At 35.4% G+C, this 66,705-nt stretch overlaps 5 protein-coding genes and 2 non-coding genes across 8 annotated transcripts; 5 read left to right on the top strand and 2 right to left on the bottom strand.

Moving 5' to 3' along the window:
- The first annotated feature begins 1,400 nt into the window (after nt 1–1,400).
- Nucleotides 1,401–1,519, top strand: LOC124637238. The gene has a single exon (XR_006985202.1). It is a non-coding gene; the product is annotated as a 5S ribosomal RNA (ribosomal RNA).
- A 304-nt stretch (nt 1,520–1,823) lies between these two features.
- Nucleotides 1,824–1,942, top strand: LOC124637234. Its single transcript, XR_006985199.1, has one exon. It is a non-coding gene; the product is annotated as a 5S ribosomal RNA (ribosomal RNA).
- A 28,835-nt stretch (nt 1,943–30,777) lies between these two features.
- On the top strand, nt 30,778–31,937 carry LOC124637057. The gene is made up of 2 exons (XM_047173375.1): nt 30,778–31,008; nt 31,792–31,937. The coding sequence occupies exons 1-2, from the start codon at nt 30,799–30,801 to the stop codon at nt 31,930–31,932; spliced, it is 351 nt and encodes a 116-aa protein (XP_047029331.1). The 5' UTR covers nt 30,778–30,798; the 3' UTR covers nt 31,933–31,937.
- Nucleotides 31,938–33,337: 1,400 nt separating this feature from the next.
- On the top strand, nt 33,338–36,324 carry LOC124637148. The gene is made up of 2 exons (XM_047173497.1): nt 33,338–33,609; nt 36,138–36,324. Exons 1-2 carry the CDS (start codon nt 33,406–33,408, stop codon nt 36,276–36,278), a joined length of 345 nt encoding a protein of 114 aa, XP_047029453.1. The 5' UTR covers nt 33,338–33,405; the 3' UTR covers nt 36,279–36,324.
- A 5,461-nt stretch (nt 36,325–41,785) lies between these two features.
- On the bottom strand, nt 41,786–42,542 carry LOC124636757. The gene is made up of 3 exons (XM_047172888.1): nt 42,436–42,542; nt 42,033–42,247; nt 41,786–41,926 (listed from the first exon to the last, which is right to left on the bottom strand). Exons 1-3 carry the CDS (start codon nt 42,540–42,542, stop codon nt 41,841–41,843), a joined length of 408 nt encoding a protein of 135 aa, XP_047028844.1. The 3' UTR covers nt 41,786–41,840.
- A 414-nt stretch (nt 42,543–42,956) lies between these two features.
- On the bottom strand, nt 42,957–47,537 carry LOC124636980 (acyl-coenzyme A thioesterase 13-like). Its single transcript, XM_047173279.1, has 3 exons — nt 47,411–47,537; nt 43,959–44,143; nt 42,957–43,728 (listed from the first exon to the last, which is right to left on the bottom strand). Exons 1-3 carry the CDS (start codon nt 47,501–47,503, stop codon nt 43,524–43,526), a joined length of 483 nt encoding a protein of 160 aa, XP_047029235.1. The 5' UTR covers nt 47,504–47,537; the 3' UTR covers nt 42,957–43,523.
- Nucleotides 47,538–47,810: 273 nt separating this feature from the next.
- LOC124636931 lies at nt 47,811–62,374 on the top strand. 2 transcript variants are annotated; one of them, XM_047173216.1, is made up of 11 exons: nt 47,811–48,111; nt 49,852–49,976; nt 50,234–50,285; nt 50,364–52,491; nt 52,720–52,873; nt 53,247–53,346; nt 54,673–54,834; nt 55,321–55,520; nt 57,202–57,365; nt 57,886–58,105; nt 58,598–62,374. In XM_047173216.1, the coding sequence occupies exons 1-11, from the start codon at nt 48,057–48,059 to the stop codon at nt 58,928–58,930; spliced, it is 3,693 nt and encodes a 1,230-aa protein (XP_047029172.1). In that variant the 5' UTR covers nt 47,811–48,056; the 3' UTR covers nt 58,931–62,374. The 2 variants fall into 2 exon arrangements, with proteins under 2 accessions (XP_047029172.1, XP_047029171.1); XM_047173215.1 differs by having other exon boundaries at nt 47,811–48,117.
- The last annotated feature ends 4,331 nt before the right edge of the window (nt 62,375–66,705 follow it).

The following is a 66,705-nucleotide window of genomic DNA, read 5'->3' as shown; positions in this document are numbered from 1 at the left end:
CAGAGCTATCAATAAAGCATTTATGCAAATACGAACCTTATCCCAAAGGCATAAAGTACTGATTATCCGTCACCCCCACACTTCAGCCTCATCTCAGTTTATCACACCATGAATTCGTATTGAAGATATTAATGTTTGAATTTATGTCTAGGGATATTGAAAAGCAATTTTTTATTGTATTACGTATTATGTGGTACTTTTCTATGAGTAGATATTAAGTAGGCTTTAGTTAAGCTTTTGTTAAAAGTAAAGAACTCATAATACTTAATTCAATGATCCAGTTTAGGCAGATAGGTACCTATAGGAAAAGTGAACTATGTAGGCATTATGTTGATGTCGGTGGGTGTCAAAAAAAACAATTTATACAATGAAAACAATTCAGCACTTTTAACGAAACGAGTAAATTGATTTTCCGTACTGATTTTTACCAATCACAGCTTATAATCATTTTTAGGTATCAACTGTAAAAAAGTAAGGAATAGTAGTAATTTCAGACGCATAATGCTACACATAAACACACAGTGCAAACATCTTTATAGTACCCTTATATTTAATTGACACTGAATACAGTCAAAGATTATTATTACAGAGGGTAGATATTATCGAGTCATCAAATTAGCGTTAACTATTTGATTTTAATCTTAGTTTAATAGTCTGGAATCGACCCTCTTGGCTATTACGCAGCTGTAACTACTATTAGCACAATTATGATGATTTCTATGGCTTTGTTCCTTATTTGATTTCTTTAGGAATCTCTTTATGTTGATGAGGTTCCAAATAATTTGATAGCGGGAAAATTATATTTAAAAACATTGAAAAAGTGAGGTGGTCTTTTCATGAAGGTATAGGTGAAGATGGCAGCCTACTAACAGACATGCTTGTCATGTCACAAACGGTGTTGGTACAAAAAAATCTTACTAAATGCATGGGACTTTTATTTTCCTGCAAAATGTAGCGTTTATTACATCCTCATGTCAAAATCAAGATTTACACGCTGTGAGTATACTTTGTATTTGTTAATAACTATTTTTTTTTTATTTACTTAAGTATTCTTGTTACATTCCTTAAAATACCCACTAAACTTGATCTTTTCATGCTTGAAAAATAACTTACCCCCTTACTTATAAAAATCTCTAATCACCTTCTAAGCAACATTTTACTAATCACTACTTAAAGCTTTAAGTACTCATTAAATGTTAGTTAAGACATGCTTAAGCAACGTTTATAAGTAAGAATTTTCTTAAACAGCCCTTAAGTATTACTTATTATTTAATTCACGTATATAAGTAAGGCTGTTAATTTTTATCTGTTTAGGTTACTATATTAGTTCATTGTTTTATCTTATCTCTTAGCATAAAGGTACAGAGTTGATAGCGCACGTAAAATTTGGTACGATATATACCAACATCCATACCACGTTGAATACACCGGTTCTCGTCCGATCACCGAAGTTAAGCTACATCGGGCGCGGTCAGTACTTGGATGGGTGACCGCCTGGGAACACCGCGTGACGTTGGCTTTTTGCTTTTGTTATTTTTAATTTAAACTTCATTTTCATAGTTCTTATTTGAAACATTAATTTGACGGCGACGCTTAAATGATTTACTTTTATGATATAAAATATTCGAAGGGTAAAGGGCGAAAAAACAATATGATGGTTATTGATAATAAGAATTAAACTTTATTACAAGGCATAGTGTGAAGTGGCTTGCTCTGAAGTTACGTATGTCTGTCAACAACGCATAGCATCACAAAGTAGGGGAATGGATCTATTGAATGACGTCATAAAAGTGTCAGAGAACTAGTGTTCCGGTCCAGCGTATGCCAACGTCCATACCACGTTGAATACACCGGTTCTCGTCCGATCACCGAAGTTAAGCAACATCGGGCGCGGTCAGTACTTGGATGGGTGACCGCCTGGGAACACCGCGTGACGTTGGCTTTTTGCTTTTTGTTACAAAAGCCAGATAGTTGCGGTGAAGCCGGTGTCCCACTGTGTTGACACGTTGCAGAAATCTTTGCCTCGGTTGAAATCTTCCAAAACCAAAATCCTCCAAAAGAATTGGGAAATCACTCATTTACTTTACTAACTACTGTATCCTACTTAAGAGCTTAACTAACTTTTTTTAATGATTATAATATGATAAACTAGTAGGCCTACCTGAGACAATCTGCAATTATGACCTCTAAAATCAAAATCCTCTCATTCATCAGCTAGTTAAAACAATTAATTAATCCTTATTCCCATTAATAACTGTCGCATACAACTCAAAAGTTTACCATTCACGTAGGTAAAATGAAATTAACTTGAACTTAAACCACACACGTTAAACCTTAGCCACAATTAACAAAATAACCTCGTTAACGTGCTCGTATTTAAACTTGTAATTACAAAAATAACCGCTTCAGTATGGGTTCATCAAAATTCCTCGTTCGTTAACTTTTGCCGCGAAACAATTCAACTCCGATGCGAGTCTGCTTAAAAGTTTGATTTAAGGTGCTGTCTTTGTATTTGATACTCTTAATCCTTGCAGATAAAAAATCATGTGTTGCTGCTAGTAAGTCTGACAACCAGTCTTATCTAGGGACATTGGGTTGCCTGGGAAGAGGTTAGGCAGTCGCTCCTTGTAAAACGCTGTTACTCAGCTGCTGGAAGTCGACCCCATCATAGTTGGGAAAAGGCTAGGCAGATGAAGTTTTGCAAATAAAATATTAGAACACTAGCTAACCCACGTCCTGGGAAAACAAAGTAGTTTCCCATTGATAATAAAGAGCTTCTATTTTAGCATTCAGTAATTTCAGTGTAAAAGATGCTTCTTTCGAACACTGGTAGTACTGATATACTTAAATTCAAACAGATTCGGATGGATAGAGTGATATTCGGACTTTATTTAATTAAGAATTGAAATAAGTCCCAGGATAACCAAAGTACAAAATCACAATGTACCCATCAAACATCAGTATAAACACACTAGCTTTATACCTCAAAGTTTCAAATAAACTAGTGTCTAACTCACAAACAGCAATGGGTACACACAAAGGGCCAGGCCACAACAGTGCGTTGCGGCGTCGCATCGCAAAAATCAACGACGCATATCATATTAATCGCATAGCTGTGCAATGTTGTTTTTGCGATGCGACGCCGCAACGCACTGTTGTGGCCTGGCCCAAAACTGACTGCGAACCGCGACTTTCCGAATGTTAACAAAGGAAACGACAAAACGAACTAACTTCTACAGTTACTGTTATTTTGTTCTAGCGTAATTAAAAAACCCATTACTTATTACGTCATTGAAAAACGAGGATTTCATTGAATTTTGATTTTTGTATAGGTAAAATAGGCCTACAAACACCATACACCTATTTTCGCATTGATTGTCCATCGTGGTCAAATCGCAAAAAGTTATAATAGTCTGCATACTAGTCATTTCCCATCAAATAACAAAGGACAATTACAGAAGGTAGGTACGTGTGTAGTAGGAGTTCGTGGTGGTCTAGTGGGTATAGGACCAACCTCTCAAGTATGAGGGCGGGGGTTCAATCCCAGGTCAGGCAAGTACCAATGCAACTTTTCTAAGTTTGTATGTACTTTCTAAGTATATCTTAGACACCATTGACTGTGTTTCGGATGGCACGTTATACTGTAGGTCCCGGTTGTCATTGAACACATCCTTGGCAGTCGTTACGGGTAGTCAGAAGCCAGTAAGTCTGACACCAATCCAACCAAGGGATATCGGGTTGCCCGGGTAACTGGCTTGAGGAGGTCAGATAAGCAGTCGCTTCTTGTAAAGCACTGGTACTCAGCTGAATCCGGTTAGACTGGAAGCCGACCCCAACATGAATTACAGAAAGTAGGTACAGTGAGATCCGAAAACAACTTTGAAGTTTTAAATGTAAAGAGTAAAGGCAGCCAAAACTTGATCACATCTCTTCATGTACTGCAAGCATATTTGAAAAAAAAAAAAACATTTGTTTTTTATTTTTCCGGACGTTCTAAAAATAACAATAATCTTAATCAACTCCTTAACATAAGACGCCCACTGCTAAACAAACGATTTCCAAAAGACTTCATTTATAGGGTCTCAGCACACATATGGGATCGGAAAGGGATCGTCACCGTATCGCCTCGAGCCGTTCAGAATGGTTTGTATTAAACTCCCTACTACAACGCACACTAATCGGAATAATAACGTAATCGCCTCGCCTCGGAACGGGCTCCGAACTTGAATTCCCGCGCTTACGGCTCATCGTCCCCGCGCTTACGTTTCTCCGTCCCCGCGCTTACGTCTCTCCGTACCCGAGCTCACATCTCTTCGTCCACTCTTTCCCCTTTCCCCTCCCGCGACTTGCCTGCTAAAGACGCTGCCATTCGCAAGGAGTATTTCATTCGTGTTGCGCGTATGTTTTATTTAAAATTTTAAGTTCGATTCAAACACAAAATAACGATGCAAAGGAAGAAACTTATTGAAGAAGTGCCTCGTGCGGCGAGGCGTAAGCGCCTAGCCGTAGCCGAGTTGACGTACAGGCGCTGCTGATACGCTTTCGTTACGTGCATACGGTAGGTTGACGCCTGGTTGACAGCGAGGCGAAAGGCGTTACGGTTACGATCCCTTTCCGATCCCATATGTGTGCTGAGACCTATAAGCGGCCTGTGTCCAGCGCCTACGCAACCTTTGTCATATCGTTAGAAAAACTAACATAGAACACCTACATCGAATTATACCAAAACAAACGTTTTAACAGCAAAAACAAACCTCTCCAAGCAAAATCCAAATTAAGACACGGAACTAAAAACTTTTCGTTCTAAAACAAAAGTTGTGGCCATTAAAATGTTCGCAACCCAACCCTCATTATTATATGAAAGGCGTTCCTTTCATAAAACTATCGCATATGCTTTAATTACGGCACCATCATCCTTACTTACTAATATTATAAAGGATTAAGCTTGTGAGTGTGTTTGTCAAATGTCTTTGAACTGAAACGGATAATATCAGTTAATTTTAAGATATTTAAATAGAGTATATCTTACACTTTTTACTTTTCATTCACTGCGGGCCAATCACCGCTTTACCTCGCCCCCGCGCCTCACTTCATACCACAAAAGGGACCCAATAAATTACTTCTGCGCAGGTGAAGGTCAGAGCTTAAGATTCGTACCGATAACTATACCTACATAGAAACGGGAAGCAGGACCTTCGAGACGCGAGTGATGTCGCAGGATAAAGCTAGTTCACCACATGTCTGTTCCAAGCCACTAATTGTGCAAAGTTTCGTTCGGATGTTCTCGTTATAAGTCGTCAAATTTCGCGACGAATCGTCAGCCCTTTAAGTTAGGAGTTGCAGTTTAGTCGCACTTGAGTTGTCTTATTCAAGCATGGCGGCGAAATAATGGTTTTGTTTTGTTGCGTAAGTACTGCGAGATTGAGTATTTTGGATATAGAAAGAAAGAAAGAAAATACGTTTATTCACGCACGCGTGTGACACAGCCTTACAAACAATAAACAAAAATAATTAAAAAAATAGCAGTCGTTAGAAATAAGAAAAGAAAAGTCGAATTACAATTAAAAAACAGTAATGGGAAATATGTGTCACACCCCACGTGAAACGGCCCTTGCTCAGCATAATGCTGAGACCCTGTACAGGACAAAAGCCTCAGCGCTGATTTTCAGCGAGAGCCGAAGCTACCGCGATGACGTCTGCTGGGGCAAGAATTAAATAAGGTGTAAAAATAAACTAAACAGATATCATAATAGAAAAAATAAATACAGACTAAAATCGACTAAATAGATAAATATTCCTTGGCAACACTCGGGAAGACTTTCGCGCAGATTTGGTTCATTCCATGCCAAATATGTGAGTGTCAAAATGACGTCAAATTGTCATGCAATAAACCAAAATCATGGATATAAGAGATGGTCATGCAAGTTGTTAAAACTGCGTTTATTTTTTACCAAATTAAGTCTTATACTTACTATTCTAGTTAAAATTCTTATATTGGAATTTCATTATTCTTATTATGAATTCAGTTAAATTGTAATAATACGCCTATTACAATAGGTAAATGCTGATCAACGTTCGTTTAAACATTTTCATTTGTTTTTCATAAACTCTGCTAATCACTACGTCAAAATCTACTGCGTCATCGCATTCTATTTTCAACTGTAATAAATCACATCCTAATTATTTAGTTCTGTCTCAAAAAATACTCTAATTAAGATCTCTAGAAAGGTTCATTGTCCTACGCTTCGTGAAAAAATAATCTAACACTTTTCGCTAATTAGGAAACTTTTCATTCGAAAATTAGATGCCTACAAAAACGCTGAAAATCCCTGAATGTCAAAGTACTTTAGACAAAGTTAAAATTGAACCTTTTTGTAAGGATTAAAAAAGTGCTCATTGTAGATAGGTATTTGTTTAAAAAACAACGTGCTTATTTTAACTAATTAATTAAGTAAAGTTCACGGTATCGGAAAGGGTCATTAAGTACCTGATTTGTAAATGTTATTCAGCACCCTTTTCATTAGTTACAAAATGGGTAAAAATAATTATAATATTAATGACTAGTTATTACCAGTTGTTGTCCTTTAGTTTATCTCGTCTTTAAAGATATATTTTAAAGGAATATTTACTTGTAACTGAATCAAAAGTCTTAGTAAGCATAGGTACCTACTATGGTTTTTCTCAAAGTTCATTCATCACCTACAAGTACCTACCATCTTTCAGCAAACTGCTGCGCAAACGCGGACTTTTTCAAAATCTCTGAAGATTTCTTACTAACAATGAATAATACTTATCGAACTGTACTTGATAACTAGCACGCGACGCAACCTAAAAATATCTTCCCAAAGATAGCAACATCAAAATCTTTATCAAAACCCTCAAAATAATTCGAGACATCAGTACTAAGCACGTAAATAAATAACTTCGAATTCATTGTTAAAAAATACCAACAAAATAACAATCACATTTCAAAAGCTGATAAAAAATCTTAGCATCGCAATAAAATGAATTTTCTCCTTCAATGTACCGAAATTTCCGATAAAGATTTAAAGAGTACGCGATCGGAGCGTTTACGAAGAAAGCATTATCATGCATTAAAATTCGGCATCGAAGCAAATTGTTATCGGTGGAGCCTCGGGCTTAGATTTTGTAACCAACTGGAGTCGCCCTTGCCGTGCCATCTGCCAAAGTTGTAGACCTACTCCGATCATAGATCATATCGTATGTGTGTGTCAAGCTTATGGTAATGTTTGTCATTTTTTTCTTCTACGTACCTACATAACGAGTAAGTATAGACATTCCAACATCCAAATCCAATAGAAAATTGTGGAACTATTTATTTTTGCATATTTTTAATTACTAAGACAAAGGTATAGAGACTAGCGCCACATCTATTAACTTGAGTTGTTCTTGAGTCGTGCGAATTTAAGCGACAGCTATTTGTTGCATCTTTCGCGCTGGGGCGAGGCGTAAATTGGCAGACTTTTTCTCTAAGAGGTTGTGGTTACGGCGGTTCCATTAGTTATATGCTCTAAGTTATCGTCGGAGCCTAATGAGGTATTTGCATGGGAAAAGAGTTCCAAGCCGCGTTGTTGTTCTTGAGTTGTTGACAACACTGCAGCTAGGTAAGAATTTAAGAATCTATCGATTTTATTGTCATTGTTAAATTGCGGTTTTTGGTTTTCAGTTTATATGTAGGTACCTAAATTTTGGTTAGTTGAAGTTCTTTTGAGGCTGTTACTGTTACAGCCTTTTTATTGTCCCACTGCTGGGCATAGGCCTCCTCTCACATGGAGAAGGATTGAGCATTAATCACCACGCTTGCTCAATGCGGGTTGGTGATTTCAGACTTTATAGTCTAGGTTTCCTCAAGCTGTTTTACTTCTCCTTTTTATCAGCCTATCAGTTGGTGTAAAGATATAAGCCTATGTCCTTTTTCAGGCTCTATATGTATGTATAGATGTACCAAAAACAAATATCTTACTCATTCATCTATAGAACCAAACTTATGTGGTAAACGTCTTTAGCGTTTTTATTTACATTTGTAAGTTCACTCACGCTGTGATTCATTTTGTTTTCTTTTCCATATATTCGATACACAAATCTCAATAGCACATAGTGACAATGGTGAATGAAACTTTATGGTAAGACCAAGCCATAGATATACAGGGGGTGAATAAATCAACATTAATATAAAGGGGAAAATCACACCAGTCTTTGAAAGGTTCCTTTAGCAAAAATGTCAAAAGACTTTAATTGGTAGTCAAATATTTTGTGAGTCAACTGAATAATTTGCAAATTGAAGATTTTACTCAGAATTTACAACTGAAATTATACTTGCCAAAATTCTGTGTAGTAATATAATTATATTTGAACTATTCTGGAATATCTGATTTTGTATCTCCATCGCCATACAAGTAATAAAGTTAAGCACAAGAAAAAATAAATAAATTATTTTGTATGTTTTACGCTTTGATTATATATATGTCTAGATGGAGTGTCACCATACAATCCCAACAAAGAAGCAGAGACAAAATTGTTATGCATGTGTGCGTGTAGGTGTCATTTTACACTGCGCGTTGACGTAAATAATGATACCAGCTTCTACGATTCTCCCATAAATAATGAAAAAAAAAAATAGACTAATTAAATAAGTTTGTATACATAGTGTTATTCGGTTTAACTATAACTTTATAGAAAATTGAACCTTGTTTGGCACTGCTCCTTTTGTAAGTCTTCGGCGCCCTATCTTGTCGACAGTACTCATGTCCTTGCTGCGGAAGTGATCGGAACACACTACGGTATTTTTTGTTGGTGTCCACATCCCATCTCCGCGGCTTTTTTTAATGCGGTCTATCCACTGACTCTTAACAATAGGATTACTTGGAATTCTTGAAAAAAAATGATGTTACGTTGATGACCATAATTTACTAATCAAATAATAGTAGATAATATTTTGGAGAATCAGAAAATGTCTATCCGAGCAATAAAAATAGAAATTATACCTACCTATTATTTTTTTGCGCAATGCTTAAAAAATATCCTTTATACATAACATAAACACGTGAAGTTGGGAAAATGAAAAACAGAAACTGGCAACACTGATACAATATGGCGTGATTTAGTAAACATAATTACAAAAAACAACTATTTATTTTCTGGGTCAGTTACCGATGATAGGTGATGTTATTGGCACTTTTTAGCCTTCCTTTATAATTCCGGCAGACTTTAATTGCACATATCGTCATTTTATCTCTGTTATTTGTATTTTAGTTAGCGCGCGTAATACGTTTTGACAGTTAAGCGGCACGATCTGTTCTGATTGACAGGAAAGCTCCTGTCGATGAGCAGTTCATCGACATTTTTTTCCACGCTTGCGCGCACTCGACGCTACATCTAGACATATATATAATCAAAGGTTTTACGACGGTAAAACATTCGGGCACAAATAAGACTATTATACCGAATGAGTACGTGGGTTATAAGTTGAAAACCCCTACAGCGCATTTACAAAAAAACTGTAGGTACCCATTGTCTGATGACCAACTCCTTTAGTGCACAGGAATAAAATCCCAAACGCATTTGTTCCGATTACAATGAATGACATTGGTCCACCATTGGTCCGTCCACAAGTTTGCCGCTTCCAGCATAGGTTGTATATCAATCATTGACATCAACTTGTGGGATGCATTGTGGACTTTTTTCGGAATCGGATTTTGGAAAAAATTGCTTGTCGTTTCTATAGGTCGTGTTTTAAAAAAGTTGCTAGTGTCTTTGTTAAAAAAAGTTGATTAACATTTATCGAGGTTTTCGTGTAAAGACAGACAGACGCTGTTGAGGAGTTAGTTTAGAATTGAAATGATTTCATACTTTACAATGATTCTTTTATTCAAAAACTAAAATAATGGCTAGTAACGAAATTACATAATATACTTTCACTTGCGTGCAAAGAGACTTAGGTAGTTACTATCGGCATCTAAAGAGAACTCTTTAAGAGTAAATAGAAGCTTATATTTTTAAAGTACCTATAATGACGCTTTTCTATTTAACACTTCTATGGAATAAAGTTTTGTTTTCCTAAGTTCTATGCCAGTTTCAGCATTGCAGTGGAAACTAGGTCATTACAGATATTCTAGATCTTATTAGAGTTAAATATATGGATATTTAAACCGAGCCAAAGGTATTCCCTTAGGAGCTCTGTACTCGTACATACCCGTACCTACTTACATTAGGTAGAGCGGGGATAATAGTCGACTGTTATAATCGAGTCTATTTGCGGAATCGAATAATTTTGGTCACTAAATCCACCATTCGACGACGCTGGACCACAGGGTTCTCTCACATTATTTTGTCAATTTATATCTTAATAGGATAACTTCTGAGCAATTGGCAATTAATCGTAAGACAGCGATATTGCACATTTCCCGCAAAACGCATGAGTGTTTACCTCCACGGATTTTTTATAAATAATTCATCGTACATCTAACATCGATTTCAAATTACAAATAAGTATATGCTGAATGCTACTTAAGTAGTTCACACTTGACACGACAGTTCAGAATTGAATAATCGAATAATCTAACTCGAATAAAATTTTATTCGATACTAGTTTCACATAATTAGACCACTCACTATGCAGTTCGTTTACCCTCGAGGGGACTGGCAGCAACACTACATGTGAGCTTATTTCCCACTCGCGTTTGGTTACGTTTAGATACCACCAGATTTGTGTACTGCGCTGGGAAATCGTTATGTAAACGATTGTAATCGATTCGGAAAATTACTCGATAGCTGTGCCGATTATCAAATTAGGGTTATTGTTCTATTTGAGTCTGTTGGAGACGATTAAAGGGTGTGATAATTAGGTTTAGAAATCTAGGAAAAGTAATTATTTTAGGTAGTAATTTTCTTCGTCTTTTTATGGAAAATCTATACATGTTACATATAATGTTACTTCTTAGATTGGTATTTATTTGCACCAAAAGGCGTTTGTAAGCGAAACTTATTTCTCAAGATTTTGTATGCGCATGTAACATGTAACTGTTTTTTTTTAATGTACAACAATTCTGTAGAAATTGTAAAAAAATATTAACTTGTCTAAACATATTTTTAAGTAACTTGTCTCATGTTTTAATAGAAAAGCTTCCTCAATAAATAAGCTTTAAGCGTTTTTTCTCTGAAGTCTAAAATACATTAATAATATTTATTAAATAAGGAAAAAAAGGTTTATCCTCTTTTAACATTTTCCAGTAGCCTGTTAAACAAATTAACGTTAAAAAGCCGTTAACAGAGAGAAATAAATGTGCTTACATTGTAAAGGAAAGTAAAGAAAAGCTGTCATTACCATATTTTATTAGCTAACAAAGGATAAATAAGGTATGACAACAATAATCCTGAAAGCGTAAGAAAAATAGTGCGGTTACACTGTTGACAAGTTTACGACGGACAAGGATATAGAATAAAAATAGATGTGACTACGAAAATTGCTTTTGCTGTGCACTAACAGGGTCCATTATATGTACCTAGCTTTAAGCCCCTTGTAACATCATTATAACATTATGGTGTGCAAATCAAAAGTAATTAAATAAATAAAAAAAAAACACATAGAAAAGTTAGCTAAATACTAAAATGAGAAAGTGTCGATGTGAAAGAATGTAGGTATTAAAAAAAAAAACATATCGGCCGAATTGAGAACCTCCTTGTTTTTGGGAAGCCGGTCAAAAACGAAAATAAGAAATGTTATTCCTATTAAATCATATATCATTTAAATTATTCAGAAAAATATTATGCAAAATAAAACACATCAAAAACATTTGAAGACTCAATTTATTGATGTCAGCCATTAGTTTTGAAGTTATTCTATAAATTCGCGAACGTTTCCAATTTAGCATGAAGCATGCTTATTATTATTATTTTTTTTTAATTTCAAATGCCTCACAAATTCGAAATTAAAAAGAAATAAAAAGAAAAGATTGAATATTTGAAAAATATCAAACAACTTACTTGAACATCTTTGACGGTCGTTACGGTTAGTCAAAAGCCAGTAATTCTGGCAACCAGTCTGATCAAGGGATATTGGGTTGCCCGGGTAACTGGGTTGAGGAGCTCAGATAGGCAGTTGCTCCTTGTAAAACATTAGAACTCAGCTGCATCCGGTTAGACTGGAGGCCGACCCCAACATAGTGGGGAAAAAGGCTTGGAGGATGATAATGTATATTTTCTTAGGCTTAAGGTATTGAATATAGTTTGCAGTAGCAGTAGTAATCGAAGTTAAATATACTATTTTTACTTTTAACTCATTCAATGCTATTTCATATCCAGTTTTCATAAATCGCTTGCATTCTCGCGGTCCACACAGGACATTGTTGTTTATGCTGTTCATTTCAGTTTTTATCGCGAAAGGCCACGAAATATGTGGCCTAGGCCAATAGCAATATTTTCCTTGTATTCGTAATGAGATATTATTTGTTTTAGCAAAAGGGTTCTTGGTTGAATTTCGATTCCAGAGAAGCCCTAACATACAAATATTTATTTTATCAGCCATATTGGTCAACATTTCCAATCGTCCGTAAGTATATTATAATTTCTAATTATGTGATATTCTCAAAGTCTGATACCATGAATACAGTCTCATTTTATGGCATAAGACTTCGTATCAATAAACGAGAAAAATCTATATTAATATTTTTGCAGCAGTAAATGTTACAAAAATGCAGTTACATAAAAACTTTTTTCCCTAAATCGCTTTCCTCATAGCCCGCGGCTTTAAAACTAAAAAATGTGAAGGCACTTTCTGGACGAACGAACAGCGTTTTTGTTGCAATTGTACGCACCGAGCGTTTTAGAACGTTTATTTTATATTGGCAACTGTTGCCGGCGCTTTATGGAGTTTCGCACTTTGTTGTTCAAATTGAAGATTAATAAAAAATGTTATTCAGGAAAGACTTAGCTAGGTACGGTAAAAACGAGAACAACGAGACCGCATCATACTAATACTAATATGGATTTTTATATATTGGGATATTTCTTCCTCAATTTCGCTTTGACGGCTGATCAAAATAACACACACATATCAACTGGGGAACATCTTTTTATCTAGGTGCGGCAAGAAGTTTGTTTTCTTATACCTAATTAAAGACCTCCTCTGTTAAAGATATCCTCAATATGTAGAGGCAATTTCGAGGTACAATTAAATAAACATAACGTCATTCACCTGTAAGACTCTAAAATATAACCAATATACTCAAAAAGGAACTTCTCCTGTCAACCAGTCAGAATATCATCCACCTACAAATATCCAAGAAAACTCAATAACATTTTACTTTATTCGTTCACGTCCATAACGTCAGATATTACGCGAACATTATGTAAATCAGAATCATATGTCAATAGAAATTAATATCATATAGTAGGAAAAAGATTGACTGTCTGACAAGCAGATTGATTGCATTTTAACCCTAACCCTTTCATTTCGCGTCACAGCCATGGCTTGGGGTTGCGTATTTGTGAAATAGTGTTAGGCCAAAGCCACCATATTTTTGTGAATATCTATGAAAATATAACGGGTTTCAACAAGTTTTAATGTTGGTTGACGCTGGAACTTGATTATTTTCCGACGTATCAGCGACGTATCAATGAATAAAATAATTAATAGTTTTGAGAGGACTCGTAATACCCAAGCAAATATTATGTAGATATACCTACTTACATTCGGTGAATTCTCTTGAGTCAAGATGACGCTACTGTTTACTTTTTTCTTGTTTCTTTTTAAGTAATGTATTTATATACCTTATTAATATGAAAAATTGAAAAACTATGGTCTCAATATCTTAGCATCATTTGATACCTACCAACCTCAGTCTACAAATTCTAACACAACTCAGCAATACTTCACAAATACACGTTCAAGAAGCACACGTCATCAATCACAGTATGTCTGTAAGCGCCTTGGCCGGGGGTAAATCTCTCTTTTTTACCCCCTAACATCATTTGGGGGAAACCCTCTACATCACAGATACCGGCATTATCAAGCCTGTTTGTGTTTTGAGCTATTTTTTTATTATTTACCCCCAGCTTTGGGGGATAGAATAGGTAAAATAGGTTTTCGTGAAAATTGCTTCAAGGATTTTCTTTATGTTTTCTGATCTATTTGCGTGTTTGATTGAATGCCTTTGCCGGGTGAAATGTTTTTTTCTTGCGTAGGAATTGACATGAGAAGCTTACAAGTATGTGGCGAAGAAATTCCCGAAACTAATAACATCTTAGGTGTTGAATAAAGAAGATTTCTGACAGACCTATCTGTGTACTATGCTTTCCTTAAAACACTTGCAACCGTATCAAATAATTGAGTCTTCTAATACATATAAATAACAAAACTTTTCCCAAATCCCTCTTTAGAACTTTAGAACAATTTCAAAAAGCGAAATACATTTTAAATAAAGAACGCACTTTCATTACAGCAGCGCAGTGCAAATTATCAAGTACCCGCCAACGCGGCTTTCAGACGATGAATGGGGCCCCCAAATCAGTCTGAGACAGTAATCAGGACACGACACTCCCCCACTTTGTAGATAATAGAAAAATAAAAGATTTCAAACCCAGCTCTACACGGAATGAAAGAAAATTAATTTTAGGGGAACATCTGCCATTAAAATAAAAGCAAAGATTGTTACAATTGACTTTTCTGTCTGTTACATTTTTTGAAAGATTTGCGGAATGTTTTTTTTATGCTGTGATTAAAGCTTTGGTTACACAGCCTTACAGAATGACAGTTTTTTGTAACAGTTTTGTCTTCAAAGACAAGTATTTGTAAACCTTAAAGGGTTCAAATTTGACTGACCAGTCATCACTGCCTTGGCTGGCAGCGTTCAGTTTATACTTGTGGTCTGTGTTTGTGGGATCAAAACGCTTTCGTAAATCACACTATTCGCATGGAGATATCATATGCTCATAGCGACTCCTGGTGTTCTAAGCTTAATAGTCAAGAGACATTCTTTGCAAGTTTGTACAGTTCAAGTACCTACAGTTTTCTTTTTTAATTAAAAATAATATTAACCAATCAATGACAAAAAAATCAACAGATTATTGACAATAAACCTGCATAAACAGCAAGGGTAATGCACTACAGAGATGGAGAAGTGTAACCAATAACTATAGTCTGCAGGGGATCATTATCCTCACGAGGGCAGAGCTCATCATAAAACCAAATGCTCAGTCTCAAAGAGGTTTTGAATCCTCGGTTAACTTCAACTTGATAATAATAAGTATGTCTACGATTTCTATATCCTTTAAAATATAAATGGCCTTACTACAAAAACTTTAACCACTGTTTTACACTTGTCTAAAAAAAATGTGGCTCCAAAATGAACCATATGTCAACGTCATAATTTTACATTTTTTTAGACAAGTCTTAAACTGACGTTAAAAAGTTTTTGTGGTAAGACGGATAATGTCTTTGTTTACTGTAATCTTAAATCTATTGTAGACTTGGGTGGTTATTTCGTGGAAGTATAAATTAGGATGATAATTGTTATTAGATAGATTGTTTTTTGTATCTTTTTATATCTCGAAAAACATTTCAAAACTACACATTTTTGCCTAAACTGGATGTGAGATTATTCTTTTACTAACTTCCGCCCGATCTGCAATCCACGAAGAACTACTCCGCGCACACTGATGATAGGTTTTAATATCATTCATCAATAAATGGGGGACATTTATAAAGGACTTTACTAATCGACCTAAAATTCCAGAGCTTAGTGCAAAGAAACTATTAAACTCTTCATCTTTATAATATCAGCAATTCTTCCCGAAAACAAAACTACCAAAAATGGCTACCCACATAGAAACAAAAACGTAATCACAAAACGAAAATTATAAGCAAACATTGCGTAACACAATCAAAGAACATTCTCGAAACGTCGCGACTTCTAATAAAGACACTGGTAATTAAATAATTTCATATGTATTGTGTAATGAAGTTTATTTATCTGGGGGCCTAGGTCGCTGTTTATTATGGAAATCGGCCGACCCTCTACCAAAATATTGGGCCTGTGAGCCTGTGAGGCAGAATTAAATTTTCGAAGTTACTACACTTTTTTATTTTATCAATTAACGACATTAAATCTGCGTTTTTTTTTTAAATATAGACATACCTACCTACTAACATTGGTAAAAAATTATATACATGATGTTTTATTTTGTATGTACCTACATGTTCATTTATACATAGCTATGTACTCATTAAACTCAACAAAATAAAGAATATCAACTGAAAAATTTGTTCTGGAAACCAGTTCTGCAGTCACAGAAAATGTATTTTTATATCCTCCCATGCTACATTTCCAGGTTCCATTTTCCAATAAGGATTGCCATACTAAAAATACTCTAACAAGATACCCAATAAAATTGAGTGTACCGATACTGCGTATCGTTCCACATCGTGGTAGTGAGGCCTGAACCTAATTATGGCGACGCTCATTTTGGCGCGAAAATGTGACAGTTCGTTAGGTGTCGGCCGCTTCTTGGCGGGAAATGGAATTGTTAGGTTATGAGAGAAATAAGTTTATACTCGCAGACGGTTTAGCTGATCCTTGTTATTTCTTGTTTTCGTAAATGGCTGGTAAATGTAGGCATTTGGTAATGACTTCTGTTCCTTACACCAAATTAAGTTAGGCTAAGAATGGAACTTCCTACTAAAAGTAACTTATATTAAATTCTGTGTTCTATTGTCAAACTGTTTAACGTAATACAGAACGAAAATTATGTTTGCAAGTAAATGACACGGATGAAACGTGAATTTTAAACAAAAACAAGGAAAGCGGAGTCAGTAAACATTATCACTTACCGCGCACAAAATGGCGGCCCCGCGTAAATGTTAAATACAAAACAGAAATCAAATTAACGACAGAAACGGCCAGGTAGCGGGCACAACGATATTTTTAAATTAAAACAAGATTAAAACAGGAAAAAGTAGGCATTTGGCTGTGAAATAAGTAATCTCGGAACAGACAAAGACATTTGATGAAAAACTTGGAGGGAGATGAAAAAGAAACATTGGAAATTAATTTTGTCGGCTTTGAAGTTTGTCGTAATGATGAGAGATTTTGTCAAAATATCGCGCTGCGAATGTAGCCGGGTGTGGTGACATTTTAGATTACTTCTAAGCATTTCCTTCTTTTTGTGTTAAATAAAAAAATAATCTTTCTTTTTGTTGTTTTAGACAGACGAAGTATATTGCATTGTGTATTATGTCATCGGACCCCTTGCGGATTATGAAGTATAGAATGTCCTATTACACCCAAAGGCAAAATTATCATCTCAACCATTTAGGTCCCTACACCTACCATTTCACATACTTTCCCATAACATTTTTTGTCTAAATCTACAATAAAAAACAACTCACACCAATTCACAATCATGTAAGTACCTAAGCACAGTGAGACAAAAAAATATTCACGCCAAATATCTTACCTGAAACGAAATTACGTGGAAAATAATGACGTTGACAATAATTTGACGCCGGTGTGTTGAGGGACCCTTTTCACACCCTTTTTATAAAAAAAACCCCATGTCAGAGGAACGGGGATTGGCTTAACCCAACCGTAAATACAACCGAGCGATACAAGATGGAATACAATACAATTTTTGTGGAATATCTTCGGGATGAGCTTGGAAATGTTGCGAGAATTTCTTCGGGAAAGTTTTATTTTAAATGGTAAATTGACAGCAGTCAATATTTGCGTGAAAGTGGTAATGGCTTTAAATCACTCTTGAAAAGGTGTAGGTGTGTTTAATAACGCAATATATTATTATGTTAGTAAAAAATCATTATATTTTATATAGTAACGCAAATAGCTTAGTCCAAACCTTTTGATTAATGCAAGCTAATTACATAAACGAAATAAATCCTACGGCCATTCCATCAACACAAATTACACACAATTATACAATAATTTATAAACCTTGCTAAAATTTTCAATTAAAAAAAATAATCATACGAAACATAAATTTAAAACATGACATTAACAAGTGATTAATCTTCTTTAAGAGTAATCGCACACTGCAAACTTTTAGTCGGCCGATAGTTTGTTTGGGCTCATAAATCAGTATGAAGATGAATGGTAGTACGCACATTACAATGATCAGGTATTTAGCCGGTATCAGACCACTGAAAACTTTGATCGGAATCAAGGTATTCTTTATATCATATCGTATCAGCGGGGCCTAGCAGGGGTAAGGCCTGCCATGGCTGCCGGATTGTTCGAAAGAGTTACCGCAGCCCTGGTACATAAAAGGCCTACGAAGGAATATGATGGGTTTTACTCAGTAAGAGTCTGACACTCCCTCACCCTGCTTACCCACAGCGGGAGGAGTCATTTGATGATTTTCTATAAAAAAAGTTTTTTTTAATATCAAAAATTTAGGCAACAGTCGGCCGACTCTTTAGTTTGTTGTGTGTGGGTACTCTAAACGTTTATTTTAGGCTTTACAAATACGCTGTAAATAAATTTTGGAAAACATAACGAATGTTTTACATTATTTTATTCGCGTTCACGACTGTGGACTGTCACATTAGTTTGAAAGGCCACCTGTGCTCCATTGAATAGATTCGTAAAATATTTGCAAGTTATATTCAAATAAAATTCTTGTATGTTTTCTTTTTTTTTTCAAATATAATTGGATTCTGATTAAAAATTGCACTTTTAAAACTTTACCTATAGATACACCATTTATTTGTGTAAAAAGTCCAAAAAAGTCCAAATTATTTGCCTTTAGTTGAATGACTAGTGTGACTACTCAAATGAAGAAATTATTATAGAGGTTGAAGATTTCTTACTATTTTATGACAGTCAAAAAGTAATCGTATCTATATAAGATTTTCATCTATAATTTAAACTATCATAATGCTCATCCACCCTCATAAACGATGGTACATACATAAATGATGAATCAGCGTGAATCAAACCCCCTATAGAATTGTATCATATATTCATAGTGTATCGTAAAAATTCACCAAAGATATTGCAATAATTTACCATCGATTGGGGATCATTTTACAAATGTTCGGGAATAGATATAAATAAGTCATGACCCAAACAGCTACATTTAAGCTATAGGTTATGTACATGTATTTACTAACAAAATTATAAATATCTCTACACGACACGACGTCCTTCTCCGTGTGAGAGGAGGCCTGTGCCCAGCAGTGGGACGATAAAGAAAAAGGCTGTAACATAACATAACAACACGACGTTGTACCTACAGTCAAAATAGAGTTATCGTTTTATAGGAACCTAAGAAATTATGTATATTTTTTTATTAGGATAATTTAGGACCCAAAGTTATTAAAGGCAAATTATGACAAACCGAGCCTTATAGGAACCTTCGAATCGACTCCTATATATTTTACAATTAACTTATTGTTAAAAGGACTCGTGTAACACATTAACATAGTATACTCCCTTATCCCAATTTTATTATTTGTCGGCGCAGCATGTTTTCTCCTTCCATATTTTTCTAACTGCCGTCATTTCGCAAGTAATATTCTTTCTAACCATATCGACTTTCACACAATCCATCCATCGTTTCTTTGGTTTTCTCTTCCTCTGTATCTGTCCACGGTTATACTTAAGACCTTCCTTACAACATGACTCTTATTCCTCCGCATCACATGCCCAAAATATATATAAACACATGCCCTCATATATGAAGAGAAAATTATTGTTTCATTATTTTGCAAAAAATCTTGTATACCCGACTGTACATACTTACTTAGGAATGTGTAGACAGTTTTTCTTCATAGTAAATATTAATATTGCGTAAACAGCGACTATATTATGTCCGTGATATTATATGGGAACGTTATAAGATAATAGGGTTGTCACATAGGCACCTACGTTACAAGTGATATATTTACCACTACTCGATTTAAAAAAAATATCTCTAGGCATTGGTTTTCTCATTGCATCGTTTTGCAACGGTTCAAAATGCGTGGTTTATATGATGGGCCCAGATTTCTCCAACAAAGCGGTAAGTTTTTAAACAACCAAAAGAATTTCGTTATTCGAACATCTTTCCATATTCATTGAATTTATCACCTCTTGATGATTGACGATGACGTGTTACGAAAATGACTACAGAAAAAACTATACAATACACTATACACTATTACACAAGAAACATAAATATTTACCAAGAATACTTTTTATGGTAAGAATATCAAACTACTGACAACCCTAGCAGCACGGTAGCCAATCAAATCATATCGGCGGTCTTTCTGTCGACTCGCTAATACGACACAATATCAGCTTGATATTCTAGAACCTTCTACGAATTCGTTCTAGGAATAACATATTAATTCCTGGATTATAGTCAGTCCCAGGACAAGCTACTTAGTATTTATATTTCTTTAATATGGACCTTTTTGGTTGGTCCTATCGTGTAAAAACCTGTATAAATTACTGTCGCACTGTTTAATTAGAGGTACATTAAACATGATTCTTGGCTCAATACTAATGGTATATCTATAGTTCAAAATTTTGTTCATTTATTTAAATTACTTAAACTTTGCTTGAACTTAACTTAACTTGCTTTAAAAATTGTATAAATAAGTATTAAAGTGTTACATAGGGTCCCATATATCGAAGGAGTCTATATGCAACTTTTTATCCTGCTGACAGCGCCAGTGAAAACTTATTTGTTTCCAAAAGGAGAAACTAATATCAATAACAGAATCCTATACCTACTTTATTCTGAAACACAAATCTCAAAACCAAAAGCAAATTATGAACATTCTTTAATTAAAAACAAAATTATCAGAGTACTGCGAACTGGTATTGGACGGGCGATATCGTGGAACCGCAGAAACGTTTGATAAATTTACTGAACGCTCGCTTTTAATCCTCACTGATATTCAGACGAGACGAGAGACTGAGACATAAGCGGAAAGCGAGTTAGACTTTATTTATATTCTCTGATCCTTTTTAACACGCGACGCAAATTGAGTAGTAGAATCCGTAGTTAAAAGGTGGCTTTTTATTTGTACTTAGTTGTGTAGTCGCGTCTCCAGAGATAACTACTTTCCTTCCCCCCCCCCCCACCACCTAAATGTTATCCTGCATAAGCTATATTACTAACAAGTTTTAGCTAAATCCGTTGAGTAGTTATTTGTGTGCACCTCAAGAACTACTGGACCAATTTATTTAAAAGAATCTTTCAGTGTCAGAACCTTTCTCGAAATATGGTCTATCTAACACTAGACCTAACCTAAACTAAACCTAACCTAGACTAAAGGTTAATTTTTATCTAGGTGTGTTACGTTTCATCGGCGTAGTTCCTACGGGACACGCTGGAGGAAGCTAACTAGTCTAAAATTACTCGCTGATCGCTTATGACTTGAGCTAAATCTATTTCGAAATAGGTTTTAATTCAAATAATCGATTTCCTCGCAAGTATTCTGATGATGGTGTGTTATTTGAGTTGTTAATTTGTTACTAGTCTTTGCTTTTGTGCAGTTAAATGCGTTAGTTAACACTAAAATTAATATAAGTACATTCAGTGCGTTTGAGCTTGAGTCTTATATAGGTTGTATTAGCTAGGTACCAATTTTAGTATGATAAAATCTAAGAAATTAGATAACGTGTTTGTTCGTTAGTGTTGCACGGTAAGAAAGATAATTTATTTATTTAATTTTCTTGCACATAATATACACTGGCGGGCTTTTTTTATTATTTTTAATTTTTATTTAACGCCTTAGGCGTTTTACTAGTTTGTCCAGTCTACCTTTGGAAGAGAAAGCATTGCTATTTCATTGAGATCTACAAAAATTTGGGTATAGAGATACGCAGTACCCTGAAAAATTCGGTAACGTTAGAAGTTTATTATATTCTTTAATTTTTTTTTTTAATATTCTACAATATGTTTGTAGGTATATTAAAAAGGGTGCTAATTAAACAGGCTTCTTTTTAATATCATTATTCGCCTCCAAAAATGTATGTTGCCTTCTAAATTACTAACTCAGCCACAATTAACGAACATCTAAATAATACTATCTTAGCCACTCGTTATCTTCTAAGTAAACCACTCTAAATTCAACTCAGCATGATGGTTATTTTTTAGCATCTAAATTTTTAGCATGCATTCTAACAGTAAACTTCTAAAATACTTTTAAATGACATCATAAAATATATTTAATTAGCTTCTAATTTTTAACTCAGTACGTTTAAAATGTAAGCAAGCAACATGCAGCTAGCATCGCTTCTGTCGCGGCTCCGGTGCTGCGGGGCTCCGGCGGTCCACAAGATGGTTTTCACGCCCACCACCGCAGCTTCGGCTTGCTGGCCGGCTCAGCCGGCCAGCCTCAGTCGCGTCGGCGAGCGTTAAAACTACCTGCGCCTCAGCTCGCAGGCCGCCTCGCCCCTCCGCGCCTACGCGGTTTTGAATTGCACTCTAGGAGTAGGGCAGACAAGACTACGTGGAGTCGGTTTTGCAGCGATTCGTTTTCGTCACTAACTTCAATTTTTAATACAATGTTTTTTAATTGAAGGCTATAAATGGCAATATACTAAAAACGAGGCCGAGTTAGTAAATTAGATGACAATGTATAAATAAGAAGGACAAGTCACAATAATTGATGATCTTTACTTGAAGCTTTCTATAGAATATTTAGTTGGCGTTGTAAAAAAGACGAATTAGTTTATTAGAGGCTATGTCATTTCCCCGTTGCTTAGTTATAAAATTAGAAGTTTAATCATGTGTCCAATAAATAATTTTGTGGCTACACTTATAATTTCCCTATTAAAAACAACTTCAATAGCACATAAATAAACCTATATCGATTGGCCCCAGTTTACACTAGCGTAAGTTGCTACATCCAAAACTGTTACGCAGCCCCAGGGTACAACTTTCTAGTGCTCACTACGTATAAGTTAAACATAGCTGTAGTAATTACTAGAGGAATTTATTAGAATACACTCAATATTTACTGAGGTGCTCGTGGCTAAGTACCAAGCCACACGGGTCGATTGATCATAGGTTTGATCCGTGGATGGGTGACCAGTGTGTACCTATTTATGTCAGGATAAGTTCCACCGTGTTTTGCTAGGCACGTCAAATCAAGACTCCCGACTGTCATTTGTCCATCTTTATCAGTCGCTATGGGTAGATAAATGTCGATGCGATTGATATTAGATTTGTTTCATACTTCAAGGAACACTATATCTACTCATTGACCATACAAATTATGATGATTGCTCATCGCTTATAAGTCTTCCTTTTAGCTAATACATATAGCAAATATTCGGAGCATATTCCCCCAAAAAAATCAATAAACCAAGTGCCCATTACAAAACATTTCTTTTAATAGCACGTCGACAGAATTATGTCCCGTAATATCGGCCCAAACACATTGTAAAGACAATAACATACAGGCTTGCAATAAATACCGTTTTCACTCATTTCCGATAAACGGGCAACACTGGCAGGCTGTCGTCGCTAAATCAGTCATAATTACTGCAATAACTGTCGCGGTGTGAGCGTTTTGGATGGCTAAGCTAGTGTTGTCAGGTAAGGATTTAAATGTACCTACAGTTTAGATTATTTTAACAAAATCTATCTGAATGAGGTTAGATTTTCAGTTGAGTAAGGCGATGTATTCTCTATTGCTTATGAATTTCTGGTGTTGCAGCTATTTGACACATTTGTTTTTCTAGTTTTATATAGGTACGGATTTTTTGCGTGAGTAGCACTCTTCTTATAAAGTTGATATCATGTACTTAAAATAGTTTACAGTTAATGAACGGTAGTAGGTGTGCTACTACAAAAACCATCATTGTATCATTGTCAAGTAAAATTGAAAACAGCAAAGAATCTTTTGTACCCCTTACTAGGTATATACCACGAAATTGGTAGCTGGCAACACAGACCTAACCCGGGAATATCAGCGACAAATAAAACGCACGATATTGGTGCGATAAAACAATTTTATTGTTGTTGTTACCATTAATACTAAAGTGGTGTTTGGTACTAAAGGTTTTTTCAAGCAGAACCTTTATTCGACCTATTTAGGGTCCATTTGATTTTATATTAAACTCGTTAATTTTGCTTTGGCATTTGATTTTGTCACTAATGTTTATGATGCGTATAGACTGGTATTTTCCCCGTGACTTTGTCCATATGAATTTTGGGCCTTTTGACTTTTCAAATCATAAATATGGTAGTATGTATTCACTATTCATATCATTTTAATTAAGTCAAGATATAATGAATGAGAAACTAATCCCTATTTGTTTTTTCTCTCATTGTGTCTTTCCTAAAGAAGGTAACCAAATCAAGAATATCATAATTTTAAACCTATAATTCTCCCAAAAAATCTTAAATCATAGAAAAGCAACACAACAAATCCTAACAACGCTAGTTTTCAATCATAACCTTGTTGACACATTATTTTGGCAATAAATATCTATTACAAATACAAATCTACCATTTCGACCCGAAAAATACACAAACACTTACATAAATAGGTTTTTTATAGTGAATAAATCTTTGGAAGGGATCTAATGTCGCGATTTTGCATAAACGCCATTTTCCTTAAGTGAGAATGTTTCGATAATATGACATAAAATATTGTGATTTTTCAAAATAACTAATGCAGTTTTTATAGAAGAGTTTTCTTCAGGTAATAAACTAATAACATACTTAAGCAAAGTTCAAACAAACGATGAGTTTTGTAGTTACAAACAACCGCACATGTACCTATGTACCTATCTGTGACGCACATTCACAGATAACTTTGGTAAAGGCTTAATTTTAAACTAGAACGAGCCTATTCTATAAAGTAAAAACCAAACAATTTCAGCCATCTCTTTGTTCATCATAATACCAAGAAACCAGTTACCCTAAAAATAAACAATTAGCCATCAAAATTATATCATTTTCAAACAAAGGGTGATTGCGTAGCGACAGACCCGCGGAGTAAAGCTAATCTGACAAGATACGGACACAAAGGACCAATTAGTTCACATTTAGTATTAAAAATCTAAAAAGCAAAAACAAAGTTAGCCATAATAGAAAGAGAAGGGTCCCCAAAGCAATAACAGTTTTAATTACGTTAAAAATTATGTTGGAACCAACTTTTCCGTTCGGTATCTTCGCCAGTCCGTTTCATTTTACGGTAATGTTTATTTCTGAACGAAACGACGCCCGCAATTTTTATATTTTGCACTTCTAATATTGAAAATGGAGTTTAAAAAGTTAAAATTTTGCATTTTCCCCCTCTTTCCCTACTTTATTTGGGGGATTAGTTCGGGAGCTTGGCTTCATCCCCCCAAGTGTATCGATAAGATCTTTTATTTAGAAAATGGTTATATTGAATCTGTTTACTTATAATTTTACTGATATTGTTAACTAAAATTGCACTCCTCGGTAACCATGGCTTGTCACGAGCTCAGCTTCCAAGCAAATTAAATAAAAATGATTTTTAATAGATACACTAAATGAGAAGAAAAGCCGAGGAGTCAGCTTAGAGGACAATATCACACTTATCCTAATCATAATTACCTATCACCCGAAACTATATTAATTTAAACAAAGGATGTGTAACTATGTTAACATAGGTACATCAATTACTTTGTTTACATCCAACGCGAATTAAAAGCTCAGTCAACCTCTCTCACCTTCATTTTAAATTCCCCAAAATTCGACCAAAGAATAATTTCACAGAACTGTCACGTCACAAACACCCAATTATGCCTAACGCCTTCGAAAATCGCCGGCAATTATACCTACTTCGCATTTCCAGTTCAGCTACCGAAGCCAACCGAAACTCACTGCCAATGTAGTCATCCTAAAACAATCAAAATCGTAAACTCTTGTCCTTTATCTACAATTAACAAACCTTGGTGCGTGTTTCCAATGTGTCAATAAAAATCAAAAGTCATACCGTTTAATGAGTCGTGGCATTTCTATATATCAAGCTCAATAGCAGATATATTTATTGAGACCAGCCAGAAGACAACACAAAAACATTAAGGCATCTAACGAGCTTTGTCTTCATATCGTGTAAGACGCAATCTAATCCTTTAACAAGTTCTAGATTCAGTATTTCTAATATTCGCTTAAATAGAATTGTGATAATGACTGCTACTGGATAACAGTGATACATGTAAGTAGGTGATGCTCACCAAACTCGGAATAGTAGTATCGACAGCTTTCAGACTTTGGGCTGCTTTATGAAAAGTTCCTAAAATCCACAAAGCGACTCTCGAAAGGTAATCGACGGATCCCTTGTTAAGGACAGTAACGCTTGCAACTCCCAGTTATAATAAAATCGAGTTATAATGGAAACGCGTCCTCAAGGAAGTTACAAAGTTACCAACTCGATAATCGGCTGAACAAAATTAACAGAACTTGAGAATCAGTCTCTTGGCTCACGACTGCCAGGCCGTCCTTATCGATTTTAATATTAACAACTCGATTCCACTTTCTTTTCCAAGTTTCCTTAAGTTTTCTTGCTTTAAGTTTTGGCTTTGGAACTTGGATTTAGTACTAGCGTTTCCGCAGATTTTTCTGCGTAGTTCTTTAACATTAATAGGAATTGATATAGAATATATTTTATTTATTGATTAAGCTAAACACTACCACATGGCAGAATTAATCATAAGAACAAAAGAACGAGTGTGGACATAGGCATACAGGTATTCTACATCAACGCAGACGAAGTCACGGACGAAAGCTAGTCTTCAAAAAAAATTACGAAATAGAAAGAGAAGAACCAACCACTTTCTACAGATGCCCTTATAAAATAATGAAAATAATTGTCATATTATATCCTACACATTACATTCACAGCTTTGAGCTTTTAAAATCATTAGCGTTAAACTAAGAGGGACATTATTTTCCTAAAATATTCAATGAAAACACAGCTACAAAATGGCGGGAGGTCATCAAAGATGGCGCTCGATCTTATCTAGCGCTGCATGTGCCAAATTCAGGCAGTTTTAAACTTAATTTCCTTACTGCAATCATCTTGGCATAGTGCTCTATTGCAATATTATTGCGATGCCTTCGTTTGAAGGGTGGATATTATTTTTTAGGTATTTTTTTCTGAAATTGTTTTGCTTGTGTTATGGTATTTTAATGGTTAAGATTTTAATAAATTATACAGTAAATATATAAAATATATCTATTTTGCTGTATAGATAGATAGAATATTCTTTATTGTACACCAAAACAAACATAGAGAAGGACATTACAAAAAAAAATACGTGTGAGTACAATAGGCGGTCTTATCGCTCACAAGCAATCTCTACTTAGCTACCTTTAATATTTGTGCAGGTAAATGCATTTAGATAATAAGCATGTTAAAATTGAAATAAACAATTCATCTTCAGAGCTATGATTCAATAAATTGAATGTATTGTGTGAAGTGCTAAAATGTCCTCGCTACTATAGGTACATTAGATTTTTTTTTAATCTAGAGCAAGTGGTGAGTTGATGCGTGTGAATGATATTCTTTGGTGTGAATAGTCTCTCCGGGAATAAATCAAAATTTGCGAAGTTGGTATTTAAAAAATTGAAAATACTTGACGCTTCACCAACAAGTTTAAAAATTATAACATTACAATTTACAGGTCCTTCATTTCAAACCTTCGTAGAACTTGCTAGAAGATTCGAAATGGGAATTTTAAAAAATATGAAGAAGTTACGAGTAAAATCTGGTATGTATTTCCACTTCGGCACGGCCAGTTTTCGCTGTATGCTCGTAAAATATTTTCCTATGACGAATGTTGAGAACTGCAAAATGCCGGCTACATGCCGACGTATATTGAATTCAAGAGTCATTCACGGATTTTATGCAGCATAGTATTAAATAAAATTCAATATTTAAAAATCTGATAACATATTTGTAGGAAATGCACAAGCCAATCAATTTGGTTACCATGAAAATTATCTACCTACAAAGATTGACTACATTTATTTCAAGGTAATCACGGAAAACATATTATGGGTATAGCGATATCTACATTGATCAAAATGTAGATATCGCTATCTTTTCTGTCATCGAAGTTACGGTAGCCTAAAACATGGTTAGATCAGCAGATCCGCCCAGAACCGAAAGAATCATATGATAACATACCATTATTAAACTTTTTAATTAAACACTCAACATGTAGAACGTGAAAGAATGTACCTATTTCCACTTCCATGATTGCTTTGCTTGGAAAAAGATTCTGTCAACCTACGAAGTAATTCTGGCAAATCTTGACCCAGGTATCGAACCAGAGACTTATTGTACGGCTGTTGCAATTGCAACCACTTGTCCAATGAGACAGCCGTGTCTTCAATACCAACTGATCATGACTTTTCATCCCCATCAATATACTAGGAAGGATACAGCCAACTAACAATTATTCCAGTCGACGCTAGAACAATGTTTGTTCCGCACAATATCGAACTTTGACTAACGTGGGAATAGGTTGGGAACACACTGAGAGAAGAGGTAAGTAGGTTACTAGGTAATGATAATATTTACGGTAAGTTGCAGCATTTAACTATAATGATAACTGAACCATTTTGGAGAATGAGCGGCCTCGACCAATGGGTACCTGAATGTTGGAATGGGCGTAGTACCATTTATCCCCATAGAGATTTGTAAGTCCGAACCAACTATCGGCCGACTAAAAGTTTGCCTTTTAAGTACCTATTTCTTACTTCTTAAGGGAGTCCAGGATTTAAAAGATTTCTTTTTTTTAACAGATCTGATTAAATGTAGCCTTTCTTGGAACTGTCCAACTAACATGCGCTGATATAATTTTATTTAAGTATATCTACTTAAGTATATCAATCGCAATACAATACAAGACTCTTACTAAGAACATTTAAATTTCCAGTAAATAACACAACAAAAAACCCAACTTCTCACTAAAGAACATTTAATTTTAATCAACATTATCTGTGACTCCAGTGCCACTACAACTTAACCCTATAGTGATAGCGGAGTCAATTTAAGTTACCAACTTAATTTACACAAGTTTATCCATACCTGTGGCCATTGTACAACATTGCCCGTCTTAGCGAACAAATTGAGCAAATGCCAGTACATTGTACGAAGTTTTTATCGTGTATTGAAAAGCCATTTGTATGGTAAACAGTGTGATAACGATGGGGATCTTTGATAGGAAAATACGGTGGAAATCTGTGTGGAATTCTGTAGTTGCAGAGTTTTTATAAACAATATAGTGTAAGTATATTTAAAATCACCTATCATTAACAAAAATTCTAAGAAAAAGTATTAAATTGATCTCTATTTACCTAAAAACTCGTCAAATTAATTTTTCTCTAAACACTTTTTCTGTACGTGCTTTTTATCAATCAACTTCTTGGTAATTTTACCCAACATTAATATAATTATTTTAAGAGCATCGTATCTACCACAGATAAATTAAATTAAACGTTACCAGGAAATAGTAAATTAAAAGCGGTTTTAAATAAACAATTTCTTCTACGAAATCCAAGCCCAAAATATGCAGTAGTTCACAATAAATCTGAATATCACAAATTCTTCCTAAATACGGCATCACCAGTCAAAATACGGTATCGCATTGTAAAAAGCCCACAAATCTATTTTTGGCAAAATATTTTGATACCTCCCGGCAAACGAGTCCGTGAGGTTTTTGTGAAAAACGACTGGGTTACTGTTACACCGTAGCGTATCTTAGACGTTCCGTCATATCCTACTAATTATAATAATGATAGAAATCTCTAAAATCATCTACCTAGCGTTGTCACAACTATCTTAGGTTCAGCTTCCATTCTCACCGAATGCAGCTGAGTACCTTCTAATGTTTTATAAGGAGCGACTGTTTATGTGACCTTCTCAACCCATTTACTAGCAGGGCAACCAATTGATAAGATTGGTTATCAGGCTTTCTGGCTTCTAAATACCCCTAAAGACTGCCAAACAATGTTCAAATGACAGCCGGGTCTTCCAAAATACTTGAAACTCCGTACGATGATGGTCGCACATCCACAGAACGACCGCTCTAAAGCTCCTGAACTTGGTTTTACCATGCGTTAGTTTCTTAGCCACGAGCCCCTCTTACTCTCTACTAGACCCTGAGAACTATTAACCCCTTAAACTATTAACATACATGTCTAATTAAATGAACACCATTAACACGACCCACAAATTAGTAGAACGATTAAGTAGTAGGATAAGGTGACCATATTTTACGGTATTTAAATCAATAACTGATAGATAACATACCCGTTAGTTTAACTGGTGCATTTGTTACCAAGTGACATTTAATAGTAACACTAGTGAGGCTGGTCACTAGGAAAAATTTAGAAGGTTCCGTACTTGGTAATGATTTACGAATGTATTACAATTGTTTTTTTTCTCAATGAACACAACTTGTCTAAACTATTCACAAATAATATTAATGATGAATTGATTTTAAAATGTTGACGATTTTTCTGCATTTATTTCGCCAAAAGGACTAAGGTAAAAGGACTGGCGAAGCCAAGTATTCTATAAATAGTAAAAAAAAATATCCAAATGGGCCCGGGGGTCTTTAAGAAGATATCTATATAAACTGACGAATTCAGAACTTCCTCGTTACTAGAAGTCGGTTACGAACGACATCACAGCTCTGAGAAAAAATACAGAACTCTAATTACTCACTAACGATGCAAAATGACTCGATAACAGGTAAAATATAAACACAAGCTTAGCAACAACTCTAATATTCGTTCAATAGACCACGCAGTGTGAACTTGGAGACCAATTTTAAGGTCAAAATGAAGATCTACACTCTAGTTCTTTTACTCGCTGCAGTGGTCTTCGTGGAGTGTGGTCATACGTTTATGGGGACCAGTTTTTTGCGGCCCCAAGTGTACCATAAGGAGGTTCGGTTCCCTTCGAGGTTTTTCCAGAAGAGAGTGGAATATTTGAACTATACGCTGCCTGCTTATCGGGGTTATTCGGGTGCTCCGGGAGGCAGTATACAGGTATTAAACTTTTATTTATTATACCAGCTTTCTTCAGTGGTTTCACCGACGTCCCGGTCAGTGGGTCGTCTTACTCGTCTTAGGGCGGAGTACATCTAAATTAAGAATTACGTATAAATCATTCAGCACATCTAAATTAAAAAAGTAGCCTAACACTGAATTTTTCAAAACGGTCAAGAAGTACAAACAAAGCTCTTCAAAGTATAGATACTATTTTGATTCTGAAGAGTGCTCTAATAAAATTAAAATCTGCTCGTGACTTACCACGTGCAGTTTTCAGAAGCACGTTTTGTTACCATACGCCATTTGAATAGGCACTTATCAAACTAAAGATGAATAATTTTGATAATAATGACTTTTAGCCATTAATTACACTAAAACAACCACCTACTTAATTGATTGAATCATCATTTCGAGTAGTTTATTTGTTTCATATGTGTTTGTGTAAAAAGTCCTAGATTGTACAAGATTGTTTATTTCTAGTTAAGTGGAATAAAGATCGATGGCTCGTTACCCATTTTTGCGTGATCCATCCACTTGTTAAACAATGTAGCATATTGGTGGGGCTATTCATATTAACTTAACTCAATAAAATAATACTTACTTCAAATACCAAATTTTAATTATTAGTGTGACGAGTGACAGGTAAGAATGGAAGTGGAAGACATTTTGCGCCCAGTAGACCCCAAATAAAATTGGGAACAGGAAGCGAAGAAGAATTATTAGTTTAGCAATTCTTTAATTCATTAGAAAACGACTATAAAATTCTCGTAATTTTTTCAGGGTATCCTAGCATACGACATGACCCACTCCGGGGCATCAGCCAACGTGACGCGCGGCGGCATCGGACACAACTTCGTAGATATCCGCATGAAGAGCGATAGGAACAAGGAGTTGCATTACGATGTTTATATTTATGCTTAAATACACGTTAACAATACTGCATTATGTATTTTTCTTTAAACTTGCACCAGTCGGTTTTCAGACAGATATTTTTTTGTTAATGAGTTGCCTATGATTAGAGAGAATGTTACTTGGGAGATGACGGCAGATCTATAAAAAAGTATGGAAGGAAAAAACATGCTGCGCCGACCCCAAATAAAATTGGCACAAGGGCAGGAGGATGATGATGATGAGTTGCCTATCTGACCTTAACCCTTGCTTAGTTAACCTATCCTGATTTCGGCCTCTGCCTTGAAATTGGGACAGTTCTCTAAGCAGTCTAAAATCCTATGGCACCATTGCAAGTGGCAAATTACCATGCAAAGATCCGCTCCATCGCTATTTTGTATACCTATTTTTGCGACTCATATTTCAAACCTAAAAACACAAGAGCAATTAAAATGCAACTTTTATCTTGACGTTTGACGTCACAGGAACATTACACGCCTGTGTAAACGAGGCCAACATCGCGTCTGTTGGTCTGTCACACGCTATCAGGTGAATTCGGTTTTTTACCATTTGTTATTTCCCGGCCAATCCGAGCTGCAGATTCCGTGTTCGACTCGCGGTAAACTAAACTGACGGCTCCAGAAGCTTTATTTTAAATCTAGACTTTTTTAGCTATTGCTTTTAATAAAGGATCATTTTTCAAACGCTTTTGTTCCATTTTGTTTTTTTTTTTTATTATTCTGTAGTGCATTTGATGGTTTGGTTAATTAAGTTTGGAATAGAATACGTTTTTCGTATTTGAAATAAGAAGAATGGAATACCTACGTTTCATATTTAGAATTGCAATTAAATGGGCGGTTTGGACTTTTCCAGTTATGAAATACTGGGTATAGCTCAACTTCTAGAAATAGATGTTATCTATCTGAGAAATTATTTCTGGTTAATAGCCAGATGTTTAGTCACTTAAACGATGATACAATTGGTTGCAAGGTAAAAGAAACTGTTACTTATAATTTCACTGTGGTAATTACCAGAAAAGCAAATAAAGTGAAGATATGTTTACTAAGAATTACAATGAGACATATCATATGACGCAGATTTTCTTCAATAACCGGTACTTAGTTATTATAAATTAATGACAGATATTCAAGTAAGAGTAATATTTTAATACATACCGACCGAGTCATTTTACATAATACGAGTATTCACGTGTTTTCCTTCTAACCTCTACAAAACCTAATTAAATACCTAATCAGCTAGTTAACTCCTTCGAAAAAAAAATGTCAATATTGCTATCTAATAAGTCCAAAAAAACGTACAGCTACATACAAACAAAACTTCACACTGGGTATTATACAACACCAAAGATTTACATTGACGCTTATCACCCATAGATAAGAGACACAAGCATAAACAATACAAAATGAATCAAATAAATACTCCATACTCATTCTCAGCTCATCAGCTGCAGAAGACAGACGTCTAGTGCTAAATTCCAAATTCAAAATGAAGGTCCTGTCAATTGTTTTCTTGCTGGCTGCTGTGGTCCTCGCAGTAGAGTGCAGTCACACATTCTTGGGTACCAATGTTCTAAGGCCTCTGGTATACCACCACAGCGTCCAGTATAGTTCCAAGGTCTTCAGAAAGAGGGTTGAGAACATGTACTTCGCGTTGCCCGCCGTTCCTTCTAATGCTGGACGTGCTATTCAGGTGAGATTTTTAGAAACTATAGATTGTGTAGGGCTATTTTTCGTAGCTTTAAAAAAATAGGCATAGTTTGGATGGCTTATAAAATATTATATTATGATTGGTAGTACGAAGAATTTGGTGCAATTGGGGATAGTCCGAGGTTTTGCCAATTTTATTTCTTTAATCATGTATGGCTATGTATTAGTGTGTGTGCAAAATTAACCTAAAGTCGTCGGATATTGAGTTTTTATAGTTTTGTTATAAGCTTGAACTATAATAATACCTAATGAATATATTTACCAGATATTATTTACCTAAAACCGAAATCTAAACTGCAGTAATAAAATGCTTAAATAATTATGTACAATTAATTGTAATCGACTGTTTATTTTGATTGTTAGAGCAATTAGGTTACAATTGATTGTTAATTGACCAAAAACTAATAATAACTGCTACTAATTAAAATTTATTTTAGCAATCACAACTAAATGACCGGTAAAAGTTATATGTGTTCTCTCAACGGGTTATTTATAGACAAAATTAACTTACAGCTAATATTGTATGTACTTCTTAAGGAAAACTAAAGTGTGATGTCATTTGGACACCTCATTGCAAAGGGGATCCCCATATGAATGAATGACTCGTATTTCCCGCTTGTAAAGTCGCATTGTTTACATTGCCTTTAACAATGAAATGAAATACCTATAATATGTTTATGTTCGTTTTAAACATAATGGTGGCTAAGAACCCGAGGCAATTTTTTTGCGATCGGCAGCGGTATGCGAGGTGTAAGGGACGTGTGCACGAAAATTGGTGGCTGCTATTACAGGCATACCTTCGGTTGCACAAAACTCCATTAAATATAATGCTGACACTTTTTATCTTGACGACAAAGAAGGAGTCAGCAATAGACTTATGAAGCTTTAACTTTAATGGGGCTTTGTGCGACTGACGGAAAGACAGAAAAGATTATTTAGATATCACATACTTTGCGTAGTCTAGGCAGACGAAATCCATTATGTACCATATGCAACCTTCTCCAGATCGTCAGGCCATATTGCATAGATCCAAACATAAAAAGTGGTCTTCACTATCAAACCTCTTCACAATATTATTAGTTTCAAAGAAATACCTACCTAGTTTTCCTGTTGATTTCACACACTAATTAAGTGCAATTTTCTTTGTTATCAAGACTCTGATAATGATGCAGTGATACTTGATGATGTATCAAATATTATATCTTCAATAAGTACCGTACCGTGAATCATGACTTCATCATCATTTCACCACTTAATTAGTTACTATCTACTTAATTTTATAATGATTCTAAATCTAATAGGTACTCATTTGTTTTCCAGTTCAGTTGAATGATCTGATACTTATCATATGGTGAGTTGCACTATTTAACTATAACGATAACAGAACCATATTAGTCATCAAATCGCCGATCTGACCAAAAGAAGGCAATTTCATGTCTGGTTATGGTCTTGTTATCGTTACAGTTAAATAGTGCAAATCTCCCTTGTATAAATGTAGGAACATTCACATACTTTCTACTTTTAATCTTACTTCACTTACTACTTTTAACCTAATATTAATGTACAAAATATAGGTCGATCATATTTCATTTTCAGTTTTGAGAAATCCCAGTTAAAGGATAAAAACTCAAGAGCCTAAAGGAAAGAAAATCTCGAAACACAAGAAACCAACGTAGCTTCATTTAGTAAAATAAAATACTTGACTATAAATAGTGCAAACATTCTGTGACATAACATTTTGTTTAATAAGGTTATCAGTTCTGACACCAGATTACAGCTCATTATAATACAGATATTTTTTCTCTAAAGTGAGAGGTTAAGAATGATATAACATAATTTTTATCATGTTCCAGCTACTTATTGTATAATGAGGCAACCTGTCTTAGCAATGGCTATATTTTCACTGTGGACAGGAAGTCAGATACATAGGTCGTTCTTATATAAAAATAACTAACCAAATGAGTCCACTAATCATTTTATGTATTGAATAAAACTTTGTTCTTATTTATATTACAAAGGTACTCATAATAATATAAAGACGAAATATTTAATTTTCACCCTAAGGGCTCCAAAATCGATTTGAAAAATTCTTTCACAGCTGGTAACCTAAACTATCCCCATGTGACATAGGCTATATTTTATCCCATTGCGGGATGTAGTTCTCACGAGACGCAGGTTAAACCAAAAGGAATAAAATAAAAACAAAGATTTTTTATGAAGCTTACTATAAGCTTTATGGTCTTACTACTAAAACTTAAACATCTGTCGAACATTTGTTTTAAAAAAATGTGGCTGCGAAATGGACCTTATTTCAACGTTATAATCAGATTTTTTTAGACAAGTGTTAAACTGACGTTTAAAAGTTTTTGTAATACGATGGTCAAAGTCTAAAGGGCTTCATGTATATCCAAAACAACATAATATTAAGAACTTCGAGTCTCTCTCCCTGTGAAATACTTAACTCATTTGATAATCATTTATTTAATCAATATTATACCTATTATTTTCCAGGGTATCCTAGCCTTCGACATGACCCACACTGGTGCCTCAGCCAACGTGACTCAAGGTGGACTCGGCTTTAACTTCGTCAACCTTCGGCTCAAGAGTGACCGTGGAGAGAAGATCGATTTCGACGTCTACATTTACGCTTAAATATAAAACATTTGCTCAATAAAGAATCAGTTATGATGTCTGAGTATCTGTGTGGTTATTTTTCTAATGTAATATTGGAGATTTTACCTGTTTTCTATTTAACATCTGGTCAAAACTCACCAAATATATTGGACAGGTCTCTGATATTTTTTTTTTCCCATTATAGGTAGCTTTTTAGAACTTCGCTAAGTTCTAGAACCCTGCTTGAATCTCTATGGTGAATATAATCTTTTTTTTTTTGAAGTAAACATGCCAAAACTGCTGTTTAGCTAATTAAATGTAATGTTGGGCATAATTTTGGTAAAAGATCCTGATTTCACCTCTAGGAAGAAAATGCCCTCCAAATATAATTGTACCTACATAAATCTGGCCAAGAAACTGGAAATAATGGAATGAACTATTGAAAGCTAAGTTTAGATCGCCTATAAGTAGCAAGACTATAACTTGATTGAGTATCTACTTTAACATTGTTGCTTACTAAAGAGCCTATAATACCAAGTATTTGAAGTAATAATTCAATTTACTATCCCGGTATTTTCGCGTCCACTAAAAATCTATTTTTGTATCAATATTGGAAGATCTGCTGCCGACGTTTAAAAAATCGCCGTATCTCAATATTGACCTAAATATTTTTATTTTATTGTAGGTAGGTACACGTGAAACGATAAACTCAACAAGTTATTTTAACCTTTCCAAACAATTTCTTGATACGTCTATCAGGCGACCATTGTTTATAAATTAAAATTGAAAAAAAGTTGACGAGATAAAATTAACGAATCTAGGCACTGATGGGCAGCTATTATCTAAAGGTCAACCTAAAAAACATTTATGGCCTTACTACAAAAACTTAAACACCAGTTTTACACTTGTCTAAAAAAAATGCGGCTGCAAAATGAACCATATGTCAACGTCAGAATATGACATTTTTTTAGACAAGGCATAAACTGACGTTTAAAAGTTTTTGTGGTAAGACGGTTAGAATTACTAGAAGTTTGAGATAATCATTTACACGTGTAAACGTAAAAAAGTGATGAAAAATATAAAAAGTGAGACAATAAACTCTTTTATTTAATAGTAGCTGTTCCCCGCGGATAGGCCCTATACTTCCCGTGCCCGGATAACAAATAGCCTAAAGCTCTCCTCGATAAATGGGCTATAGACTATATAACACTGAAAAAAATAGACAAATTGGACCGATTGAATCGGAGTAAACAAGCTAACGGACTATTCAGCTTTATATTAATACAGATTACAAAATCAAATCAGAACAAAAGTTCTCAGAGAATCTAATACTTCAGGAGCATTGGCACGTATCGCAGATATTTTCAAATTGGCCAACCATTGGAGCTAATACGAATTCCTGTCAGGTCACAACTCGCGCTCTCATATTTCATTTTAGTGAAATATGCTGTGAATGCGCTATGGTACCAGTGTCTAAAACGTTTATATCTAAAGTTTCTTGTGTTTTAATGGGAATTGAAGGAAGATTGAGAGAATTAAATGGTTTTTTCAGGTTCTGAAGTGGGGATAACTTGGTATTTTATCGCTACTTCGCTATATTTAGGTACCTACACCTACACGTCTTAGTAATATCAGCTTTCACACTCGTCATCAACTTTTTTACCGTCGCAAATGCTGGAAACAAACCTTCTGTTGATGATTTCAGACATTATAGGTTTGTAGCATCTAAGCGAGATGCTCATAAGCATGATACGCAGGATTCTAACTAAATAAAAATGCTTCATCAAGATTGTAAAAATATTGTAATCTGTCAGTTTATTTTTTGAAGGAGAAAAATTAATAAAATATAAAACATAACACACACACAAAAAGTTCCGACTGTACAGGTTTTAGTCCGCCACAGGTTCCTAGTCTTCAGCGTTCACACTTTGGTACACATGGTCTTTATAATCGTCTGAAGTGTTTCTTTGTGATTCGATAAATAATAAGTAGGTAAGTAGTAGTAGTACTTAGTGCAGATTATTCACTATCACTATGCATATGATCAATCATGCACTACCATGTTAATTTGTTTCTGAAAGTCTCTCAAAGAATTAGGTCATCCACAACCTACTTTACTTCCTCTGAAGTTTCATGGTGTTTACTTATAAAACAATAAGGAAAACCCATTCACCTACAAACAAGTTATTTATTAAAACCAATTACCCGTAACCTGTTGGCCGTTGGTGACTTAACCTGTGGCACCTGCAAATATTTGTCCGATACACGCCTAAACACACATACGGTTAGTTAAAGGTAATTCATGGGTATAATATTGGTTGCTGTTCCCAGAATTTTACGGTAAAATACTCACGGCTTGTGACACTCGGAAAAAAGTGCTCACACGAACGTCTGCTCTTGAAGAAAGTTTAAATAAGGCTTAAATACCTCGGTAAGCAGTTGTATCCAATTTATTTTTAAAGTTTTGCCCTTAAATTGTCGTGGGGGTATGCTAACAAATATGAACCCACATGCATATAAAATCCTAAACTGGTTTGACGTGCAGGAATCGATCCCACGACATGCTACGCAGCATTCGATGCGATCGGCCACTGTGCTATTAATAAGAATAACACATTGAGCACAAGCGCCTGTTAAAATGTTGTGAGCAATGTCACAAACTGCGGATAGGTGACTCGTTTAACACAGGAAGGTAAAGTTGAATGCTCACGTCTATTTGTTAGTTTTTGACGTGACAACGTCTTATAAATCGATGGAGCCGGCTGCACGCACGAAAAAACATGACTCATGCGGCGTTACCTCGCTCTGAGGCGTTCCGTTTAAGGTTTGAAGTGCAAGCGAGAGCACGCAACGAGCAACAAAGAGGCACGATCGGCCTCCGCGTTCGGCAACGTTCGACATCTGACGATCAATTTCTTATGACGTTGTCACGTTCGACTATCGTCAGTAAACCGACTTTACAGACAACCGTTTTTTTTTCATAATTTAATTACATTGGTACTCACGTAAAATAAAAACACTGAAGCTTTTATAAATTAAGCATGAAAATCACTTTTTAATTTTATTATGTTCATAACAAAATAGGACTTCTATTATTTTAGTTCTACAAAGCTTAAAAATAATGTATCAAACACAGACCAACAAAAACAAAACACAGACTAGAAAACAAAACACAGACCAAAAAAAGTTTTGCCCGCCATTTTTTTTTTCTTAAACGTCTCATTGACGCAAAGGAGGACACAACAAAATAGATCTTACTTACAAAGATCGACACACAAGTCGTCAGTGGAGACACTTTAACAGGAAGAAGGTCTTCACTGAAGTGGATATCAGGAGGCTGTAAGTGCGCTTCCGGTGAGGGCCCGCGTCAAAGACCCCGACGGATGTGTCAATTTGAAGCCGTCGCCATCTTGGAATCTCGTTGACTTTGGGATGTGTGGCATTTGAAATCTACTTTTATGGAACTTGACCTAAATCTTAACGAGTCTTGAGTCTGAGAAATATTTTATGTGTAAAATTTTTAAGTTTTGTTTTATTTTTAGTTTTATATGGGGTGATTGCTTTGGAATAACTTTTTTCAAGCTCGCTCATGCTCAATACTAAGCAGAATATTAGGCACTTCCTGTTGTTATCTTGGAAATTAAATCGAATCTATATCTACATAATTCTATGAGCTAGCATTTAATCACTATTTGCTATCAATTAACTTTATAGTCTATGCCCGTTAGCTATTAAACCTCATTGACTAATAAAGTGTGCGTCCATTCATCACAGTACTCGCACTGAATTTGTTGCTTTCCGGGCTCTCGTCGTCCAAATATTGTGACAGGGGTATGACAGGCAAACTAATTACTTATCCGCATCTTTACACATTGGCCGTTATGAATTTAAATTTTATTAAACCTTAAAGCGTTTTTATAGGAATTTAAAACGTAAATGGCTTCATCTTTGCAACTTTGCTAACGAATAAAAATCTAAGTACCTAGTACTTGAAAGAATGGTGGGTAAATCTTTGAATAATAATGGAAACATGCAGTCATACAGTGCAGTAATAACTCTAGCTGTCTGCAGTAAAAAAGTAAGTACGAAAATGTCATTAAAAAAATAAGCACCTATAGTTACAACTGCATCTCATTATGTAGAAAACAAAAAAGGTTGCTGACTGCAAAACTGAATAATATTCCAACTAACATACCTACTTACAGTAACAAAACGTAACACAGACAAAAGAAAAGATGGGAATGAAAGAAAAACTTTCTTTCAAAACAGTCGAAAGCAAGTAATAAAAAAGTGACGCAAATAAAGATGCTCCGAACGAAGTTTGGAGTAATCTTTTTCTGCACGTACTAATATTCAGTGGAGCGAAGTTTTATTTAATTTTTTACGTGACTTCCTTACGGCACCCTGAAGTCTCAGGCCGTGGATAAAGTGCCGAGTTGATGTGAGGGCAACTGCTGTTGAACTTGTTTCAAATGTTAGTGGAATTTATTAGCCGAGCAACACTAAGGTAAGGAAAGTACTTTTATTCTTTTATCGTGCTTAAAACAAGGGTCATTTCTGGAACAGTATATGTTCATCATCTTACCCATAGGACATCCACGTTGAACACAGACCGTTCCCATTTCCGAAGAAAGTTGTGTGAGGTGTTTTTTCATATTTACTTGGGCAAACTTTAGGTCTCAAAGCCATGACCCTAATCATTCCCCACTCCCCATGACCTATATAGATTGTTTTTCATTCATTAAAAAAAAACATGGTTTCATGCAATTAAATAGAAAGGATCATATTTCTTCGCAAATCGAATAAAGTGTCACTCTTATGTGTTCCATGTGACTCTTATCTCCAAAGCTTTCTGCATCAACCAATAAACAAAGTATTTTGATGTAAACAGTACATTTCCACACCATGTAATGTGCGTGGAAACGCAAGCATCGCCTACACTCGTATATCACGTCGGCTCGGTTCACACATGAAATGTTTTACAATTTACTTCAGCAGATAATGTATGGATCGTACGACCATACATGTACCTCTCTATATGTACCTACCCACCTATAGATGCAATGTATAGCTTGCGGAGTCAGGACAGATGAGTGGAGATGCCTTAATGCAGGTAGGTCAGGCTCCTTCTAGGTCAAATTCGTACAGTTTTGGTGAACTAACGAGGTGTTCGGCTTCTTTGAGCCCTCTGTCAACGATTTTTTTTATTACAAAAAAAATCGGGTCCAAATAAGGCATATAAGGGCGAAAACAGTTAACGTTCCTCGTCTCCCGCTCACCCGCATTTTGGCGCGCTACTTTCTTAGGCGATTTTCTGTTATGGCACCTCCGCTAGCCATTTTGATCTCCATGGTACAGACATACACGTACGTACGTACCTACCAATGCAATGTATGGATCTAATGTATGCAGTTCCGTTATACCGTTTCTTATGCAAGAGGTCATAATTCAAACTCCGGTACGAACATTTAGATAATGTAAGTATTTTTACATTTTTGAAAGACGCTAGATTTTTATCTTCATAATTTCTCGATTCGATTTGAATTTATTATTATTGAATGTCAGCTTTAAATGTCCAGTTTTATTCTTATCAATATTTAGTCAGTAAAGTTTAAATCTTTTTGTGTAGACAACAAATTCGTCTCCTGGTCTCTTTGTCTTCAATATTGTTTTTTCTGTAGTAGTAACTGAAAGAACAAAAATTTCACTAAATAATGTAGGTACCTATCAATTTAATTCAAATTAAATATTTACCTAAAAAGTGGTCAAAATCATAAAAAAAATCTTACTTACCCGTTGTTTTGCAAAGAGGCAAATAATTTTTCCCCTTCTGGGCACGCAGTTTTCTTTTATTTCTTCTATAGAACTTCGCCAAGCTGGCTGAACCCAGTTTAATTGCCAGTTCGAATTTATTCAGTCGATTTCTTAATTTTTTGTTGGACGTAATAATGCGCGCCCATGTTTTGTGCGTGCGACTTGCAATTTGCAATGATGTGTCGTCCAAGTAACTGGATGGAAATAGTTTATTTTCAGTAAGCAGGTAATGCTAGAAAAAGGCTTTGTCAGGTACCTACCAATCATATTCGAGAAAGAATTTTGTTATTATTAACAAAGATATTAAAACATCTCATAATCTCAAAAACAGAAAAAAATTAAAGGAACACTTAAAATATGGCCTTCATCGTCAGTTACTCACGAAAATATTTTCCAAGACATTTCCAACGGCAAAGCAGAAATGGCATCCCGCCTCCTTTCTTTGTGAAACGTTTTAGCGCCAAAAATGAAAATACCACCGTTGTACATTGTCAACAAGTTACAAATAATTAGGTACTAAAAATATGTGGGTACTTTTAAAAAAAAGGGAATTATCAGGGTGGGTTAGTATAAAATATCTTGATGCTGGTAGTAATTGTCCGCTAACTGAGCACTAGGTGGTAGTAGTGGAAACTATTTGGTAATCTGTGGTAGTATGCGTAGGTAACTTATGCATCCATTTTTTTGCTTAAGGTAGAAAAATAATGGGTAAAATGCAATACTGACCCCACGAATATTTTAGATGACGTGATAATAAATTGGTACCTATAAAAAGTTATTTTGCATAATTTTGAAAATAAATTGCAACAGTTTTTTCATGCATTTTAAGTACCTACCATGATATGAATTACTGTCCTGTCGGCGAGTGGGTATTATCAGGGTAAATAAATGAAAAGAAACTTGCACCTGCTTCTGTTATTTATCATTTACATTTAATAGGTAGGTATACCTACAGCTTGATACATCTAGAATAATATCATACCAAAGTTAATAGCGAAATTAACGCAAGTTACACAATCAATCACGACTCAGGGTTGCTATCACCATTAATATTAATGAAATGGTAGTTATGACTCACCATTTCAAACATTTTTGTTCAACATTTTGCAATAATTATATTTTGGGTACATTTATATTATCTATACAATTTCTTACAGAATATAATGTGGAAACGTATTTTTAGACAAAATTTTGGAAGTCTATTTCAAACAAAGGTAAATAACGTCATTTGTTTTACCTATAGACATGTCTGGCCCCAATACATATGGACACACTCAGAGACATTTAATGGTTACTTAAGCTGTTCCTTAGAGCAGAATTTCTATGAGAATTTGTCACTAAGGAGCGACTTAAGTAATCATTAAATCTCTTAATGCGGGGGATAGTATTATGAAATTATTTATTCATATTAAGTATATCTACAACAAAAAAGAACAGTACAAGGAAAACAGTTCCTTGTTGTTCCCTTAATTAGTTTTCACTCACATCAAAATCCAGCAAGAGTTTGATTAACTTTTGATATTTGTCAGAACCTGCCAAAAACGTTGTTGTACCTTTCGCTAAGAGATTTCCTTTTTCATTATGAAAGAAAGTTTCCACGACCGAAGAACTGCCGACTTTCAGAGTTTTGGTCTCTACTTTCACGTTGTCACCGTCAAATGCTGTTCCAACGTAACTGTAAATAATTAAATAATGTAAAGTGAAAAGTAATTTGGAGATCAGCATGCAATGAAAATTGCAATAGTTTGGCTACTTTTTTCGCAGTTTTATCAGGCGTAGGTATGGTGATGTTTCTCATATTGCCCCATATGTAATAAGATTAAACTTATTACCGATTGTAAAAACACTATCAGTTACAGTCACACTATTAGTACCTACTAGTGTAACCAAAAATTAGGTACCTACTTAACGTTCATGCCGGTTGTCCAGGATAATTTGCTATCAGTGTTGCTGAGTTGTGTATAAAACGACAACACGTCAATGACAGATGCTATGTATCCTCCATGAAGAGATCCAGCCATGTTGCACATTGTTTTGTCCACGGTGAATGAGCCTTGGAATGTCCCGTTTTCAGCTGATTGCAGCTTTACCTAAAATGTTAATCTTCATTTTACAAACATCAGTAATGAATGTCCTCCTATCTGATTATCGCCTACGGCTGCTGTTCTCGTATAAGGAAATTAGCCAAATTCGCAAGAGATATTTTAGTGCACAAGCATTTGCGCAGTCACAAGTGCACCCACTGTTCTTTTCACTATCATGGCCCTATGGTTAGGTTATCTGACACGACTGGAGAGAAATTATGACTGAAGACATTTATGTACTTTCCGATGCACTGGTGTATCAGTCACCAACTTCAAGGCTCCGGACTGCTTTGTGAAAGTTTCTAAAACCTACAAAGAGATTTTGATCCGCTCCGGGGATCGAACCCGAGACTTAATACATGCAACAGCTAGCTAGACCAACGAGAATATACATACATCATTAACTTTCGACGCAAAAAGAATGGTGTTTATAAGTTTGACCGCAACACGTGTCTGTGCGTCTCATAAATATTTTTGCTATTATACTTCTTGACTGTCTAGACATAGCATTTACCTACTGTTGTAGTTTCTAGAATGTCTCTGACTTATGAATTCATTATAGGTGCATGAAAATAACTATTAATGTAAACGAAAATAACACCAGACTGCTTATTTACAGGAAAAACAAAATTGAGCTTTATGTTTACAAAAGTAACCTTAGCTACTCTGAACTGCTTTTCGGGTTCGACTCGGTAAGGCTATATATACTGAGCTTTGAGCTTAGACATGAAATCACAAAGTGTAAGTGCAAAAAAGCTACACAAAGATTTGGTACAGATTTAAGACGACTTCTGATGCGTATTTACAGAGTGTACATAGCCAAAACGCATCCATAGGAAACTGCTCGCTGATATTTTGTAATGCTGTTTTTTAATTTGTGATTTCAAAGTATACACGAATTTTGCGTACTGCTCGCGTATAATTCGTAGCTTAGACATGCACATGCATCATTCCAATTTATACACGGTCAAATTTAACTATACAAAATTTATATTAGGTAAAGCATTAAATAAAAATGGCTTTGAATCTGAGTTTGTTTATTAAAAATGCTAATTAAACAAAAATGTATGTTGCCTTCTAAATTATTAAGTCAGCCACAATTAACGAGCATCTAAATAATACTATCTTACCCACTATAGTTATCTTCTAAGTAAACCACTCTAAATACAACTCAGCATGATGGTTATTTTTTAGCATCTTTTGTAGCAGGCATTCTAACAGTAAACTTCTAAAATACTATTAAATGACATCATAAAATATATTTAATTAGCTTCTATTTTTTTAACTCAGTACGTTTAAAATGTAAGCAAGCAACATGCAGCAAGCATAGCTTCTGTCACGGCTCCGGTGCTGCGGGGCTCCGGCGGTCCCATGCGAGCTTATCGTCGCAGATGGTTTTCACGCTCACCACCGCAGCTTCGGCTTGCTGGCCGGCTCTGCCGGCCAGCCTCAGCCGCGTCGGCGGGCGTTAAAACCGCGCCTACGCGGTTTTGAATTGCACTCTAGGGGTAGGGCAGACAAGACTACGTGGAGTCGGTTTTGCAGCGATTCGTTTTCGTCACTAACTTCAATTTTTAATACAATGTTTTTTAATTGAACGAGCATTATTAATATTTAAATTAACATTAAATGCCAGGTCGTGTTTTAATCAAAATGGCGAACATGCAACTGCTCGCGAATAGATTGGAATCGTAAAGTTTTTCGCGCCTATTCCAATGTATACACGATTAGTTTGCATGCGGACTAGCACTGTATATTATGGAACAAAGCAAGATACTTTGGCCACTACAAAATATATGCGAGTATTTGCGTACTGCTGCTGTATACATCGGAAGACTTTGTATAAAAAGTGAATTCCAATCTATTCGCGACTAGTTTCACATGCTTGCGTACTAGCCATGTATATACTGTAAACGCACTTCTGATAACAGATATAGTAGTTAGATAGATCGGTTAAACCGCGGAAGAAACTCATAATAATCAGAAGCATACCGAGAATATAGCCTATAAATGGCATCATTAAAGATCAAAATCAGCATCATTAAAGACAACTATAAGACCTTCCAAAAACACTGCCTTCAGATTATCTTATACAGATACACAAATGACATTATCAGATGGCAATCAGACTAATCTGCGGTGTGTTTTACCTACAGCATTAGGTAGTTTGGTACTATTGTTTGTTTTTATGAATTATATAACCAAGCATTTACTACATTCCAGCCAGGACTAAGTCACTCTAATAACTCTGAATTTGTTTTACAACATTTTTGTCAAAGGAGCTGTTTCCACGTTCCATATCCCTGGGGAACTACTTACCCCGGATAAAATTAGCCTATAGCTTTAATTAAAAGAGAAGCTGAGTAGTTCCCGGGAATCACACGTTCGACGAAAGAAAGAAGCTCGTAGGTCATACTGTCATTTTGTCTTCAAATTAATAACTATTGCAATTATGATTGTAGAGCAAACTACCGTATAGACCAAAATCACCAAAATAGCAGACCAATCGCACACCGATCAAATGTCAATCGAATACGATTGGTCTTTTATTAGTAGCAGAATGCCCGATATGGTTAAAACTGCTATTGCGATCATATTGCGATTCGATTTTGATATTATTAACTTAGCTTAGTATTAACTTAGGAGAAATCGAATCGCAATATGATCGCAATAGCAGTTTTAACCGTATCGGGCATTCTGCTACTAATATAAGACCAATCGTACCTATTCCAATGACATTCGATTGGTTTGCGATTGGTCTGCTTTTTTGGTGATTTTGGTCTATACGGTAGTTTGTTCTACAATCATAATTGCAATAGTTATTCATTTGAAGACAAAATGATTCATTATTGAATGACAGAAAAGGATAAAAACGTTTATTTTAAAGAAAAAATAGCGGAATGCCACATACGTTTCAATCGTAATCGAGTCGGGATTGGATCGCAGTCGAACGTGAATCGTATGTTGCTTAAGTAAAAGTAGGAGAATCGGGCCCCTGGGCTTTATCGGACGGCGAACTGAATTCCACATACACCTTAATGACACTACGTTGGATTTATATCGGATAAGATATTATTTAATTTTATTGATATAATGAATTATGATTTTGTACCCGAAATAATACAAAATACGACTATGGCTAAATAAATAGGTCCTATCAACTGAAAAGTATAGCATAATAGACCTACCTATTTAATAAGTGTAAAAATCACAGACAATCAGTATTGATATAATAATTACGAAAATAATAAATAATAGAAAATTAGAACATACCTTGCTAAGCACAGTACCGTGATCAAAAGTAGTCTTTGTAGCTAAACGATCCATCGCTTTTAAAAGACGGGAAGCTCTGCCACTTGCTGCCATTTTTGTAAGGACTTCTTTAGGTAAAATAATAAGCTGAATTGAATCGAATTTTCATTTTCGCGCAATTTTATCCAATGTCCAAATCGAACATTTTGGTGTTGCTACCGTTTATATTCAAAAGAATAAAGAAACAATGCACAAATAATGCAACAATTTATATTCACAAGATAAATTCCTTTTGATTATCAATCAGTAGGTAATTTTATATTTTCTATCTTTATTTCAGCAACTTAATTCCAAACACTCAAAAAAACACTTAGACTGTGGTAGAAATTAGGAAATTTCATTCTGGCAACCCAGGCCGTATCAACAAGCGAGCGGTCTGCTTAGTCGGTTTGTTCGCAAAATTTACAAAAATATTATTTTTCTCGTAGTTTCCCGCGTTTTGTTATAATCCTAACGTGTATAAGTTCCAGTTATTGGCTTGTGTTAATTATATATTTATTGATCTACATAGAAATGCTTGGAGAATCAACGTAATCTAAGTGACAGATGTTACGGTGATAACTCGCGCCACTTTTGGATAAATTACCTCATTTCGATTGAATAAAATATGGAAGAAATCAAGGATAACATCGTCGAAATGGAATGTAACCAACTCGAGTCAGGTAACGGTAGTATTCGTTTAGTAATTACATTTTATTTTCAGGCTCATGTTTGACGTTCGTTCGTATAACCCTGCCAAAATTGAAACGTTTCATATAACTTTCAATCCAATAAGAATATCGCTTTCGTTGGCTTTTATTCACATCTTTTCGTATATTTAATATAGTTCAATGGCAAATTGTTCCATAATCTGTGAAAGTGCATATAAATACATTCATAATACATTCGATAGTGATAGATTTACGCATTTATTGCACGCCAAAGTATAGTTCCACATTTCTTGGTCGGGTTATAATACAAACATCAATAATAAGGTTTGTGTCTATTTTTGAGTTACAAATACGTTTCCGTTTATCGTCGCTTTTGTTATGTCTTGCGAGGAGTAGATTTGGATATTCGTAGTGCGAATGATTCTGTTTAATACCTACGCGTATTTCTAAAAGAAATTGTATTGTAAATTATTTATATTTACATTTTTAAGGTTATAATGAAAGTTGGAGTCTAAAGTGCCAGTATCATGACATACATTTAAGTATTCTTATTTGTAACATAGTTTCATTTAAATATAGAACATAAATATGGTTGCATACTTATTGTGTATTCTTATAGGTTTCATTACAAGCATATCAGACTATTCGCTGACCAATTTTATGTAAAAATATGTAAATTGGCATCACTAGAACTATCCTAAAGCAAATATGACTAAATGAAATATGGACATTATATATTAGATCTTGCCACTATAAAAGCAGTGTTATATTGAAGTTTTTTTTATTTTAAATAACATTATTCCTACATGACCAGTCTGTCCGAGCTAGTTATTGATCTGTAAAAAAATACTTTATTACTTTTGAATGCATTGACTACCATAACTGCCATATTAGTTTAAAAACATGTCTTATTCATTGTTATCAAATTCCCAAAACATTTAAGTCTACAACTTACTTTATTACATTACATTGTTGCACACTCCCTAGGGAACATACAGATTTTTTTAAAAAAAGCATTGCCCAAAAAAATTTGAATAGGTACAACCTTGAAAATAAAAACTTCTTGCTAAACACAAGACATTAGATTAGGTTTCAGACAAGTGCAACTTGTTTGTTTGGAACGAGTTTTGCCGATCGCTTAAATATGGGCCTCTTGATATTCTTGATAGCGGATTCACAAAACCACTTGCACTTTTATTCGAAATGACCGTTGAACGGTTTTGAATGTTTTGTTGCACCTTATATTTTTTTCTTGAAAATTTTTATTCATGTAATTTGAATAATATGTAAAGTATTATTTATTTATGAGGAAATAATAGTTGATATTGGTTTAATTTCTCTTCTAGTGCAATCTCTATATTATGCAACTGAAAATATTCATTTAACTTACCAACGAAAATATAAATTGAAAATATTTAATCAATATTTCTCTTTTTTTTGGGTCTGAGTAATGCGCCATCTGTACTTAGACTTTACTGAATCTAAAGTTTAGATTTATTAAGTGTTTGACTTAAAATCAAGAATGAGATTTAGGTTGTTCATGTAGTATTAAACAATATAAGCATCCACATAGATAGACAATCCATGAGTAATATCTGTTATTCTATTTATTATTTTAAAATAGTAACCAATTTTTACTGATTCTGTACCTGCAGTCTCTGTTCTTGTTCTGTTATTTTACTATGTATGTCTGTTAGCCTCAGTGCAAATATCATTGTACCCTATGTTAAATAGACTTATTTAACTTTTCAGAAGCAGTCCCCCAAGTCCCAATAGTGGATTCAGCAGGGGACGCGCCGGTAACTAAGGAAAATACTGATGACTCACAGAATCTGTTCCCCGATAGTCCTGTTTATGAGCCCGATGATGATATTGTGGTTTGTTCACCAATTTCTTTGAAATAACATGTGTAAAATGTAAATTTTACACATGTTATTTCAAACATGTTTTTTTTTTGTTTAGTTCACTTATATTATTTTGCTTCCTATACGTTACTTACTTACCTTTTCTGATCATTTCAAAATATGTTCTTATGGTTATATTTAATTCTGCATAATTTATTATGTTGATAGGTAATTACTTTAAGAAAATATAAAATTTTGAAAATTATACAATGAGGTTTTGATAATTTCAGACTGTCAGCAGTGCAACTGAAGACACCAATGGTATTTCAACTGATGCGAATGGTATGTTTACTCTAACTTCCACTATGTAGTAAAAATCTAAATCTTAGGTAAATATAATTAACAAAAACAAAATTACAGACGACCCTGTAACCTGTGCGCAGCCTAAAAGGAAACTGTCAGACGACCCTTCAGACAGTAGCGCGAAGATCCAAAAACTAGAGCTAACTGACGATGAATTCGCCGTGTCCACCCAAACCTTGGACAATGAGGTGTCGGAAATCACCAGCGCCCCCAAACGCAAGCTCGAAGACCTTGAGCTGCCCTCCACCTCCCGCGTCCGAACCCCCCTTCGATCAAGCCCTAGGAGACTCAAGCGCAGCAACAGCGCGGAATTATCCAAACCCAAAACACCAAAGACCCCAAAATCCCGGCCAGCCAGTGTCGACATCACCAAGTCCCGGAAAACACCCCGCAAAATACAACCTGAGTTAGCCAAAGTGGAACCGAAACAAGTCCTAGTTATCTCCGATAGTTCGAGCTCTCGTCCCAGCATAGAGTTCGTCTCAGAAATACCTCCATTGAAAATTCCAGAAACGATCGCTGAAGATAATTCGGAGCTAGACGACTCCCAAGGTTTCCATCTAGAACTTTCCCCGTCATTAGAATCAGATAATGTGAACGATAAACCAAAAACACCCAGTAATAGCGACCCAGTGCTTGTTAGGAATAGGACAGAAGATATTAATCCTGGAAAAATAACTGCACCTAGAAGTGAAGGATATAAGTACTCGGATCAAGGCAACTTCTCTCAAATCGTTCCGAAAGATTACAATATAGGGAAAACTACGGACCAGGAAAGTACTGATAGCGTTGGTTCACTAAACTTGGAGAGTCCAGAACCCATGCCTACAATGGCTTCGAAGTTAATTTCGAAACTTTCCAACGGAAACTCGTCCACTCCAACCGAGGTTTTAGATGGCAAGATGACTAGTGCTGAAGATAGCGACAGTACCCCTGATATGACGAAACTTAACGCTGGGAAGAACAAACGAGGGAAGAATGAGTCCTTCAGATCAAGTAACAACGCTACCCCGTCAACCATATCTCCTTTGGCAAATGGGCATTCTTTGCCAATCAATACGCCTCAAATCCCAGTGTTTGACGTGCATATCAGTCATAATGAGGATAACGAATTTCTTTCCCTCTACGTTGTTCGAACAGACAACGATCTCGGTATGGACATGTGTAGAGAATACCAGAGAATCTCCAAAAGGTTCACAATTGACCCCTACTTAGGTGATGTATCAGTAAGTAACTCCCCTTCAAGTGTTACCAGCGGTGGAATGATAAACTTACCGAATAGAACCTCTTTCGCGTCAACAGTCAGTTCGACATCAACATCCAGTAACCGAACCAGCGATGGCAATTTCGTAGTACCACAACCGCCGCGGAAATCTATTGCGAATCCAACAACATCTGTTAAGGGATACGAAGCCTTAATGAAGAAGCTACAAGACATATTCTCGCATATCAGGGAGACTTCGGTCGATGAAGGACTGAGTGACGATAAAGTTTCTGTAGGCATCCAAACATCGGTTTCTAATGACAGTACTATGAGCAATGGGAATGCGAGTCCGGAAGAAGTTAGCAAATGCGATAAGGCGACTCCAAAAAGCTCGTTAAAGAAAACTCGAGTTAGGGGTCGACGGCACATAGCCGGGAAGACTAAACGAGCGTTATTGCCAACCCAACCTGAAGAACCAGAATACATGCACGGAATGAATTCTCCCGAAATGGTGCCAACTAACGGTGAAAATGGGAAAGAATCTCCCGTGAAGTCACCTAAAGATGAGAAACCTTTATCGTCTTTGGTTGCTACGCCGAAATCTTTGAGCAAATTGAAGGCGAAACGGCGTCCGACTTCGCCTAGACCAGCTACACCGGTAGAGAAAGCAGTTGTCAAGCCTGAGTACCCAGGGTATGCCCCTGATACAGTTGTACTAGCCAAATGGGTGGATAAAAGATACTATTCTGGCAAAGTTTTAGAGATTACCGAGCCTAATAAATACCTGATCAAATTCGACGATGGTCAAAGTAAGGTTTTGTTAGATGATTTTATCATCTTCGGTGATATGAAGACCTTGCCTTTAGAAGGCCAGTCGGTGTATGCTATGGTTGATGAAGAACAGAACTATGAGCCTGGGTTGGTGTTGGGAGTTGAAGAAAATGATTGTGGGACTGTCACTTATAAATGTACTACTGATGGGTAAGTTATTCATATTCCTAGAATTAGTAGTAATTTTTTGGCTTTGAAATTATTTCTTTATTTATCGATTTCGATTATTTTCAAGACTTCGCATAATTCAGCGTAAAAAAGTCCTACGTTTTAGGTAAAAAATTAAATAAAAGCTTGAAAATTAATACTAGTGATAAATTAATAATTTTATTATTAACAATTACATAATTATGTTAAAAGAAATAATATTTATTTCAGCGATACCCTGGTAATGGTGACGGCTAGCGAGCTTTACCTGACGGAAGACCAGGCGCGGTCTCTCAAGGAGTCAGCTCGCACTCGATCACCGTCAGCGCCGGCAACTCCGCGTCGCAGGCACAACAGGGAACTGGACCTTGATAATATTATACAGGTATTTATATAGTAAACTTTACGTATCTAACTTAAAACGAGGTTCGATTTGTCCAGAGGTTAGCCACAGTTATATATAAACAAGGGAAGTTTAAACGGGGTAGACATGTTCTTAGCCAGAACAAATAAATACGGCTGCAAATTATTCTGGGTGTTTCTGTAGTCAAAAATAATGTTTTTATTTCTTTAAATAAAAGTCCCAGGATGACTTCTTGCAATGGGTCAACATCAATTGGATGAAGTTGAATTAATTGCGTTAGCCTTTATAGCACTGTACTGTATACTGTACATGAAGTATGTGCCGTATACTTTCATGACCCTATAATTTATATTAATGTAACATGGTTTATTTTCACATTTACCTTTATTTATAGGGTCCCCGCAGTGCCCGCAGCCGCGACAAGGGCAGCTCGAGTGCGCGGAAACGTGTCGCCTCGCCCAAGAGTCCTAAAGCTTCCACATCGGGCATCTCAGGTTTGTGATAACAACTTAACTATGTAAAACAAAACGGCAAAAAGCAGGCTCAGTTTCCACGTTTCTTGGCAAGACAGGTTATCTAGACTTTCTGGCTTCTGACTTCCCATAACGATTGCCAAAGATGTTCAACTGACTTACGAAACACGGAAGAACTCGAACTGACAAGATGGTCACAAATCCACAGAACGACCGCGCCAAGCGTTGCTTAACCTTATGATCGTTAGATCCGCGCGGTTGTGACTTAGCCGCAAACTCTTTAAATGGTGATCAGCAACTCGAAAATAAAAAAATGCTTTTTTTCTTGACTAACATCCTAACTTGGGACAGTTAGGGCTAAGATTTTTTTTTTAATTTTATTCTCCCCATTTTGTTTCCGCACTCTGTTATTGAAAAAATGCATTGTGACTTATATTTATTTATAGCTATGATAGTATTATATAGTGTAGGTCAATTATTCTGATAGCGTTCACAATATAACAACCATTCTGAAGTACAGTTACATGCATATCTCAAGTGTTTGATGATAAGTAGCAAATACTATACATGAGTAGGTATTTGTAGTATTTATCTGTTATCAGTGAAAATATCTAACTTTATATCTATGTTTTAGTAGATTTGTTAGTGTCAAGTGGTTTGATGATTTATGATACAGTAGCTATTTCAGCTGTTGAATTTGAATATTTTTTCCCATACATACCTATGTATGCAAGAAATCTTGAGTATCAGGTAAACTGTTATAATTAACAAGTCATCATCATCAGCCTATCGCAGTCCACTGCTGGACATAGGCCTCTCCAAGTGCACGCCACTGAGATCGATTTTCGGCTTCTCGCATCCAGCTCCTGCCAGCCGTCTTGCGCAAGTCATCACTCCACCGTGCCTGAGGACGTCCTACACTACGTTTGCCGAGGCGTGGTCTCCACTCTAGAACTCGTTTACCCCAATTAACCCAATTAATTAACAAGTAAAGTTATAGACTCTGCGAGCCCTTTGCCCACAAATCCGGCGCTTGGCCGATATTTATTTTTCAAAGCCAACAGACATACTTAGCTGAAGCAGCAAAGCAAAGAGAGTGGTGAAGTTTTGGGGTTTGAATAAATAATTTTGAATTTAGTACTGTAGTAGCCGTCCACCCAAGTAGGTACGACTTAAAAATATTGCTTTTTCTTTGCTTTGCCCGCGTTTTGAAGATTTAAGCGCACAAAGGGACATAGGGATATAAGTACAGAAAAAACGACTTTGTATTATACTATGTACTTAGTAATTTTGCAGCGCCGTAAATGAGTAGATACCATAGTTAATTTTATAAATTGTTATCTTTAGGGTCCAAAGCCAAGAGCACCCCTCTGGCCCGCAAGCGGCTGGGCAGCGAGAGCAGCTCGGTGAGCGAGAGCAGCAACTCCGCGCCGCCCGCCCGCCTGGAGGAGGTGGCCGGCGTCGAGCCCGAGGTGCAGCGGACGCCCAGGAAGATCGACGGCGTTAAAGGTGATTAATAAAGGCTTCAAATTTTATGTGGCCTACTGAAATAGGCATAGTTACTAGTAACAAAAAGAAATTGTTCTCTATTTCTTGAATGGCCGTTCCCAATACTTTATCCATCTGTGGTTTTACCTACTTACTAGAAATATATAATTCACATACGTGTATGGGATAAAATTCTGTTAAACAAATCAACAGATAAATATAATAGTGTGAACAGCCGCAAGATTACAAGACAGGTAGGTACGTAACTTGCTAACGTCACTCAGTTGCTTTATGTGCTTCTCAAGCAGGATTATCCTGTCTAGTTCAATAAGGTTTTATTACCTCATCTACAAAAAAAATGTAAAATAGAAATAGAGTACATTGAAGTGAATATAAACCACTTTTAGCAACATTACTATTTAGCATTCACTGTCATGAACAAAAAGTAGCTCACAACTGGTTACTGAGTGTACACCACAGATTAAATAAAAATCTTCTTCCTTTCAGCGGGTCCTCTCCAACTGAAAGGCGCTGCCAAACACACAATAGGCAAGAAGAACTCCAAACTGACTAAATTCGAGAACGACGAAGATACAGTCTCTAAGCTCGGGCCGATACCTGAGGCGGATAGCAAACTGTTCGCCGGACTGCACTTCTTGCTCACTTGCACCGAAATGCCGAGGCGGACCAGAACTACCACTGATAAGGTAAGCTTGTAAATATACATATGAATGTTAGACATCGATTATTGGGCCGCAAATCGATTAATTTACGCCATTTGATGATCGATAAATCAAAACCTGACTATGTGAACTTAGATGCAATAAAACGCTTCATGTAAAAAAATAAAAAATTGATACCTAAATAAAACAAACTACATTTATCAAAGAAAAGGTCAAAAGCACATACCTACTTAACTTTAACTCGTTTTGTATCAAAACCCATATGACCACCATGTATCTTACGTAACGAATATGACCATGTTACCAAATATGACTTACCTACTTTGATCTTATCAAAATTATATTGCAAACTTAATTAAAAATTAAATAAAATTCTTCTCTTAACATTTCCTATTGGATTTATTTACGAGGGCTGCCTTTTAAGTTGTGTCGTTTGAAATAAGTATAGATAATCCAATAGGTTATTACCGTTTATTATTTTTTTAAGAATACTTAGCGATATTTAATGCACTTTTGCATGCATTCAAATCAGTTTTTAAATATTTATTCCATTCCAAAGTGGGGGTAGTCAAAACGGCCGATTTGTATACGTCAACAGCTTCTTCAGGTGTGCTGAAAGGTAGTCCACGAAGAATTTTCTTAATTTTGGTTAATGTATTAAAATCATTAGTGCTTAAGTTACAGCTGTAAGGTGGATGATCCAATATTACAACATTTTGGGAACTCAAAAACATCGGTGTTTGGCGGGCGGTGCGCGAACTTGCATTGTCATGGTGCAGTATCATTCGAAGTCTTGGATAGTTTTTTCTAAATTCGGTGATGACTTTTGGCAAACAAACAATGGTATACGAGTCAGCGGTAACCATGTCGCGATATTTTAGTACAATAGTGGCGACACGATCACCCTTTGCCAAAAACGAGACAACCATTTTTTTTTTAAGTGCTTTGCGAGCGTACGACTTTGGTCGGTTTTGGCTCGTCTTGGAAGACCTAGACAGCTGACTGCTGCTTAGAATCCGGATCATAAGCGTATATCCAGGACTTGTTATCACTAACTATATCATAGACCTGCTTTGACTCTCCTCGGTCGAATCGCTGCAGAGTTTGACGTCACCAACTTACTAGGGCTGTTTCTTGGTCGTCGCTAAGAAAATGTGGTATCCATGGAGAGATCATCTATCTTACGCCAAGTTCTTCGTGTAGGATATTTTTGACTGTGGTCCCTGAAATGCCCACGGATGCCTCTATTTCACCATATGCTACATGTCCGTCTGCGAGGATTAGCTGCCGCACAGCCTCGATATAAACTTGCATCATGGCGGTTTTTGGACGACCTTCACGAGGCTTGTCACTGAAGCTAGAGTGCCCAGGTTGAAATTCTAAATATCAGCGTTCTGCGGTCCTAAGGAATGGTGCTACATCACTAAATACAGAATTAATCTCTTTCTAGTACTGAAGTCGCGACAATCCCCTTTTAAAGTTGTAGAAAATTATCGCACTCAAATTTTCCTTACACATTTCCATTTTTGCAACCGACCTGTCACCTTTGAATGGACGATACAATAAAACTATTCGACCTATTTAAAAACATTCTTTTGTTTTCGAATTCTAAATTCAAAAAGATTCAAATAGCATATATATATATTTTTAAAAATCGCGGGAGGTTACCAAACGACAGAACTTAAAAGGCAGCCTTACGTACCAGGCAACTCAAAGCCACGACACTCGCCACTACTCTTCTGAAGAGGATGGAGAGACCACCTCATCAGTAGCGGGTACTGACACTGAAGACCTGGAGTTCTGTGACCGACCCTTCAACAAGGAACGCTTGAAGGAACAGCTCGAAGCTGGCGGAGGAACTGTCTATAGGTATGTGGAAAAAAGGGTAGTTTTATGAAGTCTTTTTTTGGACGATGTCTATAAAACATCCAACATCATAGATGCAGATGACTTGACAGCATATTTAAATGTACTAAAACATAGAGGAGAAAACACAGTATGGATACAGCAACCTTTTGTTATGTAGGTACTAGTTTCCGCCAGCAGTTTCACCTGCGTCCTGTGAAAACTATTCTTACTTAACTCAGATTAAAATCCTTCATTCCTAGATAATATGTATGGGCAAGTTGACACTTAAATAATTTTCAAATCGGGCCAGAGTAGTTTCCTGAGGTCAGCGCGTTCAAGGAAGCAAACCAACTCTTTAGTTTTTCAATATAAGTATAGATTCAAGGACTGTAAAAGTTTATTTGTACGGTATATACCTAGCTGCTGTTATTTAATCAAAACCTGCCAAATGATAAAGTCAATATGATACCACCTAATATCCAATTTGATTGCACTCCAAATATACCCATTATTTACTTTTAAAAAATCTTTTATCTTACAGCCACTTCGACGACGTACCAAAAAACAAATATGCGGTCTGCAAACTAATCGCTCCTCGTCCCTGCCTAACTGCCAAGTACATACAATGCTTGGCCGCCGACATACGTTCCGTTTCACACGGCTGGGTCATCATGAGCTGCATAGACAACACTCTGCGTGATGTCGACTCTTTTGCTCTGCCTGCCGGCTGGAGTATTCTGAAACAGAGGTTTATTAACTGGGTAAGTTTACTTTTGAAGTGTGAAATTGTCAATCTGGTTAGAGCAAAAGTGGTGATTAGCTTTTATTCCTGTTGATCTGAGGATGACGACGTTTGATTATATTGGAATGGGCAACTAGAATCAAACTTAGTTATAATTTTGACATTCCAAGTGCTTGTAAAGGCCTAAGTGAAATAAATGATTTGACTTTGACTTTGACTTTGATTTTGATTTGGTTTGCGGTATTTAGATTGGGATACTTTGAAAAACGAAGGTGGTCTTGTAATGTATGTCTACTCTATGTCGCATCGAAATAATAGGTATGTATTAGGTATTGGTATAAATCTATAGTAAATAATCAGATTGAATCATTAAACACCTTCTAAAAAAATACATCTGATAATTTTATAGTAACTTTCAAGCTTACTTTTGTATAGGTAATGTGTTCAATTGGTTTTGTAAATAAAAATTGCCAGCAAATATGTGCAACTGTAATTCCTCCTTGCATCACAGGTACCACAATCAGGCAGACGGAACGCGACATTCTTCAAAGACAAGATCATCCTCCTGTGCGGCGACCAGGACACGTTCGTCAAATTCTGGGAACGTGTGTGCACCCTCGCCGGGGCGACCACACGCGTCGTCAACGAGGACGACCTCAACATGGCCGGGGCTCTAGCACTCGTCACCGAGTGGGACTGTCCACATGAAGTACAAAACAAAGCGAATCAAGATAATATCCCTCTTGTGTCTACTACCTGGGTGGTACAGTCCCTGATTGAGGCCCGTGTCATCGTCCCCACCAGCCACGAAAAGTTCTCATTTATGTTCGCGGAGCCAGAATGATCCTGGGACTTTAAAAAGATCCTCATTATACGTGAAAATTGACACTTGAGGTGACGCGATAGTGACGCTTAGTGATAGTGAAGTGAATTAAACAAAAAACTACTAAATTACAGTGGTGTATGCAGTGAGCGGTTGTCAAATTCAATAAAGTACAAATTATATTGGTTATATATTAGCTAAGCGTTACAGAAGCATTGTATAGTATTGTCGAATGTAAAGCTTACAATTTAGAAGTTATATAGTATGAAAGTTATTCGCTTAGCTCCAGATGTTCATATGTTGCTATTTTTGTAAGCAAAATTTAATCAAAGAAATATTTTATTCGCAACCTTGAGCCCTGCTTATACCACTGGTTAGTGGGTTATTAAAACAAATGTGTAAGTGTTAATGACTGCAAGATGAAGCAGATGAAGTGGACTCGGGAATTTTTCTAAAATGAAGGTCTTGGTGTTAATAGTTTATAAGGAATGTGCAGTGACTCTATATAGTTAGTTATAACTAATATCTTTGAATAGATTTCGTTCTCGATATATAGGCTTATAGTACTTTGGAACAAGGCAAAAATATCTGAGTATTGTTGCTCAGGCATTTTTACATAATGAAAGGTTATAATGCCAAATGTATATCGCTAAGTAACCCTTTGAATGCCAATGCATTCCTCAACTAAGCATTAGTCCTGAGGCAAAAGCAGCGCCAGTCAATGGGTTAATCTAAGCGTATGAAGATAAATAAATTCTTTAAGTACTTCGTAAAAGTTGATATTGCGACTGATTTCTAAACTTATATATAAATATCTAATACAAAATATTTACTTTCTACTTAATGTGTATAATATCGTCAATCTACAGTTATTTCTGACTGGAAAAGTGTTTTCGTTTAAAAATGTTGTTTCCACATCTTACATTATAATAAATATTTCATGTATAGAGATAAAGTTATTCTGTAAAAATGGAATGTAGCCAAAATTGTTGCAAATTCGGGTATTTATAATAACACTAAAAAGTTCAAAGACTTTCTGACTTTAAAAGAATGATAATATAGGTAGCTAAGGCTAAGTATGTCTTATAGAATTTAAATTGGTATTCAATTGTATATGGTCTCATTTAGTTGTAAGGGTTTATATAAAACTGTCATTTCTGTGAATATAGTATTGATAAAGTCATCAATTAAAATTGTAGTCGGTTTAAAATCGATGTTTAGCCAAAGTGAGCTAATATTACGTTTGAATAACTATCGTGAACAATATAATAAGGATCATGTCTTTTGTTATTTATTTTTAATTATTTTTTTGTTTAACTTTGTAAACTCAGTAACTTCGTAAAAGTATCGTATTAAAAACTTTTATGTGGTAAAGACTAGCAAAGTATGTCATTAAAATCATTGCAATTATAATTACCTTTTTCTTAATTTTTGATAAAAATTGACATTTGTTCCTTTTATTTTTAGAATTATGATTGATTTTTTTTGTTTGACTTAAAAAAATGTATAGGGCGTCACAAAATTAGAAATTAAGATTGCTCTATAAAATAATGGCCGCTTATTTCTTATTTAAATTGAAATTCTGTTCATTAATTTTATCAATTTTCTCATTAGATATTTGATGTCGTTCAAATATAGCTTGGGTAAAATTTGATTGTGTGCAAGTAGTGTGAGATCTTATCAAACAACGTAGAAGACCTTGGAATACAGATGAACTGAAAGTATCTATCCACATTAGTACCATGAAATGAGATTGTAAGATACCCCTTCAATTTAACCATTTTGTAATTTTAAAAAATTACCAGCATTCCATTCAAATAAATCATTCCCCATTTTTCAACACTAAATTAGTTACCAAGCGAAATATTCAATGCACATAATAAAATTTTATCTAATCCCTTTATGTATATCTGGTAAATATGGTAAGATATATTAAGGGTCGGTACAGTTCGCGCCAAACTCAATGGCGGCTTGGCTTGCCTCCCGTTGATACCCAAAAATGGTTTCTCACAGACTCGCGCGATGTTCAGAGCACTCATAAAGTAAGGCCAGCCTTATACTTGTAAGTTTTGCTCACGTAACTAACTTACGATACATTTACAAATGTAAAACCTCTTTGTAACTCGCTTACAGTAACTTCTTAGAACTTCTCACAACTTATTGAATTTACTAAGTCATTTTTGTGGAGGCAACTTACAAGTAAAAAGGCGGTGTTGTATTCCATGTATTTCATTTCTTTCAATGTTGAAAATGCTAAATATGTACACAAATTCGAATTCTGGCTATGAATGAGATTATATGAAAAGATCTAGTGTTTGAGTAGGCAAGTATAAATCTAGTATAAATCTGATGTACTATATATAACACTTGCAAAACTTATGGGAAAGTAGCCTTTATTTCTAAGGAAATTAGGCTTTCTTTTGCATATATTTGTTATCAACTATTAATTAATTGATCTTGAAGTACATGGTGTATATTTTAATGTATTAACAAAAAATCGATGATAATTTCACTTGTTAATGATCTCTGCGACAGGGGAGCAATTCGTATGAATGGTCGTTGTAAAATTAAGGAAAATACTGGAATTATGTAGTAAATAAATGTTGAAAATTTAACATAATTCAATCTGACGTTGTACATATAGTATTTGTGTTCTTTTTTCTAATATGGAGCACACACTAGTTCTTCATTTTTGACAGCTATTAAAATTATTATATCATGGTGTTATTAATAATAAGTCTAAGGCTGTACATGCGAATGTTTCGAGTGTAATTTAATGTTTAAATACTTACATACCTACAGAATACAGATTGAATATACATAACGCCCTCATTTTGGGCTTTAATATATCAGTATCTGTATTTTGCCAAATATTATCCGCAAATTACGCGGTTAGTCAAATTAATTTGCTCTACATGTTAGAAATATGCAATCAATATAACCATAAATATCCATAGACTAGATAACATATACGGACTTCGTGGTCCGAACTTGCCAAAATCCTATACATTTATGTTTACAATCTTTTAAGAAACTTAAATGTAATATGTAGCATACAGAATAAATAAATCTTGTACATAAACTTCTATAATCTGGATGTACATAATATAAGATTTTGAATGTTTTTGAATTAATAAGTCTTACATACAATATAGAAAATATTCCTACAGTGTGAGTGTGACTGGCCGATATTTGAAAGTGCTAAAAATATGTCTCTAGATGAAGAACAAAGGGCTAGTGTGTGCCAATCAAAATTAATTTAAAATGTCTTCAAGTGACCTTTAGATTATAAGTGCATTTTTTTATCAGATTTTTTTATATACTTACTGTACATTTGTGGCGTCGTATTGTGTTGCATTTCTTTTTGATGTTTGTTTTTTTTTGTTATTCTGTCATTGTATCTTCGTTGTTAAGGAGTCAGATAGGCATGTAATGTGTAAACTATGAATAAAATGATAGAAGTAATTTTGGTTGTTTATTTTGTGTCCTTTATTCGTAATCTACAGCAGGGATGTGTTTTACTACTTACCAGTATTTTTCATTAAAAACGATTTTCACAGATATCAATATTTTTCACATTAAATAGCTTTCACTGTTCTGCGAATAATAATAATTATGTAGTTTTAACGCAGCGCCATTATATATTCGGTGTCACTAAATAAACTCAGATTAAAAAATATTCCATCTCGTGTCATTCAATGAAACTATTTGTATCCATGCCACCTACTGGCAGTTTTATACACTTGTAATCTCGACTTATTTAATAAATCCGGCAGATGTCGTTAATTTTAAATTTTCAAGTATTTACCAATAGATGGCAGGAAATGTAGCTGTATTGTAAATTATATCATTTCTTGATCTTAAAAAGTAATAAAATGAGTTAGAAGTTGTGATGACTTAAGATTCCTGCGTGTGGCACGCGAGCTACTAATTACCTATGCAGCAATATGAAAAGTTAGTGCCTTAAAATCATCTTAAAATGCACATACATACCTATACGAGGTAAGTGGAATCATAAACTTATGCAGAAAATAAAGCTATCCTAGAACCTAGATTAGTATCTGGATATAAAACAGAGGGATATCAAACCCTGGGAAAAGTCATTAAACTTTAAGTATAAGTGGAAAAGTAAAATAGGTGGGTACGTAAGAAACATTATTGTCGTTATGCAAGTCAATGACATGAGATAGGGACCTGCAGAGGAATTTATTTAATACCAAACATCCTGTTTCATAATAAATTCTAGGCTCTTTCTAAACATATCTCTTGGTCAGGTAACAAATTGCCAATTCCACATTAATTAAGTATTTGGGTAAATACGTTCCGGTAAAAACTTATTTATTCTACAACTTGGTACCAGGACTAGGTCGATAAGATGCTGTTATCAAACAAGCCATATTATTATCACGATCTATAAGACAGTAGGTACTTACGAACTTAGTTCAAGATAGAACTAGGTATGTATAGGATCTCTTTTGAATTGGAACTCTCCGAAGTCAGGGAAAAAATATCCATTAGCATTTAACGCCTTTTACGGCCATAAACACAAATAATCATAGTAAGTAATTCCTTTCAAAAACAACATCGACCTCATTGGCAGATAATATAAAAAGCAAAGCTTATATTATCATGGAACAATACAGTCTGTATGTCTGACCTGGGGTGATACGGTGAACTTAAAGCAAAAGTGTATCATTTAACCCTAGGCCAGCATAGGGCCAAGCTTAAGGTTACCTATATAAAGTATCTTAAGAACGTTTTGTCAATCCAGTTAAGTTCAAACGGACGGTATTGGTGGTCGTTTGGGGGTTGCTGGTGATATTTTTTGCTAAGTCTTCCTACTCCATCAATCACCATCTTTATAAAGAGGTCCGTTGCTTCTAGAGCTAAGACATGCACATAGCTCAGCATAGGAAGTGGTGAAAGGCGTTTAGGGGGTGCGGTCCTTTTGTAATGTTGACGTGAAAAAGTTCTAATCTAAGCAGCCTTCGTTCAATAAACGATCTTGACTTTGACAGAGAATCTTAGGGGTTCTAAGTCAATCTGCGTGCTAACTGATCTCATTGGAAAAACTGTTTAGTGGCCAATTTAAAAAAAAAAGGTAGTGATCAACAAAAGTGATATAGTTCGGCCATTCAGAGAATGCGTTCCTGACACGTCGCGATTGAACTGACGACGTAATAACATTCATTGATTATTGATATAATAATGTTGTTTTAATGCTCCTCAATTGTTAAAACGGTAAACAACCAGCAAAAATATTTTTATCGTAACTGCAACGCCATTGCAAAGTTACGTCGTCAGTTCAATCGCGACGTGTCAGGAACGCATTCTCTGAATGGCCGAACTATAGTGAAAGAAGGAGGTAGGGACTACAGAAAACAAAATAACAAAGTTAAGTGCGAGTGAAGTTAAAAACAAGTGAATAAATTATTACAATGTGTTACAAGAAGTTAAAAGTGCGTCGGACTTTGTATTGTAATGGATCGCAGTGTATCAGGACGAATGGTCATGAAGACGGATGATATTGTGCTTGAGGTATACGTTGATACGTTATTTGTTTCTTTATAAGCCTTTGCTTGCTTAGTAGTATTATGTGGTAATTTACTGAGAACTTATGTACGGAAAAGACACGACTTAATACTAAAGATACTTAAAGAGTTGAATTAAAGTCCGAAGAAATTAAAATGTTAGTTAATTCAGTTGTTGTGTTGATTAAGTAGGTAATATTTGCTTTCTTGTAAAACGGGCACACACTATTTATTCTTTGTTTTAACAAACAATCCTCATGTAATATTCAGACAATAATTATTCGAACTTAGGTAATTACAATTAGCAATTTCTTACTCTTTTCAAATTGTACGGAATTATATTGAATGGTCTCCACATAGTTAGGTATCTGATATGTATATTTTGCTCTTAATAAACGTCTTTATACACAAAGTTATGTTTATTTACATCATACGTACCTATATAACGTGCATGTAAGTAGCTATAGTTACAACCGTCTTGCTATCAGCTTCCAGTCAAAGTTTATCAAGCGTGTTTATTTCAACATAGCCCCTTGTCTCCGGTCTAATTGGGACATTTTATATACCTCCTCTATATGTATAAACTCTTGCATGTATGTATGTTAGTATCAACAAGTAAAACTACATGAATCATTCTATGGGTGGTAAGGAGGAATGATCATATGTACTCGGGTTGCCCGGGTAACTGGGTTGAAGAGGTCAGATAGGCAGTCGTTCCTTGTAAAACACTGGTACTCAGCTTAATTCGGTTAGACTGGAGGCCGACCCCAATATATGTAGTTAGGAAAAGGCTAGGAAGATGATGGACGACTAAGTAAACAAATGTATGGAGTGTGCTAAAGACGATATTACGGCTGGAGATAATGTCACTGAAGAAGAAGATATGGTATAACGACCCCAAATAAAATTACAACAAGGGCAGGCGGATGATGATGAGTTTCTCATTTCCAATGTATTGGGCTATTATAACCTAGTTTCACAATATTCTCAAATCTAAGTTAGAAATACGCGTAGGTTCTATACAATTTCCTACCAAGATGGCAGGTATGATGTGCGTTGACTTAACGTGTCTACAGACATGAGGGTGTAATACATAACTATCCGAGATGCTTGTAAAATTTGATAACTTATCATACCTACGACGTGAATAGATCGTATAATTTGGTCTGCTTATGTCAAACTAGTTCAGGCACACTTACCTAATTGTGTTATCTTTGCAAAACACAAACACCAAGTACAGTTTTTCGATAGCAAGCAGAAAAGGACTTCATATTTATGGTTAATTAATCCAGCAATTTCTATCTATCATCATATAAAAAGCTTTTTAGAACAGCCTAAGCCTATCTATGAATTTCTCCCCAAAACAAAACTAAGTTAGTAGGTACCTATAACAAAAACAAAACCGAGCAGAGCCAGGGGACACACTATAACTACTGATAAGCACAAGACGACTCTTGAAGTTAGATAAAAGCTTAATGTGCGTTATAAATGGCCGCTTGTTTATGTAGCCTTATCGAAGCGATAACGCAGTGAGATCATATGTTTTAAGTATATAATAATATTGTATGATATCTACGTTACCTACTTTTGTAGTTATTATTTCCTTATGTATTTTTGTGTTAAGGGATGGTTTTTGGGAGAAAGAAGAAGACGGCTCTTGATTCTGAGGCTTTACTAGAGTCTCGCTTTCGGATAGAAATGGCGGACTTATTTGAAAATCTTTGAACCAGTCTGGCAACCAGATTTATGCAGAGGTATCAGTTTACCTAGGTAACTGAGTTGAATCCGAAGTCAAGTCAAGTTCAAGAAAAGTTGGAAGTCTATCTGACTGTCGCTCTGTATCTGGCAGTCGCTCCATGTGAAACTCTGGTGGTTAGACTGGTGGTTAGACTGAAATCCAACCCCAACAGAGTTGGTAAAAGGCTAGGCAGATTTAGATTTAAATAGAAGTTTTTTTTTTTTAAGTACGCTCTATAAAACAATCGTTTCCAATATTTTTATCAAGTTTACTTATTATTTTACCCCAAAAATATTATGACGTCAACAAGCACATACATAGATAAGAAAGATGTGGTGTTAAAAAGGCCCCTAAAAATCATAGTCTCAGGGAAAGAGTCCCTGGGGGGCAGTGACTAGTATCTTTACCGTATCGAGGACCATTCGGAGCGAAATATAGCGGTTATGATAATAAACGGTTTTTTTCCGTTGATATCGGGAGTAGATATACTGGGCGGACTGTATTTTTGGGTTTTTTATCGAAGTATG

The sequence above is a fragment of the Helicoverpa zea genome, chromosome 15 (genome assembly GCF_022581195.2).
Source record: "Helicoverpa zea isolate HzStark_Cry1AcR chromosome 15, ilHelZeax1.1, whole genome shotgun sequence".
Classification (NCBI taxonomy): Eukaryota; Metazoa; Arthropoda; class Insecta; order Lepidoptera; family Noctuidae; genus Helicoverpa; species Helicoverpa zea.
This window is presented reverse-complemented; position numbering and strand designations above follow the sequence as displayed.

Coding starts and splice junctions, on each gene's coding strand:
- LOC124637057 (XM_047173375.1), top strand. CDS start 30,799: ATGAAGATCTACACTCTAGTTCTTTTACTCGCTGCAGTGGTCTTCGTG. Junction 31,009..31,791: donor CTCCGGGAGGCAGTATACAG/GTATTAAACTTT, acceptor TAATTTTTTCAG/GGTATCCTAGCATACGACAT.
- LOC124637148 (XM_047173497.1), top strand. CDS start 33,406: ATGAAGGTCCTGTCAATTGTTTTCTTGCTGGCTGCTGTGGTCCTCGCA. Junction 33,610..36,137: donor ATGCTGGACGTGCTATTCAG/GTGAGATTTTTA, acceptor ATTATTTTCCAG/GGTATCCTAGCCTTCGACAT.
- LOC124636757 (XM_047172888.1), bottom strand. CDS start 42,542: ATGTACAACGGTGGTATTTTCATTTTTGGCGCTAAAACGTTTCACAAA. Junction 42,248..42,435: donor ATGTCTTGGAAAATATTTTC/GTGAGTAACTGA, acceptor ATTTCCATCCAG/TTACTTGGACGACACATCAT. Junction 41,927..42,032: donor GCCTCTTTGCAAAACAACGG/GTAAGTAAGATT, acceptor TTGTTCTTTCAG/TTACTACTACAGAAAAAACA.
- LOC124636980 (XM_047173279.1), bottom strand. CDS start 47,503: ATGGCAGCAAGTGGCAGAGCTTCCCGTCTTTTAAAAGCGATGGATCGT. Junction 44,144..47,410: donor ACGGTACTGTGCTTAGCAAG/GTATGTTCTAAT, acceptor TTAACATTTTAG/GTAAAGCTGCAATCAGCTGA. Junction 43,729..43,958: donor ACAACCGGCATGAACGTTAA/GTAGGTACCTAA, acceptor AATTATTTACAG/TTACGTTGGAACAGCATTTG.
- LOC124636931 (XM_047173215.1), top strand. CDS start 48,057: ATGGAAGAAATCAAGGATAACATCGTCGAAATGGAATGTAACCAACTC. Junction 52,874..53,246: donor ACCTTGATAATATTATACAG/GTATTTATATAG, acceptor CTTTATTTATAG/GGTCCCCGCAGTGCCCGCAG. Junction 58,106..58,597: donor AACAGAGGTTTATTAACTGG/GTAAGTTTACTT, acceptor CTTGCATCACAG/GTACCACAATCAGGCAGACG.